Raw genomic sequence first — 72089 nt, 5'->3', positions numbered from 1 at the left:
GTGCATTCAAATAGTCTATTAATCATTTACTAACACTTTCTAAATGATCTCCTGAACCACTTACAACTACTAACCGGTTTCTAAATAATGTAATGCTTAATTTAGAAATTATTAACTGATCCTTAATAAAGTATGAAAATACAATTATTAAGCATATTATAGAGATGCTTATAAAACAAGAATAAAGCATTTATAGCTGTATTTATGAACTGCTTACAAATGTCTATTATTGTAGGAATAATGCTTTATAAAGGATTAACTAACTATTTACCAATGCTTAACTAGTGATTCATAGTGTGTAGTTATTATAAAGTGTTACCTAATTTTGTCTACTCATAGTTTACATTTTATTCAACAAGACAAAATTAATTCAGTCTACTTGTATAGGCTCACGTTGTGAAAACAAACAATATATGTTTAATACATATAGGCCTATGTTTACATATATTATACATATTTTATTACATGCATCTATACATTATAAAGCATATTTTATTTGTAGTGAAGTGTATTATAAGCAGCTTATTGCTTTTATAAAACAGTTACCAAACATTATAAATATTAAAACCAAAAATCTGTATTAATGTTACTTTTATTGAAGCGAAGTCACTAAATGCCATCCTTCTGCAAGAAAAATAGTCCCTGACCACTGATCTATATAGACAAAGTCCCTTAAAGTCTTTAATATAGATCAGTTCCCCTGATAGTAAACAACAAAAAATGTAATGCAATATAATAAATAATACATTTCCATATATGAGAAATATATGAGTATATATATGAGTTATATTTCCAGTGTACAGCAATATATTCATACACCAAATTATGGAATGTCAAAGGATATGACAATTTTTGACAACATTAACAACAACAACAACAACAACACTGCAAAAATGATTTTCTTACTTAGATTTTTTGTCTTGTTTCCAGCCAAAGTAAAACATTTTTTAGTAAAATTATAGGGTGAGCAAAAAATCTTATTTCAAACAAAAAACAAGATTATTTTTCTTAGCCCATTGGCAGATTATTTTGCTTGTTTTAAGCAGAAACACACTTAATTTTGACTTTTTTTTTTTCATAAAACAACACAATTTTTACTCATCTAGAAAATCCTTCTTGATTCTAATTTTTAGATATTTGGCTGGAAACAAGACACAAAATCTAAGTAAGAAAAGCATTTTTATTGCAGTATACAACTAAGTAACTAACCAAATAAATAAAAAATAATTGTTAAGTATTTAAAAAATGTGGCTTTTAAAGTCAGGAAGCCTTCCCGAACTTAGTGGACAGAATGTATGTGCCATGAGCTCCACTGTGCTCTATACCAGCGCACCAGTAGAGGGCACTGTTTTTCCAGTGTAACCTTACAGTTAATCAGTTTATCTTACTCTGGCTGCTCAGTGTCAACACTAGAACAGTAACAAAAAAGTGTGTGTTGTTCATATGTTTATGAGACCTATCATTCAAACACACCTGATTCAACTAATGAGCTTATTAATAGAGACTCCAAGACCTTAAATAAGGGCTTCAGACAAAAACGAGACATGCAAAATATGCAGTGTCGGTGGTGCTGCCAGAATGCGGCTTTTTACAACATTTGTTTTGTCACTTTTTGACCACTTAGTGGCACTTTAACCACATCACAAGTAGCAGTCAGCTTTGCCTTGCACGTGAGTTACTTAACGGCTACAGTCTGTGGAAGACTTAAGAAAAACAAAAAATAATTCACAGAAGCAAATTTAGTAGTACTTTAGTAGTACTTATTAATTTAGAATGTATTCAAACAGCATCAAGCCTGTGTGCCTGCTCATGTTTAGGCCTACTACACAGTTTTTAAGATGTATAAACATTTAACAGGCGTGCAGTAGCTATTTATATTATATGAATATGTGACCCTGGACCTATATATTATATCAATCATATGTGACCATAAACCACAAAACCAGCCATGAAGGTCAAATTGAAATTAAATTGATTTATACATAATCCGAAATCTTAAAAAATAAGCTTTCCATTGATGTTTGATTTGTTACTGTAACAATGGGGGTCTAGAGACTGACGTGTGGATCCATGTGCAAAGCTTTATTAAAAGACGTAGTCAAGACAGGCATGAGTCGAACACCAGCAAACAGAAACAACAAGGGAAATCCGAAAGAATAATCCAGAGACAATCAAAGGTTGGGGCAGGCAGCTAAAGGTCAAAACGAGAGAACAGTCCAGGGGTCGAAAAACACAGAAACACGGGAACCAGGAACTAGAAACTAGGAAGATTAAACACTAAACAACGATCAGTACAGACAGAGGGGGAAGGGAGGGCTTTATACCAAACACTAGGGGTCACATGACAGAAACAACCAATGGGGAACGGACACAAGGATCAGGGGAACCAATGAAAACATGACACAGACAAGGATGAAGCATGGTGGGTTGAGACAACACATAACATAAAGGGTAAACACTAGAGTGCCCTCTAGTGGGGCTGCCGGGCACTCCAGCTGGTGATTGTGACAGTTACGATAGGACAATATTTGGCTGAGATGCAACTATTTGAAAATCTGGAATCTGAGGGTACAAAAAACTAAAAGAAAATTGTCTGTTGTCCATATTAGGTTCTTAGCAATGCATATTACTAATTAAAATTAAGTTTTAATATATTTATGGTAGGAAATTTACTAAATATCTTCATGGAACATGATCTTTACTTAATATCCTAATGATTTTGGCAAAAAAGAAAAAATGATAATTTTAACCCATACAGTGTAGTGTTGGCTATTGCTACAAATATACCAATGCTACTTACGACTGGTTTTGTGGTTCAGGGTCACATATGTTATATTGCCTTAACCTGCTAACTGATCTATATAGACAAAGTCCCTTAAAGTTTTAAATATAGATCCCTAAAAATTAAAATTTCCAAATTAAATTGTTATACATTTTCAATGCTTTGAAAAACAGACTTAAGGTTGGTCTGCATTTCTGCATTTCTGAAAATGACCAATCGTTTTGCTAGATAAGACCCTTATTCCTCAGCTGGGATCGTTTAGAACCCTCTAAAGCTGCATTGAAATTGGATTTTTAACCTTCAATATGTTGAGCACCACTAGTCCACTATATTGAGAAAAATCCAATAATGTTTTCCTCAAAAAACTTTCTTTGCGACTGAAGAAAGAAAGACATAAATATTTTGAATGACATGGGGGTGTTTATAAATTGTTGCTCTCATGTACTCTATACCATGCAAAATATGTATTCAGTTGTGTGTGTTGTGCTTGAATGTTTGTCGTTGTTATTACTTGGCATTGTGTTAAAGAATAGAGCAATACATTGGTATACAAACTGCAGTGCTTTATCAATATGTTTCTGCATTGGGTTATCACATATACCATGGCTGTTTGGGTGTTTAATGGGTAACACTTTATAATAACCATTTGAATGTGCATTCAAATGGTTTATGAATCATTTACTAACACTTTCTAAATGATCTCATGAACCTCTTACAACTACCAACTAACTGGTTTATATATAATGTAATGCTTAATTAAGAAATGATTAACTGATCCTTCATAAAGCATGAAAATACAATTATTAAGCATATTATACAGATGCTTATAAAACAAGAATAAAGCGTTTATAGCTGTATTTATTAACTGCTTACAAATGTCTATTAATGTAGGAATAATGCTTTATAAATGATTAATTAACTTTTACCAATGCTTAACTAATGACTCATAGTGTGTAATTATAGTGTTACCATTTAATGTAATGGTGATGGGCATTCATTTCTGACATGTGCTGCACGCAGTAGACCAATGACAACACACTGGGTCATCGGTGCATTCACCGCAGATTAGCATCACGCAAAGAGGGGGTTTGAAAAAAGAAATCGTTGCACAAATAAGATAAAAATAAATGCATATTATAAGACAATGAATGCTTTTTTGACCTTGCATGCATGTCAACCTGTTGTTGTGGACTACCAAAATCAAAATATGAACCTTTCATAATCCATTATAGAGGTACTTTAATCAAACTCAGTCACACCCTCATACTCTCTGTTATTATACATACAGAGACATCAGAACAAACATTTGTGCATATTTGGCGTCAGTGCTGTCTTTCGTCAGTGACATATTTTTGACACATGACAACAAATATCTTTTTTACGGGAAGCTTCTGGGCTAAGTTCCCAGAATGCACATAGATGTTTCAATAATGCAGATTATGCAGTTTCTTAGAGTGATTTTTTAGAGCATGTTATACAGTAGTGCTTTAAGTAGGCTGTCAAATATTGGCATTACAAATAACTTCTTTCTCTGAGGAATTTTTTTTAAGATACATTTTTAAAGTTGTGGAGTGTTTGCAAAAGGTTTTCTTGCAATCACGTCACAGTGCACCCTTGAAGTGAAGTTTGATTGCAGGAAAACAGGACAAAGTTGATTCCTCATTGTTACAAAGCTTCATGCCCTTTGACTGCTGCTAGCATCTGTGAGAAAAGCCAAAATCTAACAGAAGATGATCGTTACTGACCTTTTTTCTGAAATTCAGCATTTTGACATGAGACTGATGTGATCTTAAATATCCAGACAATGTGTTGTAGAATAGGATAATATGTAATATATAACAGCTGCAAGGGTGACAGAATCTAAATATGACAGATCTAAATATGACTCTCTTATTTTTATTGTTCTTCTGAAGTCCAGTGGTTTGATGCCTGTGGCCCATCAAACCTGAACGGCATGCAGGGCTGGACTAAACATTTAAGGCCGCTTAGGGCCCCTGTAGTCACACATCTGAGGAAGAGTTCAAAAAAAAAAATAAATAAAAATGCTGCATTAGAGGTTCACAGAAGCATGTTGTAACAGTGGAGGACTGGAGACTGACGTGTGGATCCACATGCAAAGCTTTATTAAGACGAAGTCAAGACAGGCAGGGGTCGAACACCAGCAAACAGGAACAACAAGGGAAATCCGAAAGAGTAATCCAATAAACAGGCGTGAAGGTCAGGGCAGGCGACAAGATTCAAAAAACAAGAAAACAGTCCAGGGTCGAAAAACACAAAATACAGGAACTAGGAAGGTTTAAACACTAAACAACGATCAGTACAGACAGAGGGGGAAGGGAAGGCTTTATACCAAACACTAGGGGTCACATGACCGAAACAACCAATGGGGAATGGACACATGGGCCGTTTCTCAATATGCGTACTTGTCTGTACTTGTGTTCTTGTGGACTTGTGAAACGTCATCAGGTGTCGCCCAAGTACTGTTCCAATTCAAAGTTCACATCTAGCAAGTACAGTTCAAATCCCCGGATGTGTTCTTGCTCCGCCCCTTTTATCAAGGATGCATCAAGAGGAGACTTGTGCGAACTTGAGGCAGCCATGTATCCCAGAATGCATTTCGCACCAATCAGCGAGCGTTAATGGCGGAGGAGAAAACCCGCATAATTTTCAAAATATTACTGTTATTGTGTCATGAAATGTAGGTTTAAGAGTATTTCAGGCGAGAATGTAGTTGTTTAAAACTCAAATCTGCGGTTTATTTACAAAGACAGCACCTATTTGAAAATTTGTTTCGCCGATTTCAGAGATGAGAGTTCCAGGCGAACACCGGGTGCTCAGTGTTCATGTATCCCGCAGAGAGAGCCTCACCGCGGCTAGTCCTTCTGACGTTTGCCGCTGGTCCCGATGTCTCTGTAGTGGTTAACAAGAGGTATAATTCGTTTTGGGTAAATCTAACAGCTAATTTTTGGTCTCGTGAATCTATTATTTATTCCAGGTCATATTGTTTTGACTGAGGACAAAGTTATGCTTCATAAATTATTTATCAATCGTAATTCAGCGCTGACTTTGTAGAATGCATTTGACCGAATTGTCTGCTTTTGTCTTTATTTCCGATTACATAAGTCTCTTATACTTTATACTTATACTTTTATAATGGCTAATATTGTTCATTAAAACTGACATTTAACAAAAAATGCAGAGTTGTGCTTGTCAAGTTTCATTTTATTATAAAAGATGTAACTAATTAAAGATGTATTATACACAGTGCACATATAGCTTAAATCACATTGATATGTTTTATTATTTTTAAAATGAGTACGAAAAGAAAAAGTTGTGGTTTATATTTTGAAGAAAACAAAGAGGCAGTGGTGTTTGATATCACTTTCTTTAATTGTATTTGTAACGCGTTGCATGTACCACATTTTTGTCGCTATTAATATGTTTAACGTTAAATGAAACAGAAAAGAGGCAATGCTGTTTGATATAAAATATTTAGTTTCACTGTAATGTTGTACATTCCCTGAACTACGTTTTTGCAGCTATCAATATGTTTAAATGAAAACGAAAAGAAGCAGAGGTGGTTGATATCATATTTCGTCTTACTGTAAATACATACAGTGAAGATAACCGGAGTAGAAAAGGCGAGCTGACTGACGTTGTCAAGTACACTGCTGTTCCATTTGCAGAATTACAGGACTTGCATCCTCACGTCCTCAGGAGTTCGTACTCCCAAGTCAAACTTCCAACCCTGAACTACGAAGGACGCAAGTCCGAACTTCGCGTACTTGGTATTGAGAAACGGCCATGGATCAGGGGAACCAGTGAAAACATGACACAGACAAGGGTGAAGCATGGTGGGTTGAGACAACAAATAACATAAAGGGTAAACACTGGAGTGCCCTCTAGTGGGGCTGCCGGGCACTCCAGCTGGTGATTGTGACATATGTAGTCTCCGTTACCCTTAATGGAAGAAGTTTAAACAACCATGACTCTTCCTAGAGCTGGTCTCCTGGCCAAACTGAGCACTTGATAAAGAGGGGCCTTGGCTAGAGTGGTGACCCAGAACCTGTTGGTCATTGTAGCTGAGCTCCTTGATCATATATGCAGATGTGAGAAACGTACAGAAGGACCAACATCACTTCAACACTCTACCAGTCAGAGCTTTATGGTGATTTGGCAAGACTCAATCCTCTCCCCTGTGAAGACACATGAAAAGACACTTGAATATCTAAAGGACCCTTAGACTATGAGAAACAAGATTCTGTGGTCTGATGAACCTCAATTCCAAGCAGTGTGCTGGTAACAGCCTCATGCTGTGGTCTGTGTTTCAGTGGCAGGGACTGAGGGACTCGTCAGAGTAGAAAAAAAGCTCAATGCACCAAAATATTAAGATATACCCTTAATGAAAACCCAGTCCGGAGTATTCAGAACCTCAGACTGGGCAGAAATTTCACCTACCAACAGGACAATGACCCTAAGCACACAGCAAGAGTTGTGACATTTCTGTTTTTGCTTCGTCATTATGGTCCATGGAGTGTAAATTGAAAGTAATTTAAAACATTTAACATAAGGCAGCAGCATAAAAAAACGTGAAAAAGGGGGTATGAATACTTTCGCAAGGCACTGTATCTGTTGATTTCCTGAGTGCAGTGGCCATTAGTGTTTAAGTTAGAATCCACTCACTGCTTAAAATGCAGAGTTTTTGTCAACTGATGAGTTCTGCAAGCTTAGAAATCCTCTCATTAAAACAAAGTGTAGATACAATGTAAACAATAGATTTATTGTGCAGTGTAGAGAGCTTATTTGCAATGAACTAAAGTGAGTGACAGCTTTTAGTAATTATACAGTATGAGGGAGTGCTATTTCTGCGCAATCTAGGCTGTATATTATTGTTTCAGAACAGAGATATACACCTCAGTACAAAAAAATATTGTGTTTCAAGTCATGATTTTATTTATCTTGATGTTTCAAAATGACTTCTTTTCATAGGCATGCCAACATGAACTGCCGCACATTGCCGCACACAAATGCACGAATGCAATGACTGGAGATTTTTGCTTAATGATAGAATACATTTTTGATTTGTTCTCGACACACCCTACCATTTGCCTTCAAAACACTTGGAATATGGAATGAGTTGCATGGGATAATTTTATTTTATATTTGTAAAATTATTGAAAAAGTTTACAATTTATTAAATGGACAAGCATTTTATTCATTTATTTTATTTATTTATTTTTAAATGTCTTCTTTTGTGATACAAAAAAACTAGCCTAATATGGCTTAAGAACAGCAGCAGGTTGACTAATTACTGGTTGTGAAGAGATAAACTATAAACTATAAGAGCAAGCAAGCAAGCAAAATAAGGGTTAGGCATAAAAGAGCACATAGTTATTGAGTTGAGGCCCCATACCTGGAATTTGCTTAGGGCTCCCAAAATCACTAAGTCCGCCCCTGACGGCATGTACTATACCTCTGGGCAAAATTCAGGCAAACTTGATGGCATCAAGTTATGCTACTTTGAAAGCTTTAACAACTCTTTACGGTAATGATCCGCCCACTAGTCTACTGAGAAATCAACCATAAAATTTCTCACATTTTGCCACAATGAATGAATGCTGGTTAAACCGGTTAAACATCTGTGTTGGACATTAAATGTCTAACTGACATAGCGCTTATTTGTTTCTTACCTTTTCCTCATCTGTAGATTGTGTTCTTTTGGTAGTCTCTTGTGCTGATGGTTCCCTACCAAAATCTACACTCGATGCTGCGTGTCAATACGCTAATGAGAACATTCTTTGTTCAACCGGTTGTGAAGCACGTGTGTCAAACACGGCACGAATTGGCTTAAATAAGCTCAGTAAAAAAAAAATTAAAAATTCCCAATTCCCACCTTTTTTTTTTTTTTTCTCCTGCATTTATTGTTAACTTCATAATAAATGTATATGTACGTCAACTAATGTGTGATGCATTAAAAAAAAGCAAGACATGTAGTGCTGATCCAACTTGTGGCAAGAAATCCAGAGTAAAGCTGTCAACAGCTGAAGGTACAAGGACCACGGCCACACATCACACCCACCCACAGCCTCGACACTGTTATGCTGCATTCCAGGCAGGTTTTTGAGCCTGTAAATCACTACTTCAAACTTTTCAAGCTTTTATTATTTTTATATTATTATTAATTTGATTGCAATGTTATATTGTCCTAAGCTCTATTTTTTCACTGTGTACTACTTGCATAAACACCGCACCCGTAGGGGCTGACGTGGTTTTGCGGGCTATGTTACGTCAGAGCTCGGAACTGGGAGTACATCAAACTAGTACGAGTTCACGGGTGGGAAGTCACGGGTTTGACTGCCGCTCCAGTGCACTTTCACGGGTAGAAGGTTGGTAAAACACGAGTTGCCTGGAACGCAACATTACACCACTTACGCACACATTCACACACCCACAAAAATCATGTTTACTGTCATGTTTGTTTTGCTGAACTTTGATGTATCACCAGTTTATTTGTTGGCAATAAAAAAAACCTTGGTAGGTCACCTATTTGATTACATGCACCTGAGGGTTATAAATAGATGTGAAACGAACACACCTGCAGGTTTCTTTGTCTTCAAGGACCGCATTATGTGTGTGCATCAGAGAGCTGTGCTGTGTTGTGCTGGGTTGCAGTTTCTCTTTTTTGTTAAAAAATCATGTCGGAGTCTGGTATGTCGTAGTTACAAAATTTGCACACTAGGTGTTCCAAACTCTCCTGTTATTTTATTGTAGTATTTTTTATTTTAATATATGTTATGAACAGGACCAGTATATTTCAAGCATTATTTCAGTTTTTTTTTTTTTTTACGTGGAGTGAAGGCGGAGCGGTGTTTCTGATATCAGTGAGCAAGGAGTGGAGCGGGAGCGGAAAATGGTGAACCCGGAGCGGAGCTGGAGCGGAGCGATTATTAAATGCACTGAGCGCGGAGGGGAAATTGTTGTCACTCCATTCCGCTCACATACTCTGATCCTGACAAAGAGGTTTGGCCCTGCCAACTAACACCATTTAGTCTCTTGTAGGGGTAGCCCTAAAACTGGAAGTTTCCTGGGTCTCCTCTTAAGCAGGAACGTCCCAGTAGGAGCGAATTTGGCGTGATATACCCAATGCAGTCTTCCTGGCTTTGTGCCCTAGCATCTAGGCCTCTCATTATCCAGATTGGCTGCCATGTACACAAAGGTCTGAAACTCTCCCCACGTGAAAACACCATCTCCACCTAAGTTCTGCGGGGCTCTTTTCACAGCTCAAATGGCTGCCTCTGCTGCTCCACTTCTTCCACTTCTGATCCTTCTAGAGACTCCAAGAACTTATAGAGGTCATCAAGGGCAGGTTTGGCTCCAACAAAATTTGTGCCTGGATCAGACCACACCTTGCTAGGGTGTCCTCTTAGGCAAGTAGAAAGCCTTCGAACGACATGTTGCTGACAACATCGGCATGGATGGCTCTAGATGCCATGCAGCTGAACACTATTCCCCAGACTTTAAGTTTCACTCTCTTCTTCACCTCATCTGTGACTTCATAAGGTCCGAACGGGTCCATAGTGGTAAACTCAAATGGAGCTGCTGGTCCTGCGTGCTCTGGTGGCAAGTCACTCATTATCTGTTGGCATAGTTTTGCCCTCGTTTTTCTGCAAGTGACACAGGTATCCATTACCCCCCTTTTTACCACTCTTCTTCCTTTGACAACCCAAGCTTTGCTTCTCATCCTTAAAAGCATTCCTGCCACCCCTTCGTGGTTCACAGCATGAGCCTCTCGAGCAAGTAACGTGGATATCCATGCGTCATGTGGGAGAATGGGCACTGCTATTTTGTCTTCATTGAAGGCTTGGATCCTTCCTCCACAGACTGGAAGTTCATCCTTTCCTCTAAATGTCACTAATCAGTTGAGGGTGGTGTCAGGGAATGTTACTCCTGCTTGAGCTGCCAGGCAGAGGATTCTGAAGGCATACTTCCGGTCTCCACCATTATACACTAGCCCTTTGGGCTTTTCCTTTGGGGCGATGCCTCCCACTTTGCTGGCTTTACAGCGTGATGCTTAACCCTCTAAGGTCGGCCATCACGCAGGCGTGACGAGCTTAATTTTTAAATGATCAGTGCAAAAGAGACAAAAAATACTCTGTCGGTTTCAATCATACAAATTAGAGCTATACATCACTGTAAACTGTAAAGTTTTTACTTTTATTTGTGCACACTCACATGAACAACAGAATGTTGTGTTTTTTTAGAATAAAGAAAACAAACAGGGTGATTTCTCTGTTTTCTCTGTCTCCGCAAACTGCTTTCAGAAATGCGTCATTGAAATCGTTCAAACTCGGTGAATACTCGGCACACAAACAGAAAAGTGGTATCTACAGAAAGCTTGAGATTTATGCTTTTAAACGAAGTAAGTTTTTATCAAAAACAAGTATTCTGTGATAAAGTAATCTATATGAAACCAAGGAGATGTCTAGTCTATCCAGTTGCAGCTAATTATTTTGAATTTGATCACGCCCACTAGCGAAATCCCTTTGGTATTCAAATTAGCCATGTGCTACAAGCGCGGCAAGGACCAGAGTATCTGTATGCGAGGAAACTTCCACATCACCACAAACAAAGCAACATGCCTTTTCAAGTTCATTTTGATTACAGTTCGTTTCTGAAATAAGAGGTGCTGTGAGGAATAAGACTTATATTTACCTCGATCAGAAGAAGGACTTTCATTTTCCTACTAGCTTTCGCTGTTATTTACTTTGACAAAACGTGTACACATTTTACTAGTTAGACTTATTCCAAACTATAATTCCTGACTATATCAAATGAAACATTATGAAGTACGTTTGATTGCATTGCATCTCTCACGATGCCAGAATATTTTTAATGTTCTAGAAAACGATGCGTTTATGACTGTAAGATGCATTTATGACGATATGTTTATGACTTTAGAATCAAATTTATTTATTTATTTATTTTATTGTATAACAGTAGGGTGTAAAAGTAATATGAGTGCTTACACTGAATGTATGTTTACATCGTGTTTATTAGTAATATAGTGCTGAACGATAATTATTAGTTTCTCAGATATTACATGTCCTTTTTTGCATTAGTACAAATGCTAGAGTCTATGACTGTATACTGACAGATGATCCTGATATAAATAGGCTCACATATGTTTGTTTTTGTTGTTTTTTTAGTGATCTGAAACCTGCTCAACAGATGAATCCTTCTGTCTTTCCCTTGAGTCTCTTTTTCCTCTGAGAGCGCTACAAACTTCAGATGTTCAACTACACTGATATTCTAGTGTAAAACAAGTTTTTGACTATTTTTTGTATTTTTTTAAGTGCATGCACTTAAATATCAGCTAAGATTTACTTGTTTCATTTGTTGAACTGAATTCAGAAAGTTTTCAGAAATGCCACAAAGTCTGTGCACATCTGTGTGGTTAGATGAGGGAGCTTAATAATGTGTCTTTGACCTTCATTATGTATGTTTTGGTTATACAGTGTTGTAAATAAAATACAAATAATCTAAAACTACATTCTCTGCATCTTCTTACATTGTCTCTTACCTGCTGTAGTCAAGTCAGTCATTGATGGGGCCATTAGGGAGGGCTCTTTTGTCTCTCAGGTGTGAATTGCTAAATATTCATGGGTCATTGCCACACCTATGAATAATCCCTTTCGATCGCAAAACATGTTTTAGAAAATTTACATAAATATATTGTTTTCTCTGAACGAGTGAACAAGATGATTTTCACATCATTTGGTTGAAAAAGTCTAGCCTAGCACATCCAATTCTCAACAGTCTTGATGACAAATGTTCTGTATTGTGCTTCAGTGACTTCAAAACTTTAGATTTTCAATAACCACGCATAAATGTAGTTTTCTCAAAAACACAAACATGCACATTAATGTTGCTTGCATATTATTGAAGCACAATATGTGCTGATTACAATGTAATCTGAATTTAACCATTACAATGTTTTAAGATACTGAAAAAAAGCACAAATGTCAGGGCATGTCAAAACTTCTTCAGGGCCCCAAAACACCCTCAGACCCCAGAGGGTTAAGGTCCATCCACTTGTCCGCAGCCCGCCTTACCCGAGCAACAACTCCTACCAGCTTGGATAGGCTACTGAATCGCTTCACATCTAGCAGTTTTTTGACAGCTGAAACTACAGGGATTCTTGTCTCTAATAACTCTTCCTGTCTTGACCCTTGGTCAGTGTGAGATGTTTCTGAGCAGAGACTGGGTTGAGACAGGTCAGCAATGCTATCGGCTTGAGGTGTTTCAGACTTTGCCTGAGCTCTTGTGAGGACCACTGTAAATGTCTTTCTCTGCATTTTATTTACAGATCTGGCCATTTAAAATGCGCGCGGGAAGTAAAGTGGTCTCGCGTGACGCCGGTGTATTCCAAGGGAACACGGAAAATACATTGACACAGGAAAGACATGATCAGTAGGGGGCAGTCATGTAACGCACTGAACTGAAGCGGCAGCAAACATCGCTGCAAGCTAATCGTTTGTACGGTGACGTGGAATGGACACCTTCGGCTCACTTATGTTTGTCGTGGTCATATTATGTCGTTGACACAAGATATTAACTCGTGGGAACATCATATTAACTCGTCGTGGCCATGAGATCATTTTGTCGAGGTAAGGACATCCTTATGTTTAATGCATAAACAAACCTGCGTGACCATAACCCAGGATTATCAGAGACTGGTTTATTAATATTTTATTTTGAGTTAAGAAATGATTATATTAATTGTTATAGAAATTAATGCAATATTAAGTTATTATATTAACAATAGGCAATGCTGTAAATGCGAATGCTGTCTGTGCGCGATGTAGACAGCATTCAAAAGTTTATCATGAATAAATATTACGTAACGTACTTCTATTTAATAAACCCTACAAGAAACATTTTATCCATCCCACAGCCCTATCCATTAATTGATCTCCTCTTTTGTAATAATTGTATTATTCGTTCATATTATTCATTTTATTTCGTCTAATCAATAGATAACCTTTATAGTGTTTCATTGACGAGTGAATCATTCACGTTCCATTTGTAAATCGTTAATGGTCACACACGGGCATAAATACAATCATAAAGTCAAAACTTTATTGGCATAATTGTCGTTTACAATATTTGCAAAATATATGGCAAATATCATATATACAGAAAGTTATTTAGGTTAAGCGATTCACAATAAACAAAACAAAAAATAGATAGCTCTAAATCACTAATTATTTATTATTATTATTATTATTATTAGGCTATTATTATTTTAATAACTGGTTAGGGCTATTTATTTTTAACGCCTGACTATTATGCCAGTAAAGTTTTGACTTTTTGATTGTATTTATGCCCGTGTGTGACGATAAATGAGCATGTTTTCATTTACAAATGAAACTACGTGAATGATTCATTCCTCAGTAAAACAGTATTTATATAGTCTAGTCTATTAGTTAGACGAAACAAAATAAAATATATGTTCAATTCAACCTTTAAACTACATTCCAGTAAACATCAGTCATATAGCATGTCAAGCATTTACAGTATCATTTACATGAACGTTAAGTAAAGATAGCCAAATTAAGGGGGGGAAACGAATATAAATGAAAATAAAAATATATACAATAATAATAGGCTAATAATAATATTAGTAATAGTAATAATAATGATAATGATAATAATATTAATACAAATACGGAAAAAATACTATTAGTGAATAGAAGGAATGTAGGCCTATTTTACTGTGTGACGATAAATTATTTCCAAATGAAACTACGTGAATGATTCACTCTTCAATTATTTGTATATTAATTAGACTAAATAAAATACAATATATGTTAAATTTAACGTTTAAACTGCATTGCAGTAAAAACCCCAGTCATAGAACCTTTACAGTATCATTTACATTCAAAATGTTATGTAACGAGATCAAAATGAATGAAAAAATAACGAATATAAACGAATAATACAAATATTACGGAAAAAAAAGAAGGTGTCACGATCCAGGCAGGGTTGAGGAGTGGAGATGGATGAGGAGAACCGGAGTAGAAGAACGAATAAAGATTTATTAAATAAAACACAGTAACTAATACAAACAAAACAAAACCGGGAGTATAAGGTGAGCACATGTACACAAGCAAACAGAGGTAACAGTTAGCATTGACGGACAAATGGGGAGTGAACACAGACTCTTAAATACACAAAAGACAAGGCGTGGTCACAAACGAGATAATAGGATGACGAGGGGGAAATACAAATATGGGCATAGACTAAACCAAAAGGACTAAACCAAAAGGGGGAGAACAGACTAAACCAATTGAACTAGAAACAGGGGAAAAACACTAGGAAAACATGACAGAACAGGACAATACACAGACATGATTCTGACAGAAGGTCAGTTAATGGACAAGACTGTGGGATGCATGAAATTTTTCTTGCAGGGCTATTTAATTTGAAGTACATGTATTTATTCATGATACACTTGTGAAAGCTGTCTACATTGCGCACAGACAGCATTGGCATATACAGCATCGCCTATATAATTATTTAATATTGTATTAATTTCTATAACAATTAATATAATTTCTTAACTCAAAATAAAATATCTCTGATAATCCTGGGTTACTATGGTCACGCAGGTTTGTTTATGCATTAAACTCGTGGCCACGAGAAATGCATGTTGAGAAAAATATATTTCACGAAAATAATATAAAGATTATGTAGCCAATGATGATAATCTCTCTTTGGGCGTGCCTTATTTTACGTGGCCTATAAAGATAGCCTTAGGTGTGGTAGGAAGGTGCGTCTCATAGTCACGGGTGACGTCATCCATTTCCGGTGTGTCGCAGGAGTGTTTTGTCTGGTAAGGAGTTGCGGTCGCGGCTGTGTTCCTGAATGTTGGAATTGAATTGGGTTTTATATGCTTTGACTCGCGTATCTTTCTAGTGTGGACTGAGGAAGCCTGCGGTACAACGCATGTGGTGCCCGATTGCTTTTACGTCCTGGAGTTTAGATGCCCTGTGCATCACAAGCAGTTTAAACCGGTAGGTTGTGCTAACGTATTGTTTGTTGCGCTCACGGTATGGATTGACCATTTAAAATTTGTATTTATTTTTCTAGTTACAGACGGAGGGAGAAACATTGCAGTGGGTTTCTTGTCGGGGTTTTTGTGGATGTCTTCGTATATGCTAACTGCTATACCACTTATCGTTCAATATTGTGCTGCATGGTCACGTTCCAGACTTCCTTCTCGCGGGGCTTTGCTGACTTGACTGCAGAAGTGGATACGTAACCTTCCCGCGAACTGCATTCACGTGCTGCTGTGGTATACGTGTTGATTTCTGTTTAAAGCTGGACACTTGTAACATCAGCTGTCTGGCAGTCTGGCGTGCCGCAGATTCGATACGATGGCCTAACGTAACTCTCGCTTTGAGGCATCAAATGGTTTAACCATCCAGCAGTCATTATTTTGATCTGGTTCCTTTTTGAGTGGTGTAACGCTATATGATTTGTATTTATTTATTTTTTTGCTTGTTTTCTTTGCTTTCTTCTTTTGTGTATGTGAACCATTTTAAAACACTTTAAAACATTTATTTTTTTGTTGTGGATTGTTTTTTTTTATTATTATTATTTTGTTGTCAACCAAGTTTCTGTGAACTGGTTAACTGAACATTTTCTTTTGTTTGATTTAGACTTGTGAATTTGTATTTTTTTTTTTCTTGCATCCACCAGTTTCAGTGAACTGGCTCATTAGTGGATGGCAACCATATATGCGTGTAATTGCTTTTAATTCATTGAGTACTCAGCTTTATAAGAATGATTGTGAGTGTGTATATATGTGATTGTGTCTAAATGTGTAATTCTGCTTCCTCTCCAGTTGTTGGGGTGATCAGGATTCGTGTCTGTGTGGACGAGCCTCTCTCTCTCTGCTTGGTGGTGGTCTCTTCCGATTTGCAGTGTTCCACAATTGTGGTCTGAAGTGTGAGTGCACGAGTGTTTGCTGTGTCATTTTCAGATAATGAGTGAGTAGTCCCCAGCTCTGGAGTGGAGGTTGAAGTGTTTGTGTGTATTTTACTACATATATTTATACATGTATTACTGGTGCCCAAATAAAAATTGTCATTTTGTATTCCATCTGTCTCTGGTCTTATCTCAGCCGCAACTGGATCTGTGTGCTTTAAGTTAATCTTATCAGGCGATTTTCCCCGGTAAATTGGCCTCCGGGGTGGCGTAGTCGGGTATCTTAGAGGTGAGGCAACTCTCTCCTTGGTGTAAATTTTCATATTTATGCCCATTTCAAACTAACACGCCGCTACAATTACAAAACAAAGAAAACAAATGGAATCAGGGATAAGCTTTAAAGTTCACGTAAAAGCCAAATATTAAGCGGCATCCTTCTTGTTTTCTTTATTCAGCAAATACTTTACAGTTTTGAATTATGTTCAGCTTCGGTTTTTATGACCATAAATGACAGAGTTTTTTTTAGAAAAACGTCCGAACACCGGTCTCAAAAGTAGAAGCGAAAGTCTTGTTTCCACCAGCGCGGCATTTTTTTCTTCACCGTAATTGATGGATGTCTAAAACATAAAAATAAGGAGAAGCCTAAATACATTTCTTAAAATAATAACATCTGAACTTTGTACACAACAATACGGCAACGACTTTACAACAGGACACATTATTTTATTTTAAAGTACACCAATGGATTTCACATGTCGGGATATTTCTTGAGTAGAACTTCCAGCAGACCACATCACCCTGATGTCTTGGTAGCTTGCTGATTTTGGTCATTGTGAGATGTCTTTACACGTGGATGGACTGTATTTATCCGTACAGTGTGTCAGGCAGTGATGCGTGGGTTGATCCGAAATGAGCGGGTGCCCGCGGTCACCCGCGGTTACGAGTCATCCAAAAATATTTTTAATGATATTCGGGTCGCGGTCGGTCGGGTCGTTTGTAATAAAGATGCCAATTAAATCTTTGTAATTTATATAGTACTAGACACACTTTTCTATGAAATACATAGACCTACGCTTTATTGGCTGAATAATATTTTTCTTTTGAATGTTGAGCGTTATTAGCTAACTGTTGAATAAATGCTGATGTGGGACAAAATGCCCGATTTCCCAACACGTTGAACTGATCAATGCCATTGTACCATTTTAATAGGCTACTTTTAAACGCATATAATGTCAGCTTTATGTATTTTCTGAGTGGGGGTGGGATTTTTATTGGGAAAGTTGGAGAGACGCACACTTCGATTAGACTGGATAAACACATGTAGCATCTTAATTGTTAAGAAAATGGTATTCTTAATAAATGTCTCGAATTTATATATGAAAACTTCATTTTGAAGTGCATTCTTATGTTTGTATAAGAAAAGTCGTTAACCTAGCCTATTAAGTTTATTTAATATTCTTGATAATTTTTAGAAGAATAAAAGTTAAGAAAAAAGGAATTAGCTTATAGTCTCTAATATTTAGGACTATAGGCTAATCTTTTTCTTAAAATAACTCTTGATCATATTTAACATCGGAGAGTCACTGACATAATTTAGAGCCTACTTCGAAAATGAAACTAAATCTGTATAAAGGAAAGACAAACTAAATCACAACATGAACAATCTGTATTTTTCTTGTAGGCATAATCAAGAACATTTCTTTTGACAAAATTAGCTAATTAATGCCGAACTATGTTTGACAATGAATGCATGCACAGCATAATCGCTCTAATATTAAACATGCGGGTCAGGAGGCGGGTCGGGTACAATATTTTATTTTTGTTATTCGGCAGTCCAAGTTGCGGGCGGGTTAGTTGAAAACGTCGGTCGGGTTCGGGTTGTTTATCCACTGACCCGCGCATCACTGGTGTCAGGGCCGTGGACACTAATGTTTTGTGAAAAGAGTGGAGTGTGTAAGGAAAAGCTTTCCCCTTCTCCCTGGCAAGCTTTTGAATACTGAATTCGAAATGAAACTGAATGCTAGACAGTCGGAATCCGCCCCCCCGTCCCCCCAAAAGAGTCTCCAATGTTGATTACAAGGCAACAGACAGCATTCAACACCCCACCCCCACTCTGCCATTCATAAACATTTCGCTCTTTATACTACATGCCGCTTAACGCTGATGGCCTCATCTGCTACTTTTCAGAAAACTGAAAAAAAAAAAACACTTCCCTTTGGTTTCCCAGACCAGACTTAAGCCTAGTTCCAGGCTAAAATGATGTAAATCGGAGCTGTTTAAAGAGGAATAATAAAAAAAAAAAAACCTGATCGTTGGTTGGAGATTCAACCCGCAGTTCGTGACACAATTTATGAAAAAATTGCATAACTCACTGGAGCACTTTTGATACTTAACAATTGTATTCGTTGTCAGTCATATAATAAAAGCTTTATTGTTTTGAAAAGTGAGCCTTCTGTTTATTTGTCTAAATTATTTTATATATTAGGATATAATACTAGGCTATAGTATTTTCATACCGCATCCACCCGTTCCGGCTATATTAACTACGGGTGAGCGGGACACAACCTAACGCGGGGTTAATTGTAACACGCGTGGTTTAAATATTTCCACACATGCTAGCATAACCAAATTTACAGTTTACTAGTTGCCATAGCAACACTATGCAGAGAAAAAAAGAGCGCCATAATTCAAACTTTTGTAGATATCGCTGGATATTTATTTTACCATAGTAAAAGTACATTTCTGGCTGAAGTAAACTTTTCATTTCAGTTTTTAATATTCATTTAAAATTAGACAAATCTGCTATTATTTTAATCTCCAATTTGTTATTTATCAGTTTAGATGGTTTATTAATGCTTCGCAAACCAGCAGAAGCCACTAACCTGCTTTAAACTCCAGTCGTGCAGATGGGAAACGATGTAACACTGTGTTACAATATTCCCCGCTGTTATTAAACTATGCTATTCTGTGACATTAGCGGTGCGGTTAACACGATTTACTTCTAAGGATTTTGATAAGATACCTCAAGAAACAGGTGAATAAAGGCTGACAATCAATGTTTAATGTTCAGAAGTTATTATTTCAAGTAATGCATAAAGCATTACTAGTAAAGCATTTTGGCTGGTTTATGTGTGTCGTGTTCTATGAGAGCTGTGTGTGGAGGAGTGGAGTGTTCTTCTGAATGTCTAAATGTGTTCTATCTGTCCACATTGTTTTGAACTAGTGTACAGCTGTGTGTTGGGATCAAAGCCGTTCAAAGCATTGTTGCGATGTGTTCATTTTCATACTCCAAAATTCGATTATTTAATTTTTTTTTTAAAAACGTCATTACTTCATTTGAAAAAGTTAACACATGTATTTTACTGACAAAATATTTTAGTTTGTTGTGTATTTTTTTTTTCATTCGATCAGATAACATTTTAAGCTGTCATATGGTCGTGTTACAATGTACCCCACCTACGGGGCATGTTGTCACGTTTCACTTCCTTTCTTTTGAGGCAAATAATGAAAAACGTATACACTGTAAAAATGAAACAAAGCGATATATTTGTACTAGACAAGTGTGAAAATAACGTGGATAAAAAAATTGTACTCTGAACCCCACGTGGATTTACATAAACCGCGAAATTCAAAAAGTGTTAGGTTGTGCCCCGCTCTCCCCTATATTATTCGCCTGCCTCCCGCTTAGAATAAATTTCTAAGCACCAAAATCGCAAAAACAAATCAAAATAATACAAAATAATAATAATAATAATAATAATAATAATAATAATAATAATAAAAAAATAAAAAATATAATTATAACTCTATAAAAACTGTAGTTTATATTTATCCTCTCCATTTCTATTTCTATTTCTCTCTCTGATGTGCCTTTAAAACGCTGAAATATATAATGTATTTTATTCTGAAGGTGAAAGTTGTCGAGTTATTTAACTGCCCGCGGCGTCGTCAGGATCACTTGATTTTTTTCCCCTTAATAAAGTGGATACAGCTTACAATACTCGTACAAGAGTACGGCATAGCTCAAAACTATGCTATTTTATATATGTCTGTTATTTGTGTACAATCACAATAAAAAAAAAAATGTGTAGGCTATTTGTAAAAAAAAAAAAATGGAAACAAGATGCTGGTTTAAGGGCGCATCACAAAAATTGCCTACAATTCTGCATATAGGCTTAATACTTATTAATTTTATTTTATTTCGTTTTGTTAAATTATTATTCATTCAGAAAAAAACATATTTCGCATATGGGCCTATTTTATTTATTATTATATATAGGTTTATTGGGTTTTTCTCTGTGCATAAGCTCTGCGCGTGATGCGCGTGACGTTCTGATGTTTGTGCTGCTTCTTGCTTGTGTATACTTAATCCCTGAAAACGGATTTAGCTGTTTTTTAATATGTCACAGCCACGTATCATTAAAATGTAATTGTAATTTAATCTCGGTCGATAAATAATTTAATGATGTCAGTTGTCGGTTGGGAAAAATAAAATAACCGAAATTAACATTTCTATTTCCGATGCAGTCTAATAAATGTTCGTCAGGAAAACAAAGAAAGAAAAGAAAATAACAATACAACTGCACCACATCTTTTTGCTATTGGTTTGAACCATAATTTCAGGAAAGAGGAATCATTGAACTATTGTACTGTTATTTGTGACCAACGCCCCCTAGAGCTGGCCATGGTGTTTGGCTACAGAATGTTGTTCCTTGCGCCACCTGGTGGATATTATATGAAGTGCAACAACGTTGTAAAAAAATCTAAAAAAGCCGCTGCAGTAGGACGCGTGGCCACGCGTGCCGAATTGCAGGCTGCCGCGTGAAAATAGACGCATTTTTAATGGCCAGATCTGTATGGCCAGTAAAGTTCTCCAGCAGACTTTACTGGCCAGTCAGCCAATGGCATTTCAGAAATTCTGGTCTGGTTTGCCAAGCCCCTTGGAGATCCTTCAAGTCAGCTCCTCTTGTGATGATGTCAGCAATGTTCATGCTACCTGGTATCCACCACCAATCTTCAACAAACCCAGCCTTTTGGATCTCCCCTATTCTATTGGCGAAAAATGTTTGGTAGCCATAGCGATCTCGTTGAATGGCTCCCAGTACTGTTTCGCTGTCAATTAAATGGAACCAACGGTTTATCTTCATCTGGCCATACATCTCCATATACTTCCTGAGCCTTGCAGCAAAGACTGCACAGCAAAGCTCAGCTTTAATAGCATCCCCTTTTTGGTCCAGTGGTGTCAGTTTGGCCTTGTACTCCAAAACAGCTCCGTAGGACTTGTCACTCCCATCAGAGAATTCTTCCTAACTGTGCGTACTCTTGAAACAGCTTGATGGCCTCGTCTCTGAGACCCTCAGATAGTGATTTGTCCCAGGTGCTCTGAACCATATATTCACCCCCTGATCCCTGAAAAGTCTTCCTGACAACTTCCCTTTTGTTTCATGGGGCTGACCAGTCCAGTGGGATCATAGAGCTCAGCTACCTGACTCAGTAGCTCCCGCCTTGTTAAGGGGTCAGGTGTCTTTGCTTTCACCTCCTCCATTAAGAGGTCTTGGCCTGTCCTCATCTTCCCTCTCCTCCTTGAGAAGTTGATTGAGGTCATCATGTAGAGTTTGTCTTCCTCTACTAGATACCTGATGCCTAAGGCTTTGTTATCCTCTTCTCTCATCTGATTTGGCAGCACAAATGATTTGTCCTTCACAGATGCAGTATTCGATATTTCACCATCCCTCCTCCCACTTTGCCCAGACTGGATCCACGACTTCAGGAAAAACCGACCTGCCTTCAGTATTTCCTCAACTTCTTTAGTAATTTCACCCAGCCTGTATGCGTCATTGTGGGATGTCAGTATATCATCCACATAGCTGTTCTCTTCCAGTACTCTTCGGGCCTCTTCTAGATGAGAGAACTTGGGGAGTCTTGCAGTTTCTCTCATAGCCATCTGAGCTATGCATCCAGCAGGTTTGTCACCTAGGTTCACTCTTATGACATACTCCTCTATTTCCTCGTCCTGCCTGTCCCTCCAGAGGAATCTGTGAAAATGCATATCACGCTCTTTCAACCACACAGAGTTATACATTTTTCTTGAAGGCAGCATGCACTCCTCTTCTAAATCTTAGCAGGACGGCTCTGATGGAGTTCAAGACATCTGGTCATTTTAACAGTAGATCATTCATGCTCACTCCCTTAAACTGTTGACTACTGTTCCGGACGAGACGCACTGGAGTGGAGACAGAGTGGAGGTTTGGCGCTATTAAATGGATAACATACCAAACTGGTCCTTTCCAGCCATCAATCACTTTCTTTGTTAGTTTCTTTGCAGCTTTCTGCTCAACCATCTCATGGACTTGATCTGTGTAATCAGAGAGCAACTCAGGTTCCTTCATAGGCCACTTCTCTGTTCTAAAAAAAGTGGCCTCAACACCACTTCTGTTGTTGGGAAGGCAAGATGGATCCATTACCCAGGGGTACCTTGTATCCCAGTGTGGGGACTATGTTCATCCTCCATAACATATAAAAGGCCATCTTTTATTATTTCAAGCTCCCTTTCCTCTGCTAGGGTCAACTCCTTGCCTCCAGGTTGACAGTTCCGGCAGGGACATCCACCACACTTCGGGTCACAGGCCGCACCGATGCTGTCCCACCTCCACCACTCCAGGAAGTCTCTATGAGTCGCAGCTGTGTGTTTGGCCTCTGCCATGGTGTCCTGTAGGTGAACCGCTTTCCTCCTGAAGGGGAGCCCAGTCGCTATTTCCTCATACTTGACGGCAGCAGTGCTCATGGAACGAGCAAAGTGAGTCTTTGATTTGTGTGCAGCCACATTAACTTGCTCAAACAGGTCAGGGTGTGCTCCACCTACCATCTTTGCTAGGGGACTTTCCCACAAGACAAGATCCCCTACAACTTTCACTCTTTGTGGGGCAAGTCTCCCTTCTCTGTGACTTATGAGCAGCTCAATCTCCTCAGGTCTCCTCAGCTCCTCAATGTCAACTCCCGGGAAGAACCTCTTCAACTGGTCAGGTCTAACTACTTGATGGACTTTTGCGGTCCTTTAGGCCGTAACAGATGAGCTCATGTGCCCTTTCAGTTCCAGTGGAGGTTTTGACTCGGACTCTGAGGAGATATCTCTTTGTGGCTACTTTGGTGGTCATCCCACCCACTCCATGCACAATGAGTGTGACCTTTTCGCTCCTGAGGTTCAGTCTATGAGCGGCTTTATGAGTGATGTAATTGGTGTCCGATGCCAGGTCCACCAGGGCTCCAATCTTCTGTCCTGCATTTGCTGTCACTTCCAGCAACATCATTATGACTGGAAGTTCTCTCAGTCCAGTTTCATTCTGGAGACTAATCCGAGACTCAGCAAAACATTTGACATTGGATGAATTGTTAGTGAAAGCCTTCCTGCACCTTTCTGCCAACTCTGGGGAAAGTTCACTTAAGAGCTGTTCCTGTTCCTCAGTTAGACCCCTTTTACTTCTCACATCACTCTGTGGTTTATCAGAGTCATGCCTCTTGCTAACTCCTTTTGGACAGAGAAAGAAATGGTGACCTGAAGCGCCTTTTTTGCAGTCGTTATTTCTGCACAAGAAAGTGCTTTTACAGCCATCATCAATTTTATGGCATCCTAAGCACTTCCTGCATACACCAGCCATTTTCACAGCAGCCTCTTCAACAGACAGCTTCAAGCCTTTAAATTTCATGCAGAAGAAAATCTTGTCCTAGTGCCTCTCATCCCTACAGACAATGCACCCTTCATCCACATCCTCCTTCTTAGTGGCTTTTGTTGATGCATATATTTTGTTAAATTTCCTATCTGCTTTATTTGTCTTCTCTGACTTCTCCATCATTTGTAGATGGTCTAATCTCTCGAAGATCATCTCCTGTTTTTTCAGGAAGGTAAGAAGCATGTGAAAGTGGTTGTCCTGGTCGACACCATTTTTAGGATCCACCATGAAGTAGACAATCTCTCTTCACAAAGTCTGGTAGCTTGCTTTCAATGGATTTTACAACTAGAGGGTTTTTGATGGCACCAGTGTTCACAAGATCTGTGAGGTCAGTGAGAGCTTTCTCTATTATCTCATTTAGGTCTACTACTTTTCTCGGCTGATTTCCTTTAACAGGTGGCACTTGCTCCAGCTCCTCAACAATCTCAAGAGCAATTGTGTACTTGTTTCCATACCTGTTTTCCAGCACTCTGAAGATGTCATTTCCAGTCTTGAAAGATTCTCATCCACACTGTCAAGAAGCTGAATCTTTTTAACTTCTGATGAGCATGTTGGCTCACCCTGCTTTTGAAGACTTTGCCAATCTGTCCTCCAGCGATGAAATTCTCTTCTGCACCCACTAAATGTACTGATGGTTTCACATCTGTAGCATGTGTTTCTTCAGCAACCCTCCATACTCTGGTCTTCTTTATCTCAAGGTCAATAAAAGTTCCCTTTAAATCCTTGCTTCGCTTTCGAAAGTCACTTTCCTCTGATGAAGAGATCCATACCTCCCAGGCTGATAGTGCTTTAAAACACTCCTTAATAAACTTTTCCACCATAGTGAGGTGGAATTCATAGACTTCACAGTTAATGATCTCCACAGGTATTGAACATGCATATCTACAGGCTCTTTCTGCTTCCTCAAAAGCAGCTTCCAATACGTCTCGGTTGGAACAATTGATTTAACCTCATCATATCTCTGTTCACAATTATCTGTGACCTTTTTGAGGTTTGTATCTTGCTCTTCATCAAGCTCTTCACCACCTTCAGCTCCGAGCTCCGCCTCTAGCCCAGCTCTGTATTCATCATTTGCTTCAATGACTTTCCGTGCATCAGCAGAGAGCCTGAAGAATTCTTCTCTGAGCTCTGACCAGAGTATGTGAGCGGAGCAGAGTGGGAGCAGAGCACGGAGTAGAGCGGTGTGATTTTGAATGGAGAGAGAATTTACATTTTAAACGTGTATAGCTAGCTTGATAGAGATGGATCACTCAAATCAGAAAGAATGTGAAGGCTATGATGACGGCAATAGACATGAGCGGTAAATTATAGTTCACAAAGAATTAGTTTGTTCCTTCTAGATACTAAATATTTTCAGGTGAAAGCATGATTTAAACAGGTACAACACTTATTCACACGCAATCGCTCTGTAATGGTAAATGTAAATGGTATCCGATTTCGAATGAGCAGAAATCTGTAAGAAATGCAGCGACCCGTAGGTAAAATAACTGACTGAAAATGTATTTTTATTTTCATTACAAACTTTGCACTGCATAAAGCAGCAATTACACTCTTTTAATGCTGACAATGTTATTAGCTTGGTATGTGGTAGGAACAAAGTAGGGATGCACCGATACGAATCGGCCGATCATGCTTGCGCGTTTTGTCAGTAAAACCGGTTCTGTAATCAGCGGTAAATGCCATCAGGTGCGTGATTTCGCGTTGAGCCGTATATACTACACACAGCCGTTGTTTACCGACGAGCTGCGCAAATCAATGTTCATTATCAGTGTGAATGTGCGCAGCTCGTCAGTGAACAACGGCTGTGTGTAGTATATACGGCTCAACGTGAAATCACGCACCTGATGGCATTTACCGCTGATTACAGAACCGGCTTTACTGACAAAACGCGCAAGTGATCGGCCGATAAGGATCGGTGCATCCCTAGAACAAAGTTTGCACACTAGGTGTTCCAAACTCTCCTGTTATTTTATTGTAGTATTTTTTTATTTTAATATATGTTATGAACAGGACTGTTATATTTCAAACATTACTTCTGATTTTTTTGACGCAGAGGGAAGGCGGAGCGGTGTTTTTGATATCAGTGAGCGAGGAGTGGAGCGGGAGCGGAAAATGGTGAACCCGGAGCGGAGCTGGAGTGGAGCGATTGTTAAATGCACTGAGCGCGGAGGGGAAATTTTTGTCGCTCCACTCCGCTCACATACTCTGGCTCTGACTCAATTTAAGAACCTGCTCTCCTGCTGAGGTAATTAGCCTGCTTTGTGAAACAGCTTTTGGCTACTGTTCGCTCTTTCTTCAGCTGACTCAGTAATTTGCCTAGAGCTTCAACTGACTTCAATCTTGGTCTGTCAGCTTAGTTCAATTTCTAAATAATTTTCTTTAACCACAGGTGTCTCTTTAATGGTCACAACAACAGCAACTCTCCTACTTGGACTTGCTTAAGCCTTTGATCTTCTTGTCCAGATACTAAACTTGCTGTATGTTGGTCATCCACTGACAAAACAATTGATTTTTTCAGCTGGCACAGCGTGGTTTTCAACTGTCAAGTTTTCTGGGGTTTTTGCTTTAAAGTCTGCCCAAACTTTAAAAAGGCTTGACCAACTGCAGGTTAGGATGGATCAACTCAGACAACAACTTCCTTGATTTCCTTTTTCCTTTGTTTACTTTGTCAATAATCCATTCAGTTGCCAGACAGTCATATGGGTAAATTGAAAGTCAGGTTGAAAACCTTTACAATGCAAAAGACAAACATGGATTACTTTAGTTATCGATACACAAAAACATAGTTACCCTATAACAAAAGTAATAAGCAACAATGCTAAAGGAATCCTGTATAACCATTTACATGCTGCTACATCCACAAGCTAGTCTAACAATTAGCTAGGGTTAGCTAGCCTGCATTTTCAACTCAACAACTTTAGCAACAAACTGTGAACTAGCATTCAAACATGAAATTGTTTCTCACCAGTAGCTTTCCTGGAGATGGTCAGTACTTTACTTTTCACCTTTTCTTTCAATCTTTTTCCAGCTCCAGACACCTCTCAGCATATGCTCCCAGCTCACTTTGCATGTTCTTTGTTTCTACTGCACATGAGAATCCTCATGGATCCCATCTCAAAATAAGGGTTCCTGAGCTTCCTGTTCCAGAATAAAAGTCCTTCTCCTCAGATACTGACAGCACAGCGAGTTTAAAAAAATCTGTGAGTATATCGGCTAAATATGGGCCATTGCTATGATTGCCAGTAATAACAGGACGAAACATCTGACAAGTTGATGTCAAAAACAGAGCTTAAATGATTCAGACTAAATTCAGAGTAACAAAACTACAGCAGTAACAAGTTTGTGTTGGTTAAATATAGGCTATTTAATAGCTTTTACAGTTTAAGATAAAACTTAAAAGATGTAGTTATTAGATTATATAAAATATTTCAAATTCCTATGGAATCATATTAAGTGCATTATTTAATTATTATTCCATCAGTATTTAACTTATTTGTAGTGAACTATATATAAGTATTTAAAAACTCACCCTTATAGGCTGTTTGTGACTGAACTTATTTATTTATTTATTTATTTATTTTAATGACTTTCTGCACTTGCTATACTATATACTTAAGGGCGATAAAAGTACTATAATTTATTATACTAGTAATTTTATAATAAATCGAAAAGCAAGACTTCTTGAAAAATATAGGGAGTTCAAATGGCGGCTGCTTAATAATTAATCCTCTGCTGCCATCTCTTGGTTATATGGGTAATTCCATATCATTTTTAGCCTAAAGAAACGTTGTTTTCAGTGAAAAGGCATTTCCCCCGTCTTTATGAATGAAAAGTGAGTCCTTGAAGTGAATTTTATTTCACAGCTATAGAGTTGGAAAATAATAAAGGCTTTAAAATATTGTAAGATTTTAAAAATGTGTTCATGACTATGAAGGCAAGTTACTGATTATCAAGAATATGATTAAGATCTTAAGATTCTTCTTGAAGAGAAGTATCGCTAGCTAGCTACATTAGCCTAAACACCTTATGATAGGAAAGGAAAGGAAAGGAAAGGAAAGGAGGTGAAGTGAGGCCAAGTATGGTGACCCATTCTAGGAATTTGTGCTCTGCATTTAACCCATCCAAGTGCACACACACACACACACACACACACACACACACACACACACACACACACACACACACACACACACACACACACCCTGAGACTCAAACCTGCAACCTTTGGGTTATAAGTCCAACTCTCTAACCATTAGGCCACGGCTGCCCCTGATAGTGTTTAGCTGTCAGCATTTTAATGTACAACTATGCAGGTACTCTCCTGGGATTGCCAGGCTCCGCGTTTAAATGATATGTTGTTAATGTGCAATTATAATTTTTCTCAGTTTCTGATAAGAACAAGGCAGTAGATGAGTCTTAAGAGTGTCCACCAATATATATTACACATAAAATGAGCTTCAACGGAATTTTTTTTGAGCTGGCTTATCTTTATGCGGAAGTTCTAAAGAACGCTCCGTGCATATGGTCATAGCATCCATTTCTAAAGCGTGCATGGCGCTTCTTCAGAACGGGTGGAGGATACTTCATCTCTTGCTTCTGAAGAGATGTAGCCTTGATGGCAGTTGTGCCATATAAACTAAAATTTACATTTTTAACATGTTTAAAAAAGTACATTTTACATTCTGTGTATGGATATGAGGAAAAAAAATGATTTATGAACTGTAACCTACATTTAACTTTGTTAGAAGTAGACCACTGAATACAATTGCAGGTTACAATTGTGTGCAGTAAAAGTTGCTGGTAACTGTTGTGAAAGGTTTTGGAGGACAGTGTCTGACAAGGACTGTAGAATAAAATGTAGACAAACAGGCCATGTTTTTGTTTGTTTGTTTTACATGAGGCAGGAACATTTATCAATTATCATGTCATCAGAATTTGGAGGCCAAGCCAACACTCTGTCAGTGATTGTTTTGCAGTATGGCAGAATGCATTATCCTGCTAAAAGAGGCTGCTGCCATCAATTCAATTCAATTCAATTCAAGTTTATTTGTATAGCGCTTTTCACAATACAAATCGTTGCAAAGCAGCTGTACAAAAGTTTAGGCTGCTACAATATATTTAGTAGCTTATTAGTGGTGAATACTGTATGTTACATATGATATAAATGTTAAAATCAGTGTGTGTGTGTGTGTGTGTGTGTGTGTGTGTGGGGGGGGGGGGGGGTCACAATTTAAAAACCAAAGACTTAAACTACTTCAGTCTGTGTGCAATGAATTTATTTAATACAGAAGTTTCACAATTTGAGTTAAATTACTGGAATAAACTTTTCCATGACATTCTAATTTATTGAGATGCACCTGTATATATATAATTGCTGGTAATATTATTTAATGGACCTGAGTTGGTGAACTAACAATGAGCAGCTGTATGTTCATTAACTACTGTTAACTAATGTACCTCATTGCAAAGCTTTACTAACTAAATGAGACTGAAAGTGTACATATTCTCAAGATGTGATATAGATCTGTGTGAAGGGTTTTTGAACAGCACTTGACATGCAAAATCCAGAAGTTCAAGTTCCAAAATGTATTTTAGCATGTTATGATGCTGGAATGTCCACTATGAGGAAATATCAATTGAAAAGGACTAAAATTGGTTTGCATTCCAAGGCATTCCATTTGAGGTGTGTCAAACTGTAAGTGAGACAGAAACACAACAATACTTTGTCCAATAGAAGAGGTTTGACTAGCAGGAGAATATAAATACAGGTAGCTTTAGTCAGCAAACCAGACTGCCTAAATATCAGCCACATCAAGTATAACTGCAGGTAATGACTTTATATTTCTAAAATTCCAGTTATTATCATTTATCATCTTATTGTTCTTAGGTACATATGAAAACACGAATCACTAATCTGTTAATATGTAATGTAGTTGGATGTTAGAAACTACTACCTAAAGTAATGTAAAGGAAATTGCATGAGTGATACCAATTTGCAGATCCAGCTAAACACTGGAATATAGTAGGAAGCCACTTCTTGTAGTATTTACTGTATAATGAGCAATATCTATTTTGTCTCATGTAGATTATTGGTGTTTACTGGAAAGCAGCTTTTTCCAAAATGTTGCAACTTATTTTGGTTCTCTCTGGAGTCTGTACAGTGGGCATGGCCATGCGTGAGTATCGCACACACCACTCATGAGATTATATAAAAATATATTACATATAGACAGAATTTTAGTTCTTATTTCCTCTTTCAGCTTTACCTGATTTCTACTCTTACTCCCTGGCTGCTGGGGATGGCAGTGGGGTTGAATATTCCACTGCATATGTGGGTCGGCTTACTGGTATCAGAGTCTGGGAATACAGTGGCGCATACATTAGTGGGTAAGTTAACCAAAGTAAATAAAATATACATAATTGTGACTGAATGCTAAAGAATTTATGAAGTCATTTGCATTGTTGTAATTTATTTATTTGGCATTCTGTGACCACAATCAGTTTGAACACTGACAACACATTTCTGTTTAGATTCCAGCTGAGTTATGATGGTAATTGGACAACAATGGTTTGTGTAAGCTATGGCACTCCAATGGAGATGATACTTCATGCAGATGAATCCATCGTTCAGGTGTCTGGAAAGTATGACAGTGGCTACATCTTTGAGCTTATGTTTGTCACTAGTGAAGGCCGCTCGTTAAAAGTGGGACAGCCTTCTGGAATGTCATTTAATTTCTACCCGACCCATGATGGAAGTGAATTACGTTTTCTCAGTGGTCGACAGAATGGATATGGCATCACCTCAATTGGGGCTCATTGGGGTGTCTACCACACCAGTGTAGCACCTTAAGTGTCATATCAGTTCAGTTCAACCCCCTTTACCTTCTTCACACCTGCATTTAAGAAACAATTACAGTTTTTTTTTTTTTGTTTCTCATGATTGTTACGTGAATAAAGGCGATGTTGTTTTGTTAATTTTAGCCTATTCTATGTTCAGCTGTGTTTTTCTAAAATAAACTGGGAATTTAGAAACTTTTTTAGCTGCATAATGATTGCTTTTTGAATTTTCTTTATTATTTTAATTGCTTTGTCTTATTATATTTCTTCAACAACTGACACGCGCCTATATTTTTTCTTTTTGTAATGTAAAAATCACATTAAAAACATGGAAACATTTTACCTTGCTTTCATCATTTATTTTTTATACTTATAATGTTATATCTTGTTCAGACATAAAATATGAATATCCAAAATAAAATAGTTATTATTACTTTTAATGATGATTATGATCAGTATCATATGAGTGAATATAGTGTATTATGATTATATATATATATATATATATATATATATATATATATATTACATTAAATGATAATTATGATGATGTAAACAAGTAGTGACATCAATAAATAAAAGAAGTATATTTTTGTGTGTGTGTGTGTATACACACACACACACACACACACACACACACACACACACACACACACACACACACACACACACACACACACACACACATGTTGGGTTTACATGTTTTATGGGGACATTCCATAGGCGTAATTGTTTTCATACTGTACAAACCGTACTTTCTATCGCCCTACACCTACCCTACACCTAAACCTAGCCCTCACAGGAGATTGTGCACACTTTTACTTCCTCAAAAAAACTCTTTGTGCATGATTTATAAGCCTGTTTCCTCATGGGGACCTGAGAAATGTCCCCACAAGGTCAAAATCTACTGGTATTACTATCCTTGTGGGGATATTTGGTCCCCACAATGTGATGAATACCAGGCAGATATATAGATATATTAGTGCACATGTTTACCAACAAGAAAACTGCGTCAGAACTTTCTTGAGACGTGATCTGCCAATAAAACAAAGAAAAATCAGTGTGGTAAAAGTTGTTGTTAAGATATTGGTGTGATCAAGTAAACTTCAGTAACTTGTATCCTCCATTAATTGACTGCAATGTTTTATAGAGAAGCCACACAAAAGTTATTCAAATAAATTGTAAAGAAGTTTGTATCAGGATATATTTTTAACATTATATTTTAATATTTTTATCGTAAATGTGAATTATTTGAAATCAATGTATTTAAATTTGATTCACAAAGGCTTGTTGTTGTAAAAGGCAATTAACATATGATACACTGTATAATACAAATAACAGGGGATTAGAATAAACTGAACGTGGAATGCAAATACCAGTACCACTAATACGAGCATAAGTTTATTGTTAAACTAATTAATCTAATTTCATTTAAGGAGATCAACAAAAACTGAGCAGCTGTTAAAACCAGTAGAATACAAATAATGATTTAATTTCTTGTTGTTCTGTAAATGGTAGAATTAAGCTATAGGCACACAATGGCACACGATTCGGGTATTATGAATTAAGTTATGATAGTTCATCTATAATTCTTAAAATTATCCTTAAAAACTAAACATAAAAGTGAATGTTGGTAGCCGTGATATTTTGATGCCAGGCATGCCATAGTTGTGAGCTCAAAAACATTCCATCTAAGAGGTGTCAGAAAACAGAAGACACGACCACATTTTGTTCAACCAATAACAAGGTCTGACAAGCACAAAAGTGTACGAGCAGGTTTAGTAAACTCATTTGTGTCTTCAACTATCAACCACATACCCGTCTACAGGTACTGGAAACATAAGATCTTTACTGATATATTTCTCTATGATATTTATTCTTTATCACTTGTCTATCTGCATAGTAATCATTTAGCAGCAGTATATTAAATTAGTTTACCTAATTACCTGCAATTAATACCAGTTTAGTCATTTTCATCATGTTAATCATTGAAAGTGGTTTACTGTTCACAAACTGATTTGTAAACAGCAAAAAGTGTTTGTATCAGTGATATCATGAAATTTACAAATCCTGAATAACTCTAATTCAATATAACAATCAAATACTATAGAATAATTGGTCAAACTTTATATTAGGTGGCCTTAAGTATTATGTACTTACATTCAAAAATAATTGCAATGTACTTAATGTGGTCATATTGCATTGCAAACACTTTTGCTTCTATTAAGGTGGGATATGGGTAGGGTTAGGGACAGGTTTGCTGATATGGGTAGGTTTATGGGTGGGTTAGGGTGTAAGGGTTGGTTCAACAGTGGTAATTACAGAAATGCACTACAAACGTAATTACATATAAGTTTTAAAAAAAGATATAAATGGAATGTAAAAACATGCATGTACACAATAAGTACATTGTACCAAATTATTAATTACATAGTAGTAAGGCCACCTAATGTAAAGTGAGACCAAATAATTATTATGATTAAATTATTATGAATTGCATAATTTATTATGATTTCTTTAGATTTCTGGAGTGTCCTGGACAACATTTTCCCCCAAAATGTTGCAGTTTTTCCTGATTCTCTCTGCAGTTTATGCCATGGGCATGGCAGCACGTAAGTACCAGCAGTCTGTGATACCATTGTTCAGCTCAAATAAGTAAGAAAAAAAGTAAATAACTAAATACACAAAATCTATTTTGATTAAATAGATAAAAAAGTAACAACTCAGGCATAATTACAATAATCAGTCAGAAGTCAGGCTCTAAGACAAACAAGTACAATGTGAACAAAAGACTGCTTTCCTTCTAAGTTTAGGTAACTTTAGCTCTGCCATTTATTTTCTTGAAAAAAAACTTTTGTTGTTGTTGAAATACATGTGAGACCATTTTAATAGTTATTATTCCTTGTTTCAGCTTTACCTGATCTTTTCTCTTACTCACCTGCTGCTGGGGATGGCAGTGGGACTGAATTTTCCACTGCCAGTGATGGTCGCATTACTGGTATCAGAGTCTGGGAATACAATTACTGGGGTGGCGGTTATATCTCTGGGTAAGTTTCCTCAAGCACCACTGGAAACTTTGAATCATCCATATTTTCAAATAACCAAAAAATATGTAATTATGGCTTTGAACAATCGTGTTAGAAAAGTATATTTAAAAAGCTTGTCAAGTAGTTGTCAGTGACAGATAATTTATTGTCACCAATTTATACTACAAATATTTCTCTCATTGAAGCATTTGTGATTTAATTTTTACAGTAGAAGTTGCAGTTGTACATGTCATGCTTTATGCCATATTCACTATTTGAACAATTTTGACAAATTTGTTTAGGTTCCAGCTGAGGTATGAGAGTAACTGGACAGCAGTGGTTGGTGTAAATAGTGGCAATCTGGTGGAAGTCATACTCTATGACAAAGAAGCAATTATTCAGGTCTCTGGAAAGTTTTACTCTGGTTACATCTATGAGCTTGTGTTTGTCACTAATCAGGGGCGCCTATTTAAAGTGGGACAGTCTAATGGGCTCTCATTTAACTTCTATCCAATCCAAAAAGGAAATGAGCTGCGTTTTCTCAGTGGTCGACAGAATGGAGCTGGCATCACCTCCATTGGGGCTCATTGGGCCGCATTACGTACTGGGAAATAATTTTCTCACATCTTCTCAAATTTGAATTTAAAGTGACTTTACTAATCTACAGAGAAACATAAATCTTTTACTTGAATATCTTTGATCATTATATTGTTTTAAGCTGTACTATGTCCAGGATGTGTTTTTATATATCTATGGTAGTTTGTCTCATTCAGTAAATTGTATTAAATAAAAATGTGTGAATAAACAATATTTATGATGTACATCCTTTGAATATATATGATATATGAATAAAATATTAAACACACACAGGCTAAATAATCAGAAGCCAAGGTGAAATTGCCATAGATACGATGAGAATAGAATCTAGTTTAGCCTGTTATGAGAAATGTCTGTAATGAGGAAATATCATAGTTTGTTTATCCAAAGTAACAAAGAAAAAAATAAAATAAAATAAAAGAACCAATGACAATTTATCAGTTATTACAGATAGCTTATAGCAATACAGCATAAAATTATATTTTAGTAGGTGATGATGGTAGTATATTTCAGGGTAATGCGGACACTAAAACAATGAAATAAAATGTTCACAGATGGTCCACTTTGATAGGTTACTACATTTATAACTGTTATATTCCTTAGTGTTTTGAGATGTTTCTTTTTTCCATCTTTCTTGTATTGTTAAGCATTACAGCTTTCAGGTCCTGTGATTGGACATCATCCTGGTCAATCTTCATTGTCGACATCACCTTTTGAATTGTTGTTACTGTTATGCAATAATAGTTTGTATTAGGAGTTCTTTTTTTCCCCTAAATGTTGTTTTGATTTCGCCTAATGTTTGGATTAGTTGAAGTTAGTATGTTTTTTGTTTTATTAATTTCTTTGTTTTAGCCCCGCTCATGTCTCACACTGTTGAGTTCATTATCAATATGTTTGTATGTAATTTGTAAATATTATTTTCCTTATATTTCTAAAGCTTTGGTGGTCACTGTAAATTTTAATAGCAATTGGGTATATTGTTTTGGTGGATATACTGTATTTCTTCACTAAAATTAGTTGATATTCATTTCACGTCTCTGTTTGGGTCATTATTTCACACAACTTATCTTAGTAGTAACAAGCAAATGTTTTGATTCTAATAACATATTTAACATCTTTATTAACTTATTCCTTGTGTTGACTTCCTACATCCATAGACACCAATAACAACAACAACAACAACAACAACAACAACAAAAAGAATGGGGAGTTGTAAGAATAACTTATTAATAAATGTTTCACAGATGTTCACTTGACTTGAAAGTTCACTTTGACAGATTACTAATGTTTATAACACATTAATTTGACAGGTTACAGGTTTGACAGGTTACTAATGTTTATAACACATTAATAAATGGTTCAGAGATGTTCACTTTACAATAAGGATGACTTTCACAGATTATTAACATCTATAATTCATGAGTAAAGCGTTCACCCTACATTAAGGTTCATGGGTAAGTATTAATGAATATTAAAAATCACAAACACTGACCTTGTTTAAGTGTTAGTTCTGCACAGGGGTCACCATGCAAGTAATATAAAGTATCCTGAATGAGAATGTCAAGAAGGACCACCTAACAAGTTTGAAGTTTACCTGAGGCAATACATACTTTATGACAAAGTACTCTATGATTTACCACCATACATGAAACTTGACGCCCAAATTGTTTAAATTTCCCTCTGTCAGGATTGTATGCTGTTTTGTTCTGTTTTTCCTAGTGTGTTTCCCCCTGTGTTTCCAGTGATATTTGGTTTGTGCCTTTGTCTCCCCCTTTTGTTCATTGTAGTTGGTTCAGTCTTGCCCATATTTGTACTTCCCCTTGTTATCTTGTTTAGTTTCCACTCCCCTTTGTCAGTGTGTATAAAGTCCTTTGTGCCTCACTCCCCTTGTCGGCCCCGCCACGCCAGAGTCTGCTCACAAGTTGGCCAGCGGCCGCCACGTCAGAGTCTGCTCACAAGATGGTCGCCCTTCCAGAGTCAGCTCACAAGATGGCCGCCCTTCCAGAGTCAGCTCCCAAGATGGCCACCAGGCCAGAGTCTGCTCCCAAGATGGCCGCCGTGCCTGAGTCCCCAGCCAAGATGGCCACCGTGCCTGAGTCCCCGGCCAAGATGGCCACTACATATGAGTCTCCGCTGGTCTCGCCCAGCCCTCCAGTGTCCGCGCCTCCCGAGCGCCCTCAAGTGTCCGTGCCTCCCGAGCACCCTCCAGTGGCTGCGCCTCCCGAGCGCCCTCCAGTGACCGCTCCTCCAGAGTGCCCTCAAGTGACCGCTCGCCCAGAGCCTGCTCTTCCAGAGTCTCTGCTGGGGTCGTCCAGCCGTCCAGAGGCCGCACGCATAGGTGGACCATTTTAGTTTGGTATAGGTAAGTATGCGACTAGATTAGGCAACAACCCGCTCTTCGCCATTTTAAATTTGAGACTGGACACACCAGTAAGCATTTTTAGATGCATCTGTACTCAATGTAAATCGTTGGTCAAAGTTAGGGAATGCGATTACAGGAGAACTTGCCTGAGCTTTTTTCAACTGCTAAAAGGCTTCTGAACACTCATCAGTCCATTTAAAACATGCATCTTTGTGGGTTAGTCTGTGTAAAGCCCAAACTATACTATACTCCATTTGATGCTGTGCACGAACTGCAGGTCAACGCATGCCTACAAGAAAGCATCATCCATGTCTAATTTTCCCCCATAAGTTATGACCGTTAACAAATATTTTTGAACTCTTTTCAACCAATCTCATTCCCTCTTACTCACAAGCGCATTTCAATGTGAGCATCTGTTGATGCAGATGCAGTTTCTGTTATTTTGTTGTTGTTTCTCTGTCTTTATCCTCTTTAGCATGTGTGACCTGCTCATACAAAATACACAAGGTTACAAAAATCAGGTGGTATGCGTATAGTATGCGTGTGCTATTCTGATGACGAAATTTGCGTCATGTGCGTTGGGTGCTGTCCCTCACGTACATGTATAAAGTACAGAATACTTTGGGTTTCAAGTTTGAGCTTTAAAGGCAAAGTCTCGAACAAATCGCCTATAGTCACTACATGATCGTACCTCAGTAGCGAGTTGGCCATTTCAGTTACTTTCTGACTATGAGCTGGGTCAAGAGCCAACCCATCCTTCGAGATCATGTACTTTTCTGATGCCTTGCAAAACCCCACCAGTAAGTCAGTATTTTCCCAGTCATCCAGATCTAGTTCAGCTTACCAATAACCTGAAGACATGTCCATGGTAGAAAAAAAACTGACACTCTGATAAAGCATCAAGACTAGTACCACCCAAATGTAACACTGTAAGTTTCCCCAGTGACATTAGCTGATAAAATTCCCACTGAATCCAAAAGGGTCACCAGCAATAGATGTCAGAGGTATAAACTGTTTCACCAAGTATCTTTGACATAAAGTAGTAGACATTCTGAATGATTCTTTTATAAAAGAAACATCATCACCAGTATCAATAAATGCATTATTTACAGTTTTCAATTACAAGTGACCTATTTTGTGTGACAAACTGAAGTCACATGATGTTCAACCATGTTACCAATGGGTTGTAGTCAGTAGCAGTTGGTAGCTGATCCTTATGCTGATGTGAAGACAAAAAATGCACATGTCCAGGACTTGATAACTTTTGATTCTGCCATCCGATGACCTGTCACCCAGACCACTGTCTGAAAATGAAGAGTCTCGAGTTGTGTTGTGTTGTCCAAGTTCCTGTGACCTCCTAGGACTTTGATCACAATAGCTGTCATGTCTGCATGCTTCATAATAGTTTTCCTTGCCACTAGTGTCTCTGTATGAAGGTCTACTATGTTCACATAAAAAGTCACAGTCAGTATATGAATGTCTGTCCTAACTGCACCCTTGTGAATCCCCTGTGGTAAGGATGCACCGTTGTTGATCTGCTGAAGAGTTGTGTCCATTGGCATACCTCTGTCTGCTGACCTCGAGCTGAAGTCGACCCACTCTCACTTTCCAAGGTCCATTGAAGTTTTGCTAAGTCCCCTGATGTAGCTAAGTGAACTGCAGTAAGTACTGCAGATAGCAGGAAGAGGTTGTGGAAGATTGTTGATGGTGGATCCAGTAAAGTCTCCTGCTGTAGTACCTTGCTGGCCTGCTTAATCTGCAGAGTCAGTGTAAGAGCAGCTTCCAAAGTGTCTACATCTTGTTCAGTATGTGAAGTTGTAGATAAGGTTTAATTCCAGCAACAAAACGCCTGAATTTTTCTCCATTATTTGCATTATCCTTGTAAGTGGGAAAAGCCTCTTCCACCAAATGGTTAATTTTTGCCGCAAAAACGTAAAGTCTCACCAGGCAGGCATGTGCATGCATTAACATAACTTTGAAATATGGATAAACTTATTTGCCAAAAAACTCATTTCACTTGTTTATATTCCTTTTTTGATGTACATGGACAAACCATCTCAGTAGGTAAAAGCAGTACCTCTGAGGCAAGTTGGCAAAAATGTAGCTAACTTGGCATTATCAAAATCCATTTAAGCCTCCACAGTCACTTCAAACTGTCTGCACCAGTGGAGAAAATCTTTTATCCATTCCCCCAAAAAGATTGGCAAAAGAATTCATTAAAGCACTGCACGGCATGTGAACTACTCGTGCAAGGCAAATCACCTGCTGAATCTGCTTCACTCAAGTTGGTTCAGTTTTAAAAAAAGAAAGAAAGAAAATTCTGGCAGCATTTAATCACCCTCAACATGTTTAAAATCTATTTGATTTTATTTCTTTTGTTCAACATAAAAGAAGATATTTTAAAAAATTTTGGTAACCAAACAGTTGACATTTAACTTCCATAGTATTTTTCCCATTCTATGGAAGTCAATGGCTACGGTTAACTTTGTTTGTCAAAATTGTTCCTACAATAAATCTTAACACATCCTGCCACTGTCTGCTTAGGCTCTGTTTTCCCCCCTGCGGGCAATTTTTGTGTTTTTTATTTTTTATTTTTGAAGTCTAATAAAAAGCCCATTAACCTCTGGATCCTTGGATCCTCCTTCTTCCCTTTGCCTCACCTGACAATAAGTAACATGTATTCAAAATAAATGATCAAGACGTTAACCTTTCTGTCATCTTGTTTTCATTAGTGTTTGGTTTTCTATACTTTTTTACATTTAAATATATTTTCAGTACAGGACACAAGTTTGTTAACACAAGATTATTAAAGGGAATTAATATACTGGCACATCAGTGGCTCCTAAGTTTTACTGTATTTTGAACATGTATAGCATACACTCAGAATAAACCATGGGCAACATACTGAATAACGTCTCAGGTTATTCAGAAGGGGAGAACTCAGAAAATCGTAAATCATAAGCCAAATCACAGAAGCATAGGGTAATGAACTGGCAACAGGAGAGGGAAAGTAAGCACAATATAAAGGAGGCAGGGAACATGAGGAACAGGTGACACCACTCAAACAAACAAGGACTAAACAAGGGGGTGTGGTAAGGGGTAACAAGGAGGCAGGACCAGGGGGGCACATGGCAAACACAAACAAAGACAAAGCCATGTGCTCAAACACAACACAAACAAGGAAACACTGAACAAAGACAGAACAGACAAGACTGTCAGGGGAGATCCCTGACAACCCAGCCCGCAACTCTGCAGATATCTACTACAAAGGTGCCATGTGCCAAAGCCCAGGAGAAGCTATACTTCTGGTGGAGTGAGCCTTCACCTCCAGGGGGCACGGCTCACCTTGGGATTAGTATGTCAGGGACATGGCATCCATTATCCATCCTCTTATGCTGTTCTCAGTAGCAGACAAAGAGCTGCTCTGAATTTCTGAAGCTCCAGGTGCGGTCCAAGTGTATGATCAGACCGTGTGGGGTGCACAGCAATGCCAAGGCTGGATCTGCCTCCTCCAGAGGAAAGTAGTAGTGGGAACCTTGAAGCAGTATGGTACAAGTGCTGCGTTAGAGGACTGTGGGGACTGGCCTGTCAGATAACCCCTGATCAAGACGCTAACCTTTCTGTCATCTTGTTTTTATAAGTTCCCTTCCGGGAACTCAACACTACGTCATCAACGCTTTGGGGAATGCCACTGGCGAACCCGCCTCTGAATCAGTCTGTAGCCAATAGAACGATGACGTCAGCGACCAGGAAGTATATAAGCACGTGCGTTTCAAACCGGCTTCAGCTTTTGTCATTCAGCGAAGCGCTCTATGTTGGTCTGTTGGTCTGGTCTCTCATTGCTGTTTTTTGTGCCAGTTTGCACAGCTTTTATTTGAGCAATGTCAGTCAAAAGGGGTAGAAAGTTTGACTTTGTAAAGGCGGTTCAGCAGTCACACAGAATGTGTGTTCCTCCCTGCCAGCGATTCATCGTTGGTGGGGACACACACAGGATGTGTGTGTTCTGCTTGGGAGCGGAGCATGCTCAGTCAGCCCTTGAGGGGGCTGGCTGTCCGCAGTGTGAGCATCTTCCACTGCGGGTGCTTCGTTCCCGGAGGGCTCTCTTCGAGGAGGGAGCCTTCACCAGCGTTCCTCGCGGGTCTGGCCCCGCTTCCGCCGAGGCGGAGCGGCAGCTGCACTCGTGGGGTTCGCAGCTCGATCTGCTAGAGGGAATGGAGACGGGTGATCCCCTATCTCCCTCCTCACCTAGCGGATTGGTTGACCTCCTCTTGGATGCGGAAGCCCGCACTGCGGTTTCTTCCCCCCGGGAGGAGGCATCGGCACTCCTCTTATCTTCCTCCGAGGAGGTTGATGTAGAGAGTGTCGATCTCCAAGCACAACCGCGTGTGAAATCCCTTAACATCACTTAACATCAGCTGGCCCGCCGAGCAACCACATGAGCCGTGAGAAAGCAAATTAGATGAGCGCTTTCTGCGGACACGCAAGCCACCTCCAGGGCGGAGCCTTCCATTTTTTCCTGATCTCCACAGTGAGCTGCCGAGATCATGGGAAAAAACATTCTCGGCCCGTGTTTTCACCCCCTCCTCCGGTTACTACGGTAACGTGGGAGGGGTCGAGGAGCATGGGTACAAGATGATGCCGGCAGTTGAACAGACGCTTGCGAGCTATCTGTCTCCTGCAGCGGCATCATCTCTGAAGGCTCCGACCCTGCCCACCAAGCCACTTAAACTAACTTCTAGCTTGTTGGGCAAGGGGTACGCGGCAGCAGGTCAGGCTGGGTCATGTCTGCACACTATGTCAGTGTTGCAAGCATACCAAGCTGACCTGCTAAAGGACTTAGACGAAGGCAGGGAGGTGAATGAATCTGAAATGAGGCGTACAGCAGATCTTGCTCTCCGCGCCACTAAGGAGACCGCCCGTGCCATTGGGCGGTCTATGGCAGCCCTTGTGGTCGCGGAGAGGCACTTGTGGTTGTCCCTGTCCGACATGAAAGAGAAGGACAGGGCCCTCCTGCTGGACGCCCCAATTCAGCCTCCTGGTCTGTTTGGCGACTCAGTTGATGCGGTCGTCAGCAGGTACCAGGAGGCCCGCAGACAAGCGGCAGCTTTTCAGCAATACCTCCCTTGCCGTGTCTTTTCCTCTGGGGCTGCTGGACGGGAGCAGCCCCAGCCGCGTACCAGCTCCTCACGCCGCAAGGCGCAAAAAGTGAGCGTTGCTACCCGCACCCCTCCTGACAGATCAAGGGGGCGGGGTAAGCAGCGCTCCAAGTCGGGGGCTTCTAAGGCTAGGCCCGACCTGAGGGTCGTGCTTCAGTCAAAGAGGTCCTCGGCTAAACGGCCCTGACTGCTGTGGCTCAGGGCCCTTGAGGGCAGCCCCTCTCGGGGAAAAACGGGGTTCACCACATTTTATGGTGCCCGTTTCTCCTCGGGGCCCTCAGGAGACCAGTCAGCTAACCCTGCCAGTGCTTCAGGGCGTGACAGTCTCCCGCAAACCTCTGCTGGTGGTCCCGCCCGGCAACGTAGCGGACCCAGTAAGTTTGTCACCCCCACGGGGGTCCTCAGAGCAGTTAATTCAGGTGTCGCCTGCCAGTCAGCTGTTACAGGCCACCGAATTAATTCCTCAAAGTTTACCAGAAACCAGCCTCGAGAGGCTGGTTCCCTTAGTACACTTTCTGGCAGCGTGGAAACTACTGCCGAATGTGTCTCCATGGGTCCTGCGTACTGTAGAAAGAGGGTATCAAATCCAGTTCGGCCTTTCAACGGGGTGTTTCCTACTGTGGTAGGCCCCGAGCAGGTTCTGGTAATGGAACAAGAAGTAGATTCTCTTCTGAGGAAGGAGGCCATCGAGGTGGTCCCTCCTCAGCACAGAGAATCCGGGTTCTACAGCCGGTACTTCATTGTTCCCAAGAAGGATGGAGGGCTGCGGCCCATCTTAGATCTCAGACAACTGAACCGCTCAGTCAGAAAACTGAAATTCAGTATGTTAACTGTCAAGCAGGTCGTGTCTCAAATCAGGTCCGAGGACTGGTTTGTCACGATAGATCTCAAAGATGCGTACTTTCACGTCTCCATCCTTCCTCAGCACAGGAAGTTTCTCAGGTTTGCTTTCAGGGGCAAAGCTTACCAATACAGAGTTCTTCCTTTCGGCCTAGCACTCTCACCCCAAACTTTTACAAAGTGTATGGATGCTGCTCTGGCTCCTCTGCGACTCCAGGGCATCCGTATACTCAACTACATAGACGACTGGCTGATTTTAGCCAGCTCAGAACAGTTAGCGGTTCAACATCGAGATGTTGTTCTCGTTCACATGAAAGCTTTGGGGTTGAGACTCAACACCAAGAAAAGTGTGCTGTCTCCATTACAGAGAACCACTTATCTAGGTGTCATATGGGATTCGACCACGATGCAGGCACGGTTGTCTCCTGCTCAGATCGAGTCGATCCTTACTGCAGTAAATGCGGTCAAGCTAGGCCTGTCACTCACTGTCAAACAGTTTCAAGTACTGTTAGGTCTTATGGCAGCAGCAGCCAACGTGATACCTTTTGGCCTGCTGCACATTCAATTCAATTCAATTCAAGTTTATTTGTATAGCGCTTTTCACAATACGAATCGTTGCAAAGCGCTGTACAAAAGTTTAGGCTACTACAATATATTTAGTAATTTTAGTATTTAGTGGTGAATACTGTATGTCAAGTCGATGTACATATGATATAAATGTTAAAATCAGTAACTGTGTAATCGAACAGATGATGAACACTAATTGCAATGATTATGTGCTGTGATCAAACTTGTAAGAAAATTATGTAGTGCTGTATGTTGTTTCAAGGCTGGCATCATCTGCGGTCCTCTGAGGGGTCGGCATCATCTCTTCTTCTGAATCCAGACTGAATCTTGTGTAAATCCTAGTTACCACGGGATGGAAATCCCGTGGCAGAAACAGAGAAACAAATAGAGAAATAATTAGCGTAGCTGCTGTTCCAACTTCCAACCAAACAAAAATGATGTGTTTAGCCCAAGCTGAAGAACATTAATGTGCATTTGATCAGATGTAGCTGAAGTACAACGTTATGAGATACATTATGTGAATGCTTGGCTAAAGAGATGAGTCTTTAATCTAGATTTAAACATACAGAGTGTGTCTGAACCCCGAACGTTATCAGGAAGGCTATTCCAGAGTTTGGGAGCCAAATGAGAAAAGGCTCTCCCTCCTTTAGTGGACTTTGCTATCCTAGGTACTACTAAAAGTCCAGAGTTTTGCGACCTTAGGGAGCGTGAGGGATTGTAGCGTAGTAGGAGACTAGTTAGGTATGCAGGAGCTAAACCATTAAGGGCCTTATAGGTAAGAAGTATTATTTTGTAAGTGATACGGAACCTAATAGGTAGCCAGTGTAGAGACTGTAAAACTGGGGTAATATGATCATATTTTCTTGATCTGGTAAGGACTCTAGCAGCTGCATTTTGGACTACCTGTAGCTTATTTATTGAAGAAGCAGGACAACCACCTAGTAGTGCATTACAATAGTCCAGTCTAGACGTCATAAATGCATGAACTAACTTTTCTGCATCAGAAACAGGTAACATGTTCCGTAGCTTAGCAATGTTTCTAAGATGGAAGAATGCTGTTTTAGTAACATAGGAAATATGATTTTCAAAAGACAGGTTGCTGTCTAATATAACACCCAGATTTTTGACTGTAGAGGAAACAACAGTACATCCGTCTAGTTGCAAGTTGTAGTTTAAGAGATTCTGTGTACTCTTTTTTGGTCCAATAAGTAATATCTCAGTCTTATCTGAATTTAACAGTAGAAAATTATTGGTCATCCAGTCTTTCACATTTTTAACACACTCTGTTAACTTTGCTAAGTTAGAAGTTTCATCTGGTCTTGTTGAAATATATAGTTGAGTGTCATCAGCATAACAATGGAAACTAATCCCATATTTCCTAATAATATTACCAAGGGGTAACATGTAAATTGAAAATAGTAGAGGACCTAGGACAGATCCTTGTGGCACTCCATACTTTACTGGTGTTAGCTGCGATGACTCCCCATTTAAATACACAAAGTGATAGCGATCGGACAGGTATGATCTGAACCATCTTAATGCCTGCCCTTGAATACCTGTATAGTTTTGTAATCGATCTATGAGTATTTCATGATCTATAGTGTCGAACGCAGCACTAAGATCAAGTAAAACTAGCAATGAGACACAGCCTTTATCTGCCGCAAGTAGCAAGTCGTTTGTGATTTTTACAAGTGCAGTTTCTGTGCTATGATGGGGCCTGAAGCCTGACTGAAATTCTTCAAAGATATTATTATTTTGCAAGAAGGAGCACAATTGAGCAGACACAACTTTTTCTAGAATTTTAGACATAAATGGAAGATTAGAAATGGGTCTGTAATTTGGCAGTTCACTAGGGTCTAGCTGTGGTTTCTTAATAAGAGGTTTAATAACTGCTAGTTTGAATGGTTTTGGGACATGACCTAAAGATAACGATGAGTTAACAATATTAAGAAGCGGTACTTCTGCTACAGGTAACAACTCTTTTAGTAATTTAGTGGGTACAGGATCTAATAGGCATGTTGTTGGTTTAGATGTGGTGATAAGTTTATTTAATTCTTTCTGTTCTATAGTTGTAAAGCACTGCAGTTTTTCTTCCGGTGTAATGACTAATGTTGAAGTATCAGTTGCTGTAGTATTTATATTTGTTATTGTATTTCTAATGTTGTCTATTTTATCAGTAAAGAAATTCATAAAGACATTACTATTAAACTGTGCAGGAATATTCAGGTCAGGAGGTGTTTGGTTATTTGTTAATCTAGCCACTGTGCTAAATAAAAACCTTGGGTTGTTTTGGTTTTTTTCTATGAGTTGGTGGATGTACTCGGCTCTAGCAGCTTTTAAAGCCCGTCTATAGCTGGACATACTGTTTTTCCATGCAATTTTAAAAACTTCTAAGTTAGTTTTTCTCCATTTACGCTCAAGATTACGAGTTTCTTTTTTTAGAGAATGGGTATTACTGTTGTACCATGGCGCAGTACGTTTTTCTCTAACCTTTTTTAGCTTGATTGGGGCAACAGCTTCTAATGTATTAGAGAAGATAGTGCCTATGTTACTAGTCATTTTGTCTAGTTCATGTTTATTTATGGGTGCACAGAGCAGTTGAGATAAATCAGGCAGGTTATTTGCGAATCTATCTTTGGTAGCAGGAACAATAGTTCTGCCCAGACGATAGCACGGAGCTATGTAGTTAACATCAGTGATACGCAGCATGCACGATACGAGGAAATGATCGGTAACATCATCGCTTTGAGGTACGATATCTATATCAGTAAGATCAAGTCCGTGCGATATAATTAGATCTAGTGTATGATTAAAACGATGAGTGGGCCCAGTGACGTTTTGTTTGACTCCAAAAGAGTTTAACAGGTCAGAAAACGCAAGTCCTAACGCATCATTTGTATTATCAACATGAATGTTAAAATCTCCAACAATTAATGCTTTATCAAAATTAACCAATAGGTCAGAAAGGAAATCTGCAAATTCTTTTAGGAAATCTGTATACGTCCCTGGAGGTCTATACACAGTAGCCAGAGCAAGTGATAGGAGAGATTTATTTTGCATATCTGACAGAGTAACATTAAGTAGGAGTACTTCAAATGAATTAAACCTGTACCCTGTTTTCTGAGTAACATTGAAAATATCACTATAAATTGTTGCAACACCACCGCCACGACCGATCTGACGAGGCTCATGCTTATAACAGTAGTTTGGTGGAGTAGATTCATTCAGACCAATAAAATGAACATGAGGCCACTACAGTGGTGGCTCAAGACCAAGGGTTTTTCCCCGAAAGGAAATCCTTTCCGCAATATCAAGGTCACGCGGCGATGCCTTCGTGCCTTGAACATGTGGAAGAAACCTTGGTTTCTGTCTCAGGGCCCGGTTCTGGGAGCTCCGTGTCGCCGCGTCACGCTAGCGACAGATGCCTCCCTCTCCGGGTGGGGAGCGGTCATGAGTGGCCGCTCGGCCTCCGGCCTGTGGACCAGTCAGCACCTCTCGTGGCACATAAATTGCCTGGAGATGCTGGCGGTTTTCAAGGCTCTGAGGCATTTCCTCCCAGACCTGAGAAACCGCCATGTGTTGGTCCGCACCGACAACACAGCAGTGGTTTATTATATCAACCACCAGGGAGGTGTGCGGTCACGCCCCTTATTCAAGCTGGCGTCCCATATCCTCCTGTGGTCCCAGGGGAAACTCCTCTCACTGAGTGCAGTTCACATTCCTGGGTATCTCAACGTGGGGGCAGACGTCCTGTCGAGGCAGGGGCAAGCAAGGCCCGGGGAATGGATGCTTCACCCACAGGTGGTGAAGCAGATATGGAGAGTGTTTGGCCAGGCTCAGGTGGACCTCTTTGCGACTTAAGAGACATCGCAGTGTCCCCTCTGGTACTCTCTAGTGCCTCCAGCTCCACTTGGGCTGGACGCCATGGTACAGACGTGGCCGAGGCTCCGTCTGTACGCCTTTCCCCCGTTCGCTCTGCTCCCGGGAGTTCTAGAAAGAGTACGCCGGTACGGAGTCAGTCTACTGTTAGTAGCCCCATACTGGCCGACCCGAGTATGGTTCTCGGACATCATAGCCCTCCTAGACAGCTCTCCGTGGGAGATTCCGATCAGGAGGGATCTCCTATCTCAGGCTGGGGGCGCAATCTGCCACCCCCACCCAGAGAAGTGGAAACTATGGGTGTGGCCCCTGAGGGGGCGCATCTCATAAGTGAGGGTCTCTCAACCGAGGTTGCTGAGACCATCCTTCACTCTAGAGCTCGCTCTACAAGGAAACTTTATGGCCTAAAGTGGAAACTTTTCACTTCATGGTGTAGAGAGCGACACGCTGACCCAGTTCACTGCCCGGTTGGTACAGTGCTGGAGTTCCTGCAGTCTCGCTTCTCCACCGGGTTAGCCCACTCCACCCTGAGGGTGTACGTGGCGGCTTTATCGGCCTTCCACGCCCCTCTTGGTGGCCTGTCACTGGGTAAGAACCCCCTGGTCATACGGTTCCTTCGTGGTGCACTCAGGTTGAGGCCTTGGGTGAACCCTAAAATCCCCACGTGGGATCTCGCTGTGGTACTTGAAGCCCTCTGTAGGCCTCCTTTCGAGCCCTTAGAGGAGATTTCAGATCGCTTCCTTACCATTAAGATGGCGCTGCTGTTGGCTCTTACTTCTCTGAGGAGAGTAGGAGACCTTCAGGCCCTTTCAGTGGCCCCTTCATATATTGACTTTGCGCCTGGGTTGGCCAAAGCATTCCTCTACCCTAGGCCCGGGTACGTCCCGAAGGTACCGACAGCAGTACCACAGCCAGTCACCCTGCAGGCCTTTTACCCTCCTCCATTCGTGGAGAGCGACCATCGGAAGTATAACTGTATGTGTCCAGTGCGAGCACTGGACACACACGTCCACAGAGCTGCCCTGTGGCGGAAGTCAGAGCAACTGTTGGTCTGCTACGGTCCCCCTAAGAGGGGGCTCCCTGCAACGAAACCGACTATCAGTAGATGGATCGTAGATGCCATAACTACTGCCTATGAGTCCTCTGGCCTCCCATCACTGATGGGCGTCAAGGCTCACTCTACCCGAGGCATGGCAGCCTCGAAAGCTCTGATGGCAGGTGTCCCTATTCAGGACATCTGCAGTGCGGCGGGTTGGTCTACACCTTTGACCTTCGTTAGGTTCTACGAGCTAGACCTACGAGCCACTCCAGGCTCCTCTGTCCTAAGCTGACAGAAGATATACCTCGTGAGCCTGAGGGCCGAGGTAGAAGTGATGTAATTTCGCAATGTAATTTTGCCCGCGTCCTGGCAGTTTTCCAGGCGGAGCCCATTTTAGTGTCCTGGCCAGAGCTTCCAGGCACTATTTGTGTCCCTCTTGTCCGGGTGCGCCCCGACAAAGGACTATTGTCTCCTCGTGTGCCCAAGGGCCGAGGACGACTCCTTCCTCTCGGTCTGGCTGGTCACCAGACAGAGGCCTCCACCTTGTGAGCCAGAGGGCCGAGGTGCTTTACATATCCCTCTTCGCTGGGCGCGTCCCAGGCAGAGATGTAATTCCACTCGCGTCCTGGCAGTTTCCAGGCGGAGCCTTCCCAGTGTCCTGGCCAGAAGTTTCCAGGCACTACTTGAGTCCCTCTTGATCCGGGTACGCCCCGACAAAGGACCACCTTTCTCCTCGTGCGCTCGAGGGCCGAGGAGAACCCCCTCTCTGGCTGGTGACCAGACTGGGGCGTATGACCAAAATCTCGTAAGCCCGAGGGCCGAGGTTTATCCCTCTTCGCTGGGTACGTCCCAGGCAGAGATGTAATCCCGCTTTCGTCCTGGCAGTTTCCCAGGCGAAGCAACCTGGTGTTCTGGTACCCCCAGACACCTCTTGTCCCTCTACGTCTGACTGGTCCCCAGACAGAGGTGGACTCTTTTCCTCATGTTCCAGAGGGCCGAGGCGGATCAGATCCCTCTTCGCTGGGAGTTTCCCAGGCAGAGATGTAATCCCACTCGCGTCCTGGCAGTTTTCCAGGCGGAGCCAATCCAGTCCCTCTCGTGCTGGCTGTTCCCCAGACGGAGTTTGGACTATTTCCTTGTGTGCCTGAGGGCCGAGGTACACAACATTCTTCCTCTTCGCTGGGTGCGTCCCAGGCAGAGATGTGATTCCGCTCGCGTCCTGGCAGTTTCCCAGGCGGAGCTCTTCCTTTCTCGTGAGCCCGAGGGCCGAGGTATATACCATCTCCCTCTTGCTCTGGCAATATTCCGGACAGAGGTGTAATACTTCTCGCGTCCTGGCAGTTTCCCAGGCGGAGAACCATCAGTGCCCCACAGGTAAGTATCTTCTGGCACTGCCCTCTCGCTCTGGGCTGGTCCCCCAGACAGAGGGATATTCTCTCTCGTCCTGGTAACCCCAGGCAGAGAGCTCTTCCTGGCCTGATCCACCAGAAGCAACGCTTTCCTTTTCCTTTCCCAGACAAACACCACTGGGCAGGAACTTGGAATTATGGGTAGTTGGTATATCGTTCCCCAAAGCGTTGATGACGCAGTGTTGAGTTCCCGGAAGGGAACGTCTCGGGTTACGTATGTAACCCTGGTTCCCTGAGGGAACGAGACACTGCGTCTCTGACCATAATTCCCGCATTTCTGCCGCGCATCGCTTCATTCCTGGAAGCTGAAGCCGGTTTGAAACGCACGTGCTTATATACTTCCTGGCCGCTGACGTCACCGCGCCGGTGACGTCACTCCCGTCGTTCTATTGGCTACAGACTGATTCAGAGGCGGGTTCGCCAATGGCATTCCCCAAAGTGTTGATGACGCAGTGTCTCGTTCCCTCAGGGAACCAGGGTTACATACATAACCCGAGACGTTTTTGGTTTGCTATATTTTTAAATTTAAATATATTTTCAGTACAGGACACAAGTTAAGATTATTAAAGGGAATGAATATACACACATCAGTGGCTTCTAAGTTACTGTATTTACTGTATTTTTTTTTTTTTTTGTAATTCAGTGTTTTAATTTATTTTCAAAGAGCATGTAAATTACATCAAACAAGAAAAAGTATCAAACAATTAATGAAATGACCACCTAATGCGTGGATGCTTTCCATTCCATACATATTTTAAGAGTAAAGGATCAAATTTTTTCCAATAATTTGCTGGTGGGGAAAGAGGAAGCATGGAGCTAATAAAGTTAATGCGAGGCAAAATATTCATTTTTATTGAAGACTTTCGGGCAGGTGGTGATGAAGGTAGACACATCCATCTTTGAATATCAGCTTCAACATTTCTATAAATCGACATATAATTGACATTTGAAATGAGGGATAAGGTAGGTCTCAATTCGATCCCTAAGTATTTAACTTGTGTTGATATCTGAATATTATTATTATTATTAGGGACATTGGAACCTCCTGAATTGAGAGGCATTCATCCAAATTCATCTAGAACTTTAAAAGCATTAGGGAGTGAAAGCTGCAGGTCAGATAGAAACAATAAAGTATTATCTGCATATAGAGAAACAGAATGGACTGATGAGCCTAACTGAATTGGAGTGATATGTTTACACTGTCTAATGATCTGTGCCAAGGGTTCTATTGATAGATTAAACATAAGAGGGGAAAGTGGGCATCCCTGCCTCGTGCCTCTACAAATATTGAAGATATCTGCGATAAGCCCATTGGTAGATACTCTGGCCATGGGATTGGTGTTTAGGGTTTGTATCATTCTAATGAACTGATCACCAAAATTAAACTTTTTCAATGTATACCACATATGATAACCCCATTCCAGCCGATCAAAGGCTTTTTCAGCGTCAATAAATAGGAGGCCACTAGGTGTTTTCAATTTCCCTGATTCAGCAATAACATGTAACACTCTACGTACATTATCTGCAGCCAACCGGCCCGTAATAAATCCTGATTGATCTGGATCAATTAATTTATGAATCACCGATTGTAAACGTCTGGCAATAACTCTAGCATATATTTTAACATCTTCATTAATCAAGGAAATATGCCTATAATTAGAGCAATCTGAATGATCTTTATCAGGTTTAGGTAAAACTGTAATTAAAGCCGTATTAAGATCTTTATGAAAGTGGCACTTGGATATGGCGTCATTAATAGTGCGTAGCAAAATGTGACCTAATAGATCGTCTAGGTTACGTATGTAACCCCTGTTCCCTGAGGACAGGGAACGAGACGCTGCGTCCTGGTGGACACTATGGGAACTGCCTTCAGCATGACCGGTTCTGAAACAAGCTATAGAACAACGACAGTGAACTTGACACTGGCCAGCGCCAGCCTGTGACGTCATCAACGGGCGCCTGCTAGTATAAAAGCAGGTGCCTGAGAGCACAACACCATCTTTTTGTCGGACGGAGGTATGTGCAGGGCCCGAGGCATGGCCCCGAGATGCAGCGTCTCGTTCCCTGTCCTCAGGGAACAGGGGTTACATACGTAACCTAGACGTTCCCTTCCGGAGGGAACTCTACGCTGCGTCCTGGTGGACACTATGGGAACGTTTATACCAACGCTGCCATGCCGAGGGATAAGTGATCAAACTGACTGAATGAGGAGTCAAGAAGGAACATCACCCCTGCTTCAGCGAGAGTCGCTGGGGCCCAGCCTGACCTGTCATGGCTAGCTCGGCTACCTGCGCACGTAACTCTCAAGCGTGGAGGCCTAGAGGGAGCCTACTACACTTAGCTCCCTAAGTGATGAAGCTCATAAACGCCCTTGTCATAATGGGCGGAGTTTAGGGAATGGAGGTCTCAACAGAGCGAATGTCTGCTCTAGGGACCTGACAACATTCAGTGCTAACAGGTATAGGTGCTATACTCGACACTGGGGGTATTCAGTGAGGCTGAATAGCCTGTGCAACAGAACTACCCTAGTGGAGATTCTGCTTAGAGGGAATCTTCAGAGTGGAGGTCTCATGACCTAACTACACTTGACACTGACGATGGTCTGTGAGGCTGAATAGCCTGTGCGGCAGACCTGTCTAAGTGGAGATTTTCTGAGGAGTGGAGGCTTCAATGAAAGGAAGCCTGGCAACACTCTGTGCCTTCCAGAGAGCAACTCTAAGAATGGAGGTGCCGTGACACCTCTACACTCAAAACCTGGAGGTAGTCAGTGAGGCTGAGTAGCCTGTGCAGCAGAACTACCTACATGGAGTTTCTGAGGAGTGACTGCTTCAAAGGAAGCCAAAAAGCACTCTGTGTCTTGCAAAGGAAAACTCTAAGAGTGGGGGTCTCGTGACCCATCTACACTTCAACACTGAGGGTAGTCAGTGAGGCTGAATAGCCTGTGCAGCAGAACTACCTGAGTGGAGTTTCTGCGGAGTGGCGGCTTTGGTAATAAGAAGCTGTGACCTATCTACACCCAATACTAGAGGTAGTCCGCGAGGCTGAATAGCCTGTGCAGTCGGACTACCTACTTCAAGTGAAATCTCTGGAGGCAACAAAGGACTCTAAGAGTGGAGGTGTCATGACCTAACTACACTTCAACACTAACGGTAATCAGCGAGGCTGAATAGCCTATGCGACAGTACCTGAGTGGAGTCTAGAGAGTGGAGGCTTCGGAGAAGAAGCCTGACAACACTTCATAGAAGAAAGACTCTAAGAGTGGAGGTCTGATGACCTAACTACACTTCAACACTGATGGTAATCAGCGAGGCTGAATAGCCTATGCGACAGTACCTGAGTGGAGTCTGGTGGCAATATTCTGTGGGCAGAAAAAGACTCTAAGAGTGGAGGTCCCATGACCTAACTACACTTCAACACTACAGGTGATCAGCGAGGCTGAATAGCCTATGCGACAGTACTACCTGAGTTGGAGTCTGGAGAGTGGAGGCTTTCAAGAGAGGAAGCCTGACACACTTCCGTGCTTAGAAAAGAAGAACTCTGAGAGTGGAGGTCTCATGACCTATCTACACTCCAACTCTGAAGGTAATCCGCGAGGCTGAATAGCCTGTGCGACAGAATTACCTACGTGGAGCTCTTCTGGAGAGTGGAGGCCAGAGGAGGCGTCAACACTCAATCCTGCTAGCAGTGCTATCTGGATTGGAGTTGGAAAAACTAAAAAAGGTTTTCGTAAAAAACCAACTCAGAAGATGGGAACGGAGGTTTACTTGCGTGGCCCACACCGTAGAGGATTTAGAAAAGGACCCGCCAGTTGGGGGAGACCTTTACCACCAATGTGGATTTGAGAAAAATGCATAAACGCATTTACCACTCATGTGGATTTTAAGGAGTGCTCAAGGACTTGCGTGAGTAAACACCACAGATGTGGTTTTGAATAGGTGCCCAGGGCATAGCGAGAGGATCACCAGATTGCAGTTTCTAGGCGATAGCAAAGCCTGAAAGCGGAGCTTCTGGAGAGGGGAGGCTTCAGCAGAAAGACTCTCTAAAGCGAGAGGAGGCCTACGACGCTCCCCTTAGGGAAACTCTTCAGAGTGGAGGCCTCAAAGTGAACGTTCTAAGCGAGGGGAGGCCTGACTACACTCGACGCTCAAAGAAATGGCAAATACTCACAGTAGAGCTAACAATGCAAAATAGCATTTATCTCATAGCTCTGTGTAGTGGAGGCTCCGAGACAGCATCTCTAGAGAGAGAAGCCTGCAACACTATTTTTTTGGTGAGTGGAAGACAGCACTCCCTCAAAAAAAAACTAGTCAGCGAGGCACCCATGGGCCTGCCAGCTGCTATAACTGTGAGAGTGAAGGTTTCAGTACTGTGGCTGTGACAGAGAGGAGACCTATTACACTGTGCTTATCAGTGGAGTTGAAAAAACGTAAGGGTTTTGGAACCAACTCGAAGATGGGCACGGAGGATTCCCCTGCGTGGTCCACACCGTATAGGATTTCAGAAAAGGACCCTGCCTTTACGGGAGGGAACTTTACCATAAGTATGGATTTAATGAAGTGCCTAAGTAGTGCACTTACCACTCAAGTGGATTTTAAGGAATGCTCAAAACGACTCGCGTGAGTAATCACCACTAACGTGGATTTGAGGAGGTGCTCTAAGCGTAGCGAGGAAGACACCAATATTATTCCGGGCGATAGCAAGCCCGGAAGCGGAGCTTTCAGCGAGGGGAGGCTTTAACGGTTACAGACTCTCTCGAGCGCAACAAAGCCTGACGACGCTCAGCTGAGGAAGCTCTACCGAGTGGAGGCCTTGGTATGAACACCCTCTCGAGGAAGGGAGGCCTAACTACACTCAACGCTTGAAGTGACAGATTCACGAAAAGGGCTCATATACTAAAAAGTAGAGCTGCATTATTGTGTTTCGGCCTGTATTTCTGGAGAGTGGAGGCTTAAACAGAAATACCTCAAACAGAGGGAGCCTGGCGACACTCAAACCAATAAAAGCACTCATGAATGGAGGTCTAAAAGAATGACCTGGCTACATTCAACGCTAAGAAGTATTATCTTTATACGAGTCCACACGTCAGTAGGACTTCACAGAGAGGAGGCTTTTTTTTTTTTTTTTTTTTTTTTTAAAACATCCTTTTTAGGGAAAAAAGCCTGCTACACTCAATTCTGGCAGAGGGCTTTAGCACAATACCAGAAGAAAATTTTGCGAGGCCCAGAATGGGGCCTAACAGCCAAATATGTAAGATTTCTACTTAAAAGCGGGGCTTTTTAAAGAGAGCGGAGGCTTCAGTAAAACATCTCTCTCAGAGAGGGAGCCTGACGATGCTCTGTTCACCCTAACACATAAACTCCTAGGAGTGGAGGTCTCACATGTGTGTATATGAATATCCACAGGGAAGGGACCTGACTACACTCATGCAAAAAAAGTATTACTCTTAGCAGGGTTTAAGCGAGCGGAGGCTTCAGCAGAGCGATTTTTTTTCGCTTGAAGCAGCTTTACAACGCTCAAGAGGGTTTTTATTACATATTCCCATATGTATACGTATGTTGGATCATGTCTATACCAAGCTTACTCTAGCGGAGGTTTTAAACCTGACAACGCTTAACCCAGGAGGGGATTTCTTACGAGTGGAGGTCTCTACACACTGTTTTCTTTTATAAAACGAGGGGAGACCTGGCTACACTCGGCACTTGGTGGCAGTAGAGCTCAAGAGGAGCTCGAAAACTGCAATAACAGTCACCCAAGCGGAGCTGGTAGACAAAGAAAACATACACATACACATTTGTATATTTTATTAAAGTGTCTTCACTGTTCACATACAGGGCCATCAGATTGAGTATCAATCTCATCATCGGCCCAGCCCCAGAGTCTTTGGCGAGGGGGAAAAAGGAGGGGCAGGTAGCCGAACGGATGTGAGGGGAACCGGAGAGGAGACTCTAGGTACCCGATCCAGGCCTGCCGCCACGCCTGCGCTGGATCGTCTCCCTTAGATCCCCTCTCCTATGCCGCGCATCACGCCTCCTCTGGGACCGACTCCTCCCGGGGGGAGGGCCCCGAGTGGCCACACTGGCAACCTGGCCTCGTCTCTGGCCCTTGGACCAGGACGGGCCTGGTTTTCCCCGGTGTTCAGGTGGGGGCGTGGACCGGCGAGGAATACATGACTTAAAAGCCGCCGAGCGCGCCTTCGCCTCTCTGAATCTCTCAACCACCACCTCGACGGATGTGCCGAACAACTCAGATGGCGAAACCGGCGCATCAAGGAGAAAGCGTTTTTCTTTCTCCCCGATGTCCGCCAGGTTCACCCACAGATGTCTCTCTGTGGCCACCATCGCCAACATGGACCTGCCCACCGCGGTCGCTGTCTGCTTGGTGGCCCTCAGAGAGAGGTCTGTGGTGCGGCGCAGCTCAGCCACCTCCTCCGGGGAAAGCCCCAGACCTCGGTCCAGATCTTTTAGCAGATCAGCCTGGTACACCTGCAACACTGCCACCATGTGCAGAGCAGCACCAGCCTGACCCGCTGCCGCATATGCCCTGCCGTTCAGCCGAGATATTTCTTTCAACGGCTTGGATGGCAGGGTCGGAGCCTTCAGGGTCGATGTCCCTCCCGCTGAGAGATAGTTCGCAAACGGCTGCTCAATGGGAGGCATCGACGCTTATCCGCGCTCCAGCATTCCCTCGACATCAGCATAGTTCACATGCTGATGCCTGTGAATGCGGGCTGAATATGGCCTGTCCCATGCCCTCTCGATCTCTTTATGTAGATCAGGAAGGAATGGGAGGCTCACGGGAGTTGGCTTGTTATGGCCGGGAAGAAACCGCTCATCTAGTCTACCTAGGGCGGCCTCTTCCCCGGCGGGCTTCCACTGAAGGTCTAAACGGGTAGCCGCGCGGTCCATAACAGACATCAACTCTTCATATGCGGGGCAGGGAGGCTGCATGGACTCAGAGAGCTCATCTTGCTCCATTTCAGCCTCCTGCTCGCCCTGGCTTGAAGCCAAAAGAGCACTCGCTGCAGGATCGGAAGATGTGAGAGACAGCACATCTTCCGCTAGCAGCGCGTCCTCGTCTCTGGCTGACGGGCGCGAGAGATTAATCCCTCTCTCAAACTCGTCAGCCAGCTCCACCTGTGATCCCCACGATCTCAGCCGCCAGGCAGCCTCGGCTGCCGCGGGACCAGAGCCGCGTGGGGCGGATGGATGTCCCAATTCCCTCGAGAAAAGGGACAAACGAGAACAGAGTTTCTTCATAGTGAAACTCTCACAATGAACGCACTCCGTTCCTTCTAGAACAGAGCGCGCGTGCTCTTCACCCAAACACATCACACAGAGGTCGTGTGCGTCATCAGGTGTCAGATTTCTCTGACACGGATCCGCACACTTCCTAAACAGTTTTCCTCTAGGCATCGCTGTACTCACTCGCTAGAACGGAGGACTCTGAAGACAAAAAGATGGTGTTGTGCTCTCAGGCACCTGCTTTTATACTAGCAGGCGCCCGTTGATGACGTCACAGGCTGGCGCTGGCCAGTGTCAAGTTCACTGTCGTTGTTCTATAGCTTGTTTCAGAACCGGTCATGCTGAAGGCAGTTCCCATAGTGTCCACCAGGACGCAGCGTAGAGTTCCCTCCGGAAGGGAACCCACAGCACCAAAAATAAATCAACTGGGATGCCGTCAATTCCCGGCGACTTTCCCTTATGTGAACCCAATACTGCATTATGCAGTTCTTCCAATGTAATTTCAGAGTCTAGACTATCAGCTTCTCCTTTTGACAGTTTGGTTAAATTCAATTGGTCAAAAAAACTATTTAACTGATCTACGTTAGGTTGCGTTTCTGAAGTATACAACTTTTTCAAATAATGCCTTGAATGTTTTATTGATGCCCGTGGGATGCGAGGTGAGATCACTTTTAGAGCTTTTGATTGCCTGAATGTCGAAGCGTTGCTCGTGTTTTTTCAAAGTGAGAGCAAGGAGTCGACTCGGTTTGCTTCCATCTATGTAATATTTATGTTTTTTAATATGCATTAAATATTCTGTTCTCTGTCTAAGCAAGTCATTAAGAGCAGCCCTTTCACCATTCAATTTTTGTTGTGTTTCTTTAGAAAATGTATTACCCAATTCCTTCTCTAATTCCCCACACTAACTCTCTGATGCAGATAATTGTTCAAGATAGTTCTTTTTAAGTCTAGCAAAGAAGGAGATGGCATTATTTCTTAAAAACCCTTTGATAGAAGCCCAGAACATGTCTTGATTAGAGACTGAATTTTGGTTTAAGTTAATAAATTCAATCAATTCTGCTCTCAGTTGAGAAAGAAAGTCTTCATTTTGCAGTAAAAAAGTATTAAACCTCCATCTGGAAGGTTTACAGAGAGTGTTGATCTGGAGGTGTGCAAATACGGCATTATAATCTTAGATGCTTTGTGGTAAAAATTCAATATTGATTAGATCTGAAAGTAATGATGAAGAAAGTAGAATATAGTCAATTCCCAAGAATGATTTGTAATTTGGGGAAAACAAGGTATATTCTTTGGCAGTAGGATTATGTAGCCGCCAAGCATCACACACATCTAAATCCATAGTGAACAGTCTCAATGCTGTAGAAGACTGAGATTGTGCTACTGAGATTGACGGATTGGAACGATCCAAACTTGTGTCAAGCACCGCATTCATGTCTGCTCCAATGATAATTGAATAGCCACTAAGACGTAAGAGAGTTTTTGAAACGTTTGGAAAAAAGGAGGCATCATATGAATTTGGGGCATAAATATTAACAAATGCCAACTTCTTTCCTCCTATTAAAGTACAACAATATGCAATTCTGCCATCATTTTCTGAACCTGTATATTCTACAATGAAGTTAGAATTACGTTTGAATAAAATGATCACCCCTTTCTTTTTAGCATTACAGTATGATGACACTAGAATATAATGTCTGTTTTGTAGTCTTTGGTTATCCGATGCAGTTAGGTGGGTTTCTTGGAAGAATGCTACATCAATCTTTTTTCTATGTAGAAGATCTAAAACCTTTGTACGTTTGGTAGGAGTGTTTAACCCCCTAACATTCAGTGACAAAATATTTACTCTAACCACAATCTGTAATTCGGAAACTCATGCAAGATAACACGTAAAGGTTATAGCTTACTGAAACGATATCCATTAGACTTTTCACAGATGTAAACAGAAAACTTGAAATTCCTGGGTGCTTAATGCGCCTGAGCGCCCCCTCCCTCTCCCAAATCCCTCATTTCTGTGGCGATCGCGAGGCAATGTCTAAGCACTAATCACCTTATCAACCCCCTGAGAAAGGTGATATCTTGAGGAAAGTTAAATTTATAAAACAATATAAATCAAATACAAAATTGTAGTCTAACATGTGACCACTCCCTAAATGAATTTTGTTTAAAAAAGTAGGAACCAAAACACCTTTATAAAAGAAATATAGTTTAGTAGTTCAATGTTACTTCTTAATATAACAATCTGACTGACATCCTGAACAGAAAAACATTTGTTAAAGAACGTTGGAAATAGGATGTAATTGCACACAATAAAAAATAAATAAATAAATAAAAATAAATAAAACAAATAAATAAAAGTTTACCACTTCGCTTTAGTGAGTGCCACGGGTGCGAGCTGAAAACTACTTTGGTCCATGTATATCACGGATTTGTTAGCAAAACCTCGCAAGTCTTTTTATACGTCCTCCTCTTCCATTGTTACCTGGAACTGAAGGTTTAAAGATCTGCGAGTCGTCGATACCGTCGCGCCATTCAAACCCTTGATGTATTTTTCTGCGTCCTCCAGAGATTCAAACGAATGCTTCTGGCCCTTGTAGGTGACTCTTAGTAGTGCTGGATAGATCAGGAAAGTTTCGGCGCCTTTCTGATGGAGCTTTGCTCTAACGGCTGAAAATGCCTTCCTCCGTTGCGCCGTCTCAGAACTGTTGTCAGCATAGAATTGCAGACTCGTTCCTCCAGGGAGTGTCGGTTTTGCTTTACGTGCCCCTTGAAGAATGGCTTGCCTGTCAGGATAGCGGAGAAGACAAAATATCATCAAACTAGGTTTAGCTGAGTTGGAGTTAGGGTAAACTCCATGAGCTCTGTCGATCTCGATCGGGCACGGGCGCGAAGAAAGGTCGGGGATCCATTTAGGTAACATTTTCTGCAGATAGCCGATGGGATCATCCCCTTCCATTCCCGTTGGTAGATTAACCAGACGGACATTGTTGTGACGTGACCGATCTTCTAAATCACTGCATTTTCGTTGCATCTGTTCAATCTGAGACAGGCAAAGATTCGTATCTTTTTTTGTTTTACGAAGACTGCCTTGAAGATTGTCTACATTCGTTGTGATATTCGCCAAACTTTTACTCAGAGACTCCATTTCTTCTTTCAATGTTCGGAGAACAGCGCCATTCTTGCTAATATAGTCATTAAAGGGAATTAGAGCCGTCTTTATTGCCTCTGTAAGCATGCTGGAAACCATTTTGCGCATAGCTTTTTGTTGTGCTTCAATTGCATGTCTAACAATGGAGGCCATGTCGTCCTCGAATGTTTTGAGGTGTTTTCCTCCCGAAGCTTGTTTTTGAGGAGACATCCACTTTTTACCAGTTGCCATCCTTAAAGTATAACTGATACGCTGACAGAAAAAGAAACAGTCTTTCCTCAATATGGAAGAAATGACAGAAAATAGGAGTTTTTTTGTCAGAGCCTAGTGCTGAGCTGTCATCTTGCACCACGCGCCACCCATATTTACTGTATTTTTTAACATGTATAGCATACACTGAGAATAAACCATGGGCAACATACTGAATAACGTCTCAGGTACGTATGTATCCCTCGTTCCCTAAAGGAGAAAACAGAAACATTATGTTGTGACCGAGTAGATTTTGCACGCTGGGCCACTCCCCCGTACATACAGGTATATAAGGTGCCAGCGTGTATACACTCTTTCAGGTTTATGCTGAGGAGTCAAGACTGTGTCACAGCATTCAGGGAGTGGTTCAGGGTTGTGGCAAGGGGACATAATGTCTCTGTTCCCTATATCAGGGAACAAGGGTTATGACATAACCAAGGCTTTCCCTATCTGTTGGTCACTACAAGTATGTTTTGACTACATTAGGGGTTCCATGGAAAGTTCCACAACCACTGAACTCTGTTACAAAATATGGCACTGCAAATGCCACAAAAAAGCTGCGGCCTGTCAAGACAAATGCCAACATCATAAATAACCTTCCCTAAGCCCCAGCACAAATTCACTGACCTTGGTACTGAGGATGCCAAGGAGAGTACATCACTGCTGGAGAAGGCCATGCTGCTGTTTTTTTCAGAAAGAATTTCAACTTCCTGAAGCTAAGCTAGCTAAGCTAGATGAAAACGTTGGGGAAGTGTGTCTAGGTCTAAAGGAGAAGGCCACTAGGTAGACCCCATCCTACCCATAGAGAGGTGATATTTCGAGATACTGATATGGACTGAGCTAAGGGGGCTGTGCTACATATGGAATTGGTCTCTAAAGTAGGTCCTATGTGGAAGTAGGGATGGAAATACTGCCAGCGTACGATAATGAACTGGCAACAGGAGAGGGAAAGTAAGCACAATATAAAGGAGGTAGGGAACATGAGGAACAGGTGACAAGACTCAAACAAACAAGGACTAAACAAGGGGGCGTGGTAATGGGTAACAAGGAGGCAGGGCCAGGGGAACACATGTCAAACACAAACAAAGACAAAGCCATGTGCTCAAACATAACACAAACAAGGAAACATTGAACAAAGACAGAACAGACAGGACTGTCAGGGGAGATCCCTGACAACCCAGCCCGCAGCTCTGCAAATGTCTGCTACAAAGGTTGATTAGTATGTCAGGGCCATGGCATCCATTATACATTGAGCCAACCTCTGCATGCAGACAGCCTTGCCCTTAAGCTGTTCTCAGTAGCAGACAAAGAGCTGCTCTGAGTTTCTGAAGCTCCGGGTGCGGTCCAAGTGTATGCACAGATCATGTGCGGTGCATAGCAATGCCAAGGCTGGATCTGCCTCCTCCAGCAGCAGTACATGCAGGTTTACCACTTGGTCCTGGAAAGTAGTAGTGGGAACCTTGGAGCAGTATGGTACAAGTGCTGCGTTAGAGGACTGTGGGGACTGGCCTGGCAGATTTGCTTTCACTGTGATCCTCAGATCTCCCAGAGCACTAGGTGGTGATCTCCTGCTCAGAGCAGAGAAACCAGGACAGGTAGTGGCAGAGGGGTCTCAACCTTTCTTCAGAAAAGAGAGACACAATCAAGTTGACATGGTCATGTTTTTGAAGTGCGGGTGTGGACCATCTGTGAACGTGTCTTCTTGGATTGCAGTATACACAACCACTCGGCTCCAAAGCAAAAAATCTGGAATCTTATATATCCGTATGTACGGAGAAATGGCTTGACATGCAAAATCACCTTGCCATTTCTCATTGGCCTTTTCTCTTGAACTCAGAGGTGATTACGGCTCCCAAGTAAGACCCCTAATGTCATCACAACATAACTACAACATAGTAACAAACAGATAGGAAAAATCATAACCATACACAGACACACAGACACACACACACACACACACACACACACACACACACACACACACGCAAATATAAACAAACTGAAATATTATGTTTGTTTTTACCGGAGTAGTCAACCTGTACATTATATCAGGTATTGGGTGGCTCAGGAAAAGCAAGAGCTTGAAATACTTTTGGATAAACTTCTCAGAGTAACTCTCAGGGTACGGGCCTTGTAATTTAGTTCTTGTGTTGTCAGTGGCATGCCCATCATTACATTTAACCTGGCCGATGCCTATATTAGCAGATGTACTATTAAAAAAAAATCTACATGCCAAGATTAAGATGTAGGTTTTAATTGCTGCCTTAGATTTAAAAAAAAGAAAAAATAATGCTGAAGTAAGAAGTCTTTATAAAAAATAAATGAATAAATAAATAATGGCATAAGAGGGGCAGGGGGAATATTGTGGCTATGAATTAAGAATTTGTTCTCAGTGGGAATGAGCAAATGTTACTAAATGTTCAACTGAGCATGTACAAATTTATATGAATTCTTTATCAGTTTGCTGAATCTTAAAAAAAAAGTTTTGTTTCTCACTACCAAGGTAACACTTTTCATACTGAGAGAAGGCCATCCCAGTCTGTCAGCTGCAGTCTAAGAGAGTACTGTCTTGTACACTTGTACAACTTGTACACCAACTCATTTCCCAATATATAACTACATGTAGAAAGACTGATTTCTCAGAAGTCTAATGGGTGGGTCATCATGGTGGTTGCACATAAAGAGTAGCTGGAGCCTTTGAAGTCAGCACTAAAGACAACCTGAATGCATGATTGTTTGTTCTGACGTCTCTGTATGTGTGATAACAAAAGGTATGTGGGTGTGACTAAGTTTGATTAAGCAGCACAGAAAACCAAGACAATGTTTTAAAGATTTTTTACAGCACATTCCTGTTGAAAAAAGCAGCATATGCTGGTTATGTGTGTTTTGAAGCATGGCTGCTGGTTTGAGCTGGTTTAAGATCGCCTCTGGCTTGCTTAGTTGGGGACACTTTCCAGCGATATCGTATACTACTGAATTGAACTGACGATGATATCACTGAATTCATTGATGAACTGCCTTGAACTGAAAATTGATTATTTACAATAATGCGTTACCTACACACTATTGTGCTGTTTAAATACTGTGCAGTTGCTTTGACACAATCTGTATTGTTAAAAGCGCTATATAAATAAAGGTGACTTGAGTTGACTTAAGATGGTCCTAAGATGGTCCTAAGCAACTAGCTCCTGCTCAAGACCAGCTCATGATCAGCACATGGCCAGCTTAAACCAGCTAGTGACCAGTTTAAACCAGTTCAAACCAGCAGCCATGCTTCAAAATGTACCTAACCAGCATATGCTGCTTTTTTCAACAGGGTGCTGTAAAAAATCTTTAAAACATTGTCCTGGTTTTCTGTGCTGCTTAATCAAATTTAATCACTTCCACTGTAAGGGATTAAGTACATTTAATTTAACTCAAAGGGAATCGAATATGATTCAATAGGGAATTTGAACAGAATCGCTGTTTTACGGCTGTTCAGAGTCGACCCGCGATTCATTAAACGAGCCGTGTAACAGAAACTCTGCAATGGATATTACTATCCAGAATATAGTGAAAACACTATATATTAGCACAGTAGCAAAATCGGCAGTTTAAGACATTAACTTGTAAGCACAAAACACAAGATAGGGGAGAGCGGGGTAAGTAGTCACACGGGTAAGTTGTCACACTGTCCATATCTCCAATACTAGAGGCTTTATCTAAAAAATGAAATGGCCACTTTGTGTGACTTCTAATTCTATTGTCAACCTCCTGTTCATATGTGGTCAAGACTGCTATAATCTGAGGTGAGCACAATTTTTATATTTTTTGACCTAAAAAGTAAAAACAAATCACTTTAGATTTTCTTCAGTACAACTTTGTTAGGTATAGATGTTAAAAATTATTATTTTGCACAAAATAGAGGAGACAGTAACCTGTCTTTTGATACTTTAGCTGGCGTCCTATGTTGAGCTAACCCTGACATTTAGCCAACATTAGCATACATCTCAGTTTGGGGCAAGTTGTCTTATTGATTTTGGGGCAAGTCGTCACGTGGAAAGGAAGAAAACGACACATATGAGCAATTCTTACTGACACGCCGTGAAGCAGCAACTAGAAATAGAAAAGAATAAGGCTGAATCAAGCAAAAATCTATTTCAAAAGAAAGGGAAGCAAGGGGGGGGGGGGGATCTGGACCTACGAAGAACAAGGCAGGTAAAAGAAGAAAAATCATACAAGAGTCATCATCAGATGATGAAAAGTGCTTCTGCTTTGTCTGTGTGGAGCCATTTTCAAACAGTCGTCCAAAAGAGACCTGGGTAAAATGCAACAAATGGGCCCATGATGCTTGCACCAGAATTGTGACTGAAGATGAGTCTGATTAATTAGATACAGGGCCTCTGTTTTGTTCAGAGGTTAAACTTATTATGTTAAGCCAGTTATTTGCAGCATTCCATTCAGTTATCATGGATTTATGTGCAAGCCAGAGAACATTTGAGTTTAAAGTTCCAAGTAAAGTTGTCTTGGCACTTAATCTTTTGATTGAAATGTGTATTGGATTGAAATAATTGTTTTTTTTGCCAAATTCTCTAGGCAAAATTGTTAGTATTCCCAGTTTTGGTTTGAATTTAACAATTAAAATCAATCACAATTAAGTAGTTGTGTTCTTATTTTTAGATAATATAGTGTGACAACTTACCTGCCGATGGGGCAAATTGTCACAAGTGCACACTCTCCATTCAACAGTCTACAACTCCGTAATGAGATAAGATATGAAAATGTGATGAATACATATTATGGGCCTGAGACTTCCTTCTTTCATTTGGTAAGACATTTATTACATTGTGGTGTATGGTGCTCAGTAAAAGTTAGACAGTGTGAAAAGTGTGACAACTTACCCCGCTCTCCCCTACTTATCTTTTCTAATAAAAATATGATTTTATTGGATAAACCTAACACATACAAACTAATCTAACATAAACACACGCATTCACACAGGTTGCAGAAAGAGAAAGTGAGGAAAGAATGAGTTTAGAGGAATGAAAATATGAAGTCCCAAGTTTATAGCAATATGTGTAATTGCTTAGACCTGAACAACCATCAATCACTTAATTAACCCTCGTATTGAGTCTCTCAAAGAGGTTATTAAACTTTATATCAAATGCACCAGTTCAGTCGAATCTGGAGGTTGTACTTGCGTTGCCTTGTGTTGAGGGAATTCCTTTTGTCGCTCGTTCCAGAAAGGGGTTTCCCGAGGTTGCTGATTGGTTGGTTCTGTGGTCCTTTATGAAGTCTTGGGCCTTGGCTGAGGATGCGAGTTGTGCGCTGTTAAAGTTCAGGTCGGTGAAGACGTTTGGGTCGGTTGCAGCTTGCACAAAACTTAACAAGAACACAAAACTCTCAGCGGAAAGAAATAAAAGAATTAAAGTAAAAGACAGGAGTGTAATGATCTCCTCATGTTTCCTTTAGAGGAGCAGCTGGCATGCAGGCCAGGCAGCGTCGAGACGCGGCGGTACGAAGCCGTAAGAGAGTGAGAGCGAGAGTATGGAGTAAGAGCGTAAGAGAAGAGAGTTGAATGGTGTCCTGAGTATTTAAAGTCAGCTTTTGGACACATCCCAAATGGTGTCTTGACCAATTAAAACATTGTCCTAAGTCGGGGTACTGCTGGTTCCTCCTCCCAAACCATAAATCACAATGTTATCTTATCAGTCCCGTGGTCCCAACTTTCCCGCTCTTGGCAAAGTTTAATTTGAACATGATTTCGATAACAAGACTAAAATACATTTTTACAAAGAATTGAATTATAGAAACATTTCAAGAATGCAATTTCAAATTCAAGCATATCAAACACCAATATAAACCATTAAACTATTCAATAGTTATCAAAAGGGACATACACAATAAGTGATTAAAACATAATAGGCAAATGTGTGGGTTACATAAATGATAGGAAATGTGCATAGAAATTATGAGTTGCTCATGAGTCCCTTTTTTATCATAATTTTAGGTGTATATGTGAACAGGCAATTTCCTGTGCCATACTGCGAATGTAAGGATGTGTTCTGTGAGGAACAAAAGGTCAAGAGGGTATAGAAAGAATTTCAGTGTCCTGTGTTCTCAGTGGGGGAGACCACCAACAGAAATCTCTAATGATTCTCATGTGATGTTCAAGATGTGCATCTCTTTGACAATTAATTCTTGGTTACTTGCCCCAAATTTGACAATCAAAAAGGGTCCTTTTGTGTTAATGTTGCAAGTTCCTATTTTTAAACTTCTAGTTACTTGGTTGCTTCAAGTTGGCGCACACTAGAGTGTCAAATGACAAATTTTACGACAGGGGTCTGGTCGTGCTGGAGTTGCTGGAATTTGTGGAGTTTGAGGCTGTAGAAGTGTTTTTTACTTCTAATCGAATCTCCTGAATTTTCTGATTCGCGCTGAAATCCTACACCACATACTTTCTGTTATTATACATACAGAACGTCAGGACAAACATTTGTGCATTTAGGTTGCCTTTAATGCTGACTTTAAAGCTACTCCAGCTACTCTTTATGTGCCACCACCATGATGACCTGCCCATTAGACTTCTGAGAAATCAGTCATCTGTCATCAAATTTCTCACATATTTCTCCACAATGAATGAATTTATATGCCAGGTTTCCGGTAATATTTGAATCATGTCTGTGTGAACCATGTCAAACTGACATAGCTCTTATTTGTTTCTTACCATTTCCTCATTTTTTACATTCTGTTTTTATGTAGTCTGTTGTGTTGATGGAACTCTTTACTGAACGCTTGACTTTACTAGTGTCATCAGTTTTTTTTTTTAAACCGCAAATTCATTCATTGGTTTTTAAAGTATTTGGTCATTTTATTTTGATAATTCACTTTAAATATACTACTAACTTTAGTAACTGTCCAACATTGACAGATTTTTTTTTTATCAGTGACGGAAAAATCTGAAGGCTCTCCACTTACACTGAGGGTGATCTATTGCAATTTAACTGTAATTCCAACCCTTGTCCAGTTGGTGGTGATTGCACCTAGGCCCGTATTCACAAAACATTTCATCTTACTACTATAAGGGTTCGCCTAAAAATCAGTAAAAGTTCTTAGCTAAGAGTTTTCTCTTAAAACCTATTCACAAAGCTGCTGAGACAAACTTTTACTAAGGAATAGAAATAAGTCTTCAGCTAAAAGTAAGGGCGGGGTTGACCTCATTGCTATGGATGATGTCAGCATGCTTACTAACTATACACAGTAATTGGCTGATAGGGGAAGGGTCTCTGTCAGAGATGTATTCATAAACATACTGTAGAGTGCAATATTATGTTGCCATACTCAGATTAAATCAAATAAAGATTTTAAAATGCAGATTAAGTGTCACTTAACCTGCAAGAGCTGCTTTCGTTTCTGTTGACAGCTGTTTCCATTTCCTTTTTTTTTCATGCTGCAGAGTGGTTTGTGTTTGCAGCTCCCTGGAACATTTTCTGTTATGTGTAATCTCTATCTTGCTATCACTGTTGTTTAAACTGATAACATATAGCTTAATTCTCACCAAATTTCTGATATTATCCATTAAACTAATCTGACTGATCTGATTGTTCGCTTTTATTCTATACCCGCGAGTGCAGCACCTTAGCATTCCGTTAGCCGGTTAGCTTGCCTTGCAAGTTCCCATTACATTTCTATCCACGTCTACTACCATTTTCCTTTTTTCTCTCGCTCTGGCTGATTGTTCACAATTATTCTACAACCACAAGTGCAGTGTGTTAGCATTCTGTTAGCCAGTTAGCTTGCCTTTTGCGTTTCAATTCACGTTTTTTTTTCTATCACATCGGCACTAATGATGTTTGCCAATCGCAGATTCCTAAAAATAATGTTAAAGAGGTGTGTAAACTTGCAAGTACGATGTCAGACACTGTAATATGCACTGGTCCCCTCAATGCATATTGTGGTGATGAGATACATAGCAGACTGTCATCAATTAATGGCTGGATGTGCACGCAGAATAACATAGGTTTCATAGACAAATAAATATGTTCAACAAATAAAACAAATAAATAATACAGAGAAACAAATGATAAAGCTTGGCTTATTGAATATCAGGTTCCTTTCTACAAAAGCACTTTTTGTAAATTACATTATCACTGATCATAACCTAGAGGTGCTCTGTTTGACAGAAACCTGGCTAAAACCAGATGATTCCATTAATTTAAACCCCCCTAAGATTACTGTTATAAACATGAGCCGCATCTAAAAGGTAAAGGTAAAGGTGTAGATAGCTAAAACTGTAAATTCAACTCAAAACATAGTCCTAGGTATTTATGGTAAGTTATGGAGTTTAAGAACTCCAATATTGTTCTAGTACTGCTAGCTCTCAAATCGCAACCTTAGAAAACCACAAAAGCAGAGATCTTACTTAAATAAAAAAAATAAATTAAATAAAAAAAAAAGACCAAGATGGTGGCGCGTACACATCGCGAGGCTCAGTGTCTCTCCAGTTTCTGCAAATTTGCAGTATTTTACTTGCTCATCTCGGGTCTGTTCGTACCGAACAGTAGTGCCTTTACATCGTACACCCAACAGGAGCTTTTGGATATCGGTTTGTACATTCCCGACAGTTTTATCAGCAATCTTCAACTCATCCCTGAGATCATCAGAACATCAGAGGCTGCGCACTCTACCCGGCCAGGCGGAAGTGTTCGTAGGTTGCGACGCGACCGTAAACAAAGATGGGGGAAGAGCGGAGGACCAAGAGCTAAGCTAAAGCTAACACCACACCGGCTCTCTTTACCCAGCATTTTCCTCGCTAATGTACGGTTGCTGGTGAACAAAATGGACGAGATTCGACTCCGCATCAACCACAGCAAGAAACTTTGGAACTGTAATGTCATGATCTTCATTGAAATATGGCTAAACAGCGATGTATCGGACAGTGCTATTGCTCTAGCTGAGCTTTACACATTCTGGTCAGACAGAACGGCAGATGACTCCGGTAAGACCAGAGGTGGAGGATTGTGCATTTATGTTAACAAAGCTTGGTGCACGAACTCAGCTAACCTAGAGTTTCTCATGCTTAAGTGTAGACCGTTTTATCAAGAATTCACCTCCACCATAATAACTGCTGCTTACATTCCTCCCTATGCTGATGCCAAGCTTGCTATGAACAAACTTCTTGCGGCCATCAGCAAACAACAAACTGCTCACCTGGAGGCTGCATTTATTGTTGCGGGGGATTTTAATCACTAAAACTTAAAGACAGTACTCCCCAAATTTCACCAAAACATTTTCTGTTACACCAGAGGAAACAAAACTTTAGACCATGTATACACAAACATGGCTGAAGCCTATACTGTGACCCCCCTCCCCCACTTGGGACAATCAGACCACCTTTCTTTGTTCCTCACCCCCAAATACTCACCCCTCATCAACCGTGTGAAGCCATCAGTGAAGACAATCAAAGTGTGGCCAGCGGGGGTAGACTTCACACTCCAGGACAGGTTTCTACACATGGACTGGAGTATGTTTGCTTCTCAGGCCACCTGTGGCTCTCACACGGACATTGACAGATACACTTCCTCTGTTTTGGATTACATTAATACTGCCATAGACAGTGTTACAACCCAGAAACAGATCACCACATACCCAAATCAGAAACCATGGATGAACAAGGAGGTGCGTCTCCTGCTGAAAGCACACAACACTGCCTTCAGATCAGGTGATGCACAGGCCTACAGCACTTCCAGGGCTAATCTGAAGAGGGGCATCAAAAAGGCCAAGCACTGCTACAAACTTAAGCTAGAGTAGCACTTTTCTAACTCTGACCCTCGACGCATGTGGCAGGGCATTCAGGCCATCAGCGATTACAGAAACACCCACTCCACCCCCACAGCCACTAACGTCTTCTTCCTGGATGAGCTTAATGACTTTTATGCTCGCTTTGAGAGAGACAATACAGACACTGCCACCAAGATCGTTCCCTCAACCGACCACTCACCCATCACACTAACCTCCTCTGATGTACACACCACACTGAGCCGGATCAACGTGCGCAAGGCTGCTGGACCAGACGGTATTCCTGGCCGCGTACTGAGGGCATGTGCGGAGCAGCTCGCTGGGGTATTCACAGACATTTTAAACATGTCCCTTGCCCAAGCAACTGTTCCCACATGTTTTAAATCCACCTCCATTGTGCCAGTGCCAAAACACTCCAACCCAACATGCCTGAACGACTACCGCCCTGTAGCACTCACACCCATCATTATTAAGTGCTTCGAGCGGCTGGTCCTCTCACACCTCAAGGGCTCCCTCCAATCCACACTGGACCCACACCAGTTTGCCTACCGTTGCAATAGGAGCACAGATGATGCAGTCTCCATAGCGCTGCACTCTGTACTCACACACCTGGACAATAAAAACACTTATGCACAAATGCTGTTTGTTGATTTCAGCTCAGCATTCAACACTGTCAGACCCTCTAAGTTAATCACTAAGCTTAGAGACCTGGACATTAACATTTCACTGTGTAACTGGATTATGGACTTTCTGACCAATAGACCTCAGCATGTTAGGTCAGGCCACATCTCCTCCACTACTCTCACGCTCAACACTCCCACGACTTCAGGCCTGTGTATGGAACTAACACCATCATCAAGTTTGCAGACGACACTACGGTGATCGATCTCATCAGCAACAACGATGAGACTGCCTACAGGGAGGAGATTCAGCACCCGGCCATGTGGTGCACAGACAATAATCTGCTCCTTAATACCGCCAAAACCAAGGAGCTCATTGTGGACTTCAGGAAGGGAAAAAGAGGTTCACATGAACCCATCCACATCAATGGAATGGCTGTTGAGTCTGTTTCATCTTTTAAGTTCCTGGGGACCCACATTTCGGAGGACCTATCCTGGAACACCAACACCTCCAGCCTGGTCAAGAAAGCTCACCAGCACCTGTTCTTCTTGAGAACACTTAAGAAGAACCAGCTGTCCTCAGCTATCCTGGTGAACTTCTATCGCTGCACAATAGAAAGCATCCTTACGAACTGTGTCACAGTCTGGTACGGAAGCTGCGCTGTTGCGGAGCGTAAGGCACTGCAGCGGGTGGTGAAAACTTCCCAACGCATCATAGGGACTCCATTACCATCCATTGAGGACATTCAGAAGAAGCACTGTTTGCGTCGAACATGCAGTATTCTTAAGGATTCCTCTCAACCCACCCACAAACTGTTTTCTCTCCTGCCTTCCAGGCATTTCA

At 41.0% G+C, this 72089-nt stretch overlaps 2 protein-coding genes across 2 annotated transcripts; both read left to right on the top strand.

Moving 5' to 3' along the window:
* The first annotated feature begins 30279 nt into the window (after positions 1–30279).
* Positions 30280–31680, top strand: LOC141343422 (zymogen granule membrane protein 16-like). Its single transcript, XM_073848021.1, has 4 exons — positions 30280–30328; positions 30587–30677; positions 30762–30888; positions 31033–31680. Exons 2-4 carry the CDS (start codon positions 30623–30625, stop codon positions 31349–31351), a joined length of 501 nt encoding a protein of 166 aa, XP_073704122.1. The 5' UTR covers positions 30280–30328; positions 30587–30622; the 3' UTR covers positions 31352–31680.
* A 1444-nt stretch (positions 31681–33124) lies between these two features.
* LOC141343309 (zymogen granule membrane protein 16-like) lies at positions 33125–35174 on the top strand. The gene is made up of 4 exons (XM_073847903.1): positions 33125–33166; positions 33860–33950; positions 34250–34385; positions 34667–35174. The coding sequence occupies exons 2-4, from the start codon at positions 33896–33898 to the stop codon at positions 34977–34979; spliced, it is 504 nt and encodes a 167-aa protein (XP_073704004.1). The 5' UTR covers positions 33125–33166; positions 33860–33895; the 3' UTR covers positions 34980–35174.
* Positions 35175–72089: the final 36915 nt, after the last annotated feature.

The sequence above is a fragment of the Garra rufa genome, chromosome 9 (genome assembly GCF_049309525.1).
Source record: "Garra rufa chromosome 9, GarRuf1.0, whole genome shotgun sequence".
Taxonomy (NCBI): Eukaryota; Metazoa; Chordata; class Actinopteri; order Cypriniformes; family Cyprinidae; genus Garra; species Garra rufa.
The sequence above is the reverse complement of the archived record's forward strand: the minus strand, read 5'-3'. Positions and strand labels throughout refer to the sequence as shown.

What these genes read in the sequence shown, in the direction of transcription:
- LOC141343422 (XM_073848021.1), top strand. Translation starts at nt 30,623, where the DNA reads ATGTTGCAACTTATTTTGGTTCTCTCTGGAGTCTGTACAGTGGGCATG. An exon ending in TACAGTGGGCATGGCCATGC is followed by an intron (nt 30,678 to 30,761) that starts GTGAGTATCGCA and finishes TTCCTCTTTCAG; the next exon opens with CTTTACCTGATTTCTACTCT. An exon ending in AGTGGCGCATACATTAGTGG is followed by an intron (nt 30,889 to 31,032) that starts GTAAGTTAACCA and finishes ATTTCTGTTTAG; the next exon opens with ATTCCAGCTGAGTTATGATG.
- LOC141343309 (XM_073847903.1), top strand. Translation starts at nt 33,896, where the DNA reads ATGTTGCAGTTTTTCCTGATTCTCTCTGCAGTTTATGCCATGGGCATG. An exon ending in TGCCATGGGCATGGCAGCAC is followed by an intron (nt 33,951 to 34,249) that starts GTAAGTACCAGC and finishes TCCTTGTTTCAG; the next exon opens with CTTTACCTGATCTTTTCTCT. An exon ending in GGTGGCGGTTATATCTCTGG is followed by an intron (nt 34,386 to 34,666) that starts GTAAGTTTCCTC and finishes AAATTTGTTTAG; the next exon opens with GTTCCAGCTGAGGTATGAGA.